Genomic DNA, 67,890 nt, shown 5'->3' with positions numbered 1-67,890 from the left:
CGGCCTCCCCTCACCCTGTTCTTTCTCCACAGACAAACTGGTCAAGTGTGAAGGCATCAGCCTGCTGGCGCAGAATACCTCGTGGCTGCTGCTGCTCCTGCTCTCTCTCTCCCTCCTCCAAGCCACAGATTTCGTTTCCCTGTGATTGGATGGGCCCATGGAGGATACAGGAAGCCTCAAGGCCCAGTGCAGAGATCCTGCTTCTGAGTTGTCTCACCCCTCTCCCCAACCCCTCACACATACTGGGGAGAAAGAGAGACCCTACTCCCTATAAAGAACCCCAGTGCTGCATGCAATCATCTACCCACTCCCTCTCTGCACACCACTGGCTGTCTTTTTGTACTCTGTTCCAGAGCTGCTTCTATTTTCAGAGGTTATCCTTCCTTTTCTTTGGGAGTGTGTGACAAGGGAAGCCAGGATTGGGGACCTGATGGAGAGTGAGGGTACGTAATGGGGAGTGGCATGGGGGTACCAGTCCTTGGGAAATGATGGCAGGACCAGAGGTCTAGGTGAGGAGGCAGAGGGTATGTCTGGCCTAGCTCAGATGTGCTGTGTGCTGAGACCTTCCCAGAAGTCAGGGCTGGCACCTCCAGATCCAGGTGTGAGGGCTCCATGAGGGTGAGAACTGAGCATCTCCACGAGCACTCTCAGGAGCAGCAGAGAAACTCCCTCTGGGAACCATAGGAGTCCCATAAGGCCTTGTGCCAGGGCGCTGCCCACTCAAGACGCAGATTCCGTGGGCAGCTGCGGCATTAACCCAAGGTTGGGGGAGGGGTAGGTGAGGGTCCCTCTGCTCTCCCCACCTGAGGAAGCTAAAATGCAAGCCTTCTGTCACTCACTGCTGCACCACCAGCTGAGAGGGTGACAGGAAAACAATGCCCCCTCCAGCTGTCCCAAGCTCCCAAGAGCTTTGTCCCACAGGCTGAAAGTCAAGGGGGCACCCAGAGCCCTACTGAGCTTGGATCAAGTTTCCAAGGGAGGCTCTTCCTCACTGTCAGCCCTGCTGGCTGGGCCCTGAGCCCTCAGGCAGCCCCCGCCTTGCAGGCCTTCCCCTCCCGGGTAGGGGGCCTGAGGCAGGTCCTGGAGCGGACCCAGGGCAGCACACTCCTGGGAAGATGGTGGTTCCCGATACCCAGCCCCCACCCCCAGCGGCTCCGCCTGCCCTGTGACTGTGTAGTGCCACCACAGCTACTGGTGTCTCATTGAGGAAAAAGAAAACTGCACAATAAAACTAAGCCTCTGGAGTGTCCTCGTGTCCATCACTGCTACGCTTCTCCACAGCGCCCCCGTCTGCCCGTTCCCCCTGGCTGGGAGTCTCTGTGTGCAGGAGACCCGCCAGATCCTGGGTACCCCAGCCTCCACCCCCCACCTTCTTCCTCCTACTTTGCAGCCCGAACCCCAGGGACATCCCACTGCTTGCTGGGCTTCCTTTCAGAATGACTCAAACATGACAATTCACCCAAATAAACACAAGCCCCCTCTCTGCTACCTCGCCTGGCTGCCACAGCAGACTTACCTGTCGGGGTGTGGGCAGAGCCCCGGGCCCGGGCTCCAGGAGGGACAGGCTCATGTGCAAGAACCAGCGTCGCTGTGCAGTCCACTGCCTCTTCCCAGCTCTGGTTGTTCCTCAGAAAGGCTGTGTCAAGTGCCATGTACTAGTCAGAGGGCACTGGGGCACAGGAGAGGGTGGAGTGGGTGGTGTCCATGTCATCAAGGTGGCCTGGCACATGCCTGTACTTAAATCTAAGCAGTGGCTACAGAAAGGACTGGAGGGGAATCTTGGCCCCTTAGGAGCAGGGAGGGAACAATGCCATGTGCGCGCACACACACACACACACACACACACACACACACACGCACACAACCACTCTACTCCCTAAATGAGAACAGGCACCAGGGCTCATCCTGGGACCGGGCTACACAGTGGCCATGGGTGATCATGGTTCCAGTGGCTGAGTTAGTGAGGCAGCCGCTCCCCAGCTCACCCTGCTTTGCAAGAGAATGTGGGCAAGGAGGCTGACTCATTTGGTATTTAGCACTACATATATGGTTCTTTCTGAACATTTTGCTTAAAGGCCCAGGTCTAATTTAATGCTCCCTCTCTCCCTACCACTTCCTGGTGACACCCCAGTCTTACACAGGCCCCGGTAGCAAGCAGGTCCAAAGAGGGCAGGAGAAGCCCACCAGGAGGAGAAGCTGCCTGTCACAGAGCGGGCTGATGGCATCCAGCATGATGCAGCCAGCTCAGGGCTCCCCAACGGGCAGAGACACCCTCCAGACCTGGCTCCTTGCTCAGCACTTTCTTGGGGCTGCAAGGGCCACACCAAGGCAGGAAGAGAAAAGCCTCAGTTGGGGGAGGTGGTTCCAACAGGCGGCCAGCGCCACCTTCAGTGTAGGAAGGGGGAGACCAGGTGGGAAATCTCAACTGAGAGCCTGGTGCCTGATGATGATACCTATTTGGACTCTGCTCTCAGACAGGTGCTGGGGAAATGGGGTGCCCTGTCCTGCTCAGGGGAGATGATACTGATCTCCCTGGGGAGTCCTGCTAGCCTGAATAGCACAGAGGCCAGCAGAGGTCCACAGACTGTAGAAGGCAGGAATAGAGAGAGGATCAGGCCATCAGGCCACATAACATAAGCTGATGACCACTGCAACGGACAGTGGGTGCCACAGGCTTTCACAGCAGGCCACAACAGCCATGGTCCATGGCTGCTCAGGTCACAGGTGTGGAGTAGGCTGTGGGACATCTGTGGTGACATGTCATTTATAAAGGACAGGGGCCTGCCCAGTGTACATGCCACACACACACACACACACACACACACATACACAACCATCCACCTCCCTTCTCTCCATCGGAACCTCTAGCCCCTAATCCCTACCCCAAGGCTTGGAATTCTCGCTAAAGTACAGCGATAAGCCGCTCTCCAACATGGTAGGGCCTCTCTGACACCTAAGGCCTCCCTTGGGAAGGACAAGGGGAAACTCCATGTGGATACACGGGGACATTCAGTGGCCAATCAAGGAATCCTCATGGTCCTGAGGACCCGTGATATGGATGCTCCATCTCCTGTGTTCACATGGGTCCACATTAAAGCCCACATGGAGAAGCAAAGCCCACATGGAGAGCAACCGTTTTCTAATCTGTTGGCTACAGAACAGTGGAGCTGGATTCCCTCTGAGTCCTGGCAAGGCGTGAGGGTCACCGGCATTCCTTTGCTCAGTCCGGGAGGGCTTCAGGACTGAGGTGGGCAGCTTCCTCCCCGGGGCTCGGGCTCAGGATACTGTCAGTCCAGCAGTGCCCCCACCCTCATGGTGCCGACCCACAAGTCTAGACTCACAGGTGGCAAAGGGAAGACTGGGGGCAGGAGGGGATGTGGATGTCCACATGGTGTATGGAGGCAGGTAGCACCAAAGCACAGAGTCCTGGGGCTGTGACAGCTGGAGCGCCCAGGGAGTATGTGGCAGTAGGTATGGTGAGGCAAAAGCTCTGCAGTGAGCAGTTTCCTAAATCCTATGGGAACCTGGGCCGGATGACCCTGGCTGACCCTAGGCATTATGTTCTTCAGGCTCCCCTTTGATAATTAGTGTGCACACGTGCATGAGTACACGTATGTGTGTGTTGCTGGGGATCAAACTCCAGGCTTCACGAGGGTTAGGCAAGCACACTCATCCAGCTATACTCCGACTCTTTTGTAAGTTATTTTGACACCGGGTCTCATTAAATTGCCCAACTGGTCTTGAATACACAATCCTTTTGCCTCAGCCTCCTGAGTAGCTGAGATTACAGGTGTGCGCCACCATGCCTGGGCCCTCCAGTAATCCTTAAAACAGCTGGGTTGGCCTGGAATCATTCATTTGTACAACAAATATTAAGTACCTAAATGCATACTCCATGCTAAGAGGCACAAGACCTAATAGCCCTTGGCTGAAGGAGTCCACAGTAGAGTAAGAAGCAACAAATTGATTTAGTACAGTGACCAGGGCTTTGCAGCAGGAAAAGCACGGCAGACACCATTGGGTGTTCCACATTGTGGCTCCTCCTCCTCTTTCTCAGCAGAGGACACACAAATTAGAATTTGAATCTGTGGCCCAGAAGGAAGTCTGCATCCCTCAGTCCCCCTGAAACAGGAGGTGTCTCTATGGCTAAGTTCTGCTCAAGGGCATCAAGCACAAAGTGATACACGTAAGTTCAGTGAAGGACTCTGTAAGACAAAAAGTGCCTTTCTCTTCATCTTGTTTTCACGCCAGCTGGAATGAAGCATTGATGGCTAGAGCTACAGCAGCCATCCTGGGCTACAAGATGACGAGCTAAGTGTTACAAATGACAACACACAAGACAGAAACCGGGGTCCTCATGACCACAAAGCTGCCACAACATGAGCCACAGATCACTTTGTTTACACTCTATTATCTGGAGTTTTTCCTATTCAGAGCTAAACCTAAAATTACCTTACAGAGAAGATACTACCTAACACCCCTGGACTGTATACTTAAAATGGGCAAGATGGTAAACTTTTACTTTTTTTTGTTTTTTTTTTGTTTTTTTTTTTTTGGTCTTTTTCCTTTTTATTGGTACCGGGGATCGAACTCACGACTGCCTGCTTTCAAGGCAGGCGCTTATGCCGCTGAGCTAAACCCCCAGCCCCCTAAACTTTTACTTTAAAAAAAGAATTCCAAAGTCAGATTCCTGGAGACAAAAATGTAGAATGATGGTGGCCAGGGGTTGAGGGGGGAAGGAAAGAGGAATTACTGGGTTTGGGCTATGGAATTTAAGCTTTGCAAGATGAAGAGACTTCTCTGGATGGACCAAAGGGGAGAGTAACAACAGTGTGAATGTCCTGAAGCCGCTCAGCTGCACCCTTCGAGAGCTGAAGAGATCAACGTTATGCTAAATCCATCGCACCACAATTAAAAATAAGAATCCAAGACAGAAGGAAATCTTGGGAGATGGTTATACGGGTGTACATTTGCCAAAACTCATCAGACTGCTTACTCAAAATGGCTAAGTTTCAGTAAGTGACTCCAGTAAAGTGCTACGGGCCATATATCCACACTTCAAAGGCTTCCCAGAGACAGAGTCATAAATAGGAGTCAGCACAACAAGCACCCTCTGTATTTTGCAGCTGATTGAAGTACAAAATTTTATTTCCTCTACATCACGCAAAACTCAGCAATAGGAATAACAGACGAGCCCTGTCACTGTTCTACGGTTTGGAAGTGTCTGCCCAAGGCCCATGCATTGTGGGCTTGGTCAGCAGCCTGTGATGCTACTGGAATGTGGAGTCACACGAAAGGGAGCTGGGTCACTGGGAGCCCTGAAGGATTTGGGGACCACAACCCCCTTCCTCTTTTTCTCCTCCCTGCTGCCATCAGGCAAGTAGTTTCCTCCACCATGTGCTCCCACCATGAGGTTCTGCCCCACCACAGGCCCAAAAGCAACAGGGCCAGGTGATCATGGAATGAAATCTATGCCAAAATTAATCTTCTAAAGTACATTCTTTCAGATATTTCATCGCTGTAATGGAAAGCCAACTCACACCTTATCACACTTACATTCTAGAATGGCAGATGAACATAAACCAATAAATAAATCTGGTAGTTACAGCTTGGGATCATTTATATGTAGAAGCAATAAAGAAAACTGGGTGGCATGCTCTTGAGGGTGAGCCTGGGACAGTGGCCTATGGAACAACCTGGTGTGTGTGTTGTACTGCCATCAGTTCCCCAGCTTTGCTACAGTGGGACTACAGTCACACAGGAGATCAGCTCAGGGAAACGGGGTGAATGGTGCACGAGGCCTCTAACCTCTGCACCTCAAGGTTCAGATGGCGCCTCTTGCAGTGAGTTTTGTAATTTTTTATTAGCTTGTTTAATGGTATTAGAAATTGAACCCAGGACCTTTACCTCTGAGCTACATCTCTAACACTTTTTTTTAAATTTTAAAACAGGATCTTGCAAAAGCCTCTGGTCTCGGCCTCCCAGAGTGCTGGGATCACGGGGCTATCCCACCACACCTGCCTGTAGTTACATTAAAATTTTAAAATGTTATTCTCAATACAATCCCCCCACCATGGCATTTACCTCCAGAGGAAGAACAAAAGAACAATAGCCACAGCACTTACATGGCTTAGCCGTAATATTTACATAATCACAGTAATACAGACTCTTGCTAAAATCTGAATGTTTGCATCCTCAAAACTTCCTACATGGAAACTCTGACCCCCAATCTGGGGATATTTGAAGATGGGGCCCTGCAGATGTGCTTTGGTTTGGATGTGCCCCTGAAATAGCACTTAATTCCCAAGATAACACAGCGTTGGGAGATGAGGCTGAGAGAGATGTTTAGGTCATGAAGGCCCCACCCTCACCATGAACAGAGGGCAGTCCTATCAGGGCTCGAGCTGGCCAGCTCACTCTGCTCCTGCGTGCATATGACGTCTTACACTGTGCATGTTACAGCAGGAAGGCCCACGGCAGACCTGGGCCCTCCATCTTGGACATTCCGTCCTCCGGAATCAGGAACCAAATAAGCTTCTGCTGTTTAACAATGATGCAATCTGTGGTGTCCCATGATCACAGCACAAAACAGGCTGAGACCGGAGGTGATGAGGTCATGAGAGCAGAGGTTCTGTGAGCTGGATTAGCACCCCACGGGAGCGCCTCGAGCTCCCTTCCCCTAGGTGAGGGCTCACCGGGTGTAGCAGGAAGACAGCTCTCTCTCTCACCAGATCAGCCAGTTCTTTGACCGCGGGCTCTCTCTTGTTTATAACTCACCCTGTCTATAGTATTTTGTTGTAGCAACCTGAAGGGACTAATTCAACACAAATTTTAACTTAACCAAAAATTGTAATACAGCTGTATGGAACAGTAGGAGAAAGGATTAGATTAGGGAAAGAAATGGAATGTGAAAGAGTTGAAACCACATTATTTATAACTGAAAGTTAACAACGTAACACTGAAAAATCAAACTGGACATGGTGGCTCATGCCTGTAATTCCAGCACTGGGAGAGTGAAGAGGAGGATCACCGTGAGTTCGAAGCCAGGCTGGACTACACTCAAAAAATAAAAAACACTGATAAATCAAGAAACAGATATAGACAGACAGACAGATAGATATGAGAAAATTTAAGACATCAAAGTATATATATATAGTTTTTCACAGCTAAGTAGTTGAGAGTGATTACTTTGGAAAATCAGATTATAAGATGGAATAAAAGACTGCTTTTACCTTATAAACCTTTTGTCTCTGAATGTATTTGTTTTGTTTTGGTGCCAGGGATCGAACTCATGACCTCCCGCTTGTCAATTGTATTTGTTTTATAAACAATATAAATCAAATACATTCAAAGAAACACAAATAGTAAACATGAAAACAAAAGAGGAGTTCCTGTGATGATGGCTTAGACGCTGGGGGGACAGAGAGGACAGCAGAGCCCTCCAGGGTGACCCCTGGGTGCTACCTGAACGAGGGGAAAATGAGGCCATGTGTTGAGATACGAAGCTGCCAGAGGAGCTGGGTGTACACTCGGTGGCAGAGCGTTCACAGGTCCCAGCAGCATAGAGAGGGAGGAAAAGAGATTGGTGATGAGGGCAGGGGAAGACGTGCACGTGGGTAAAAGGCAGGCAGGAAGGGAACTTTTGAGATGGAGAACTGAGTATGGTAAATCTGCCACGGCATAAAATATTCAGATAACAGTATCGGAAGATAGCTGGATGTCCCAGTGCTAAGCACAAGTTAAAAGTTAAAGTTAGAGATAAGAAAAATTTTATAAAAGCTTGCATCTGAATACAACTTTTTTTTTTTTTTGAAAGAATCTCTTTGTAGTGCAGGCTGACCTTGAAATCACTATGTGGCCCAGGCTGGCCTGGAATTCACAGTGATCCCCCTGCCTCAGCCCCCAAGTGCTGGGATTACAGGCATGCGCCATCACAGCTGGCTTGAATGGTAGTCACTCATTATGGAACAGGTAAGACCCTAGGGGAGGTTCTAGGAAAACAGTCCTCTAATTCTAGCCCAACCCCAGAATCTGTAGGCCAACGATATTTAGGGGTTTTTTAGGAAGGGGGATGGGTTAAAGAACATCAGCAGAACCGGGGATATAGCTCAGCGGCACAACACCAGCCTGGCAATCACAAGGTCATGAGTTTGATTCCTGGTACAAGAAAGAAAGAGAGAGAGAAAAGAGGAGGGGAGAGGAGAGAAGAGGAGAGGAGAGGAGAGGAGAGGAGAGGAGAGGAGAGGAGAGGAGAGGAGAGGAGAGGAGAGGAGAGGAGAGCCAGGGGTCTGTGGAGCCAGAGAAGGGAAAGATTTGAAAATTAAGAAAATTTTAAAATGGCCAACTAGGTCAACTGTTGTTAAGAAGATGAGGACCAATGTGTTGGTAACTATGGTAGCAAATCTAGAAACGCCCCCACCCAAAGCAGCTCCACCCCACGTCACCCCCCTGTTGAACCCCACACGGCCGTGTCATGCCTCTGCCCATCGGTGTCTGGTGAAGCCATGCTGATGACTCCACTGGGAGATCCTAAGAAATGCTGCAGCTTGCAGCTGGTTCTAGAATGCTCGCTCCTGGGACACTCTCATTCGGAATCCAGCCTCCTTTCTGAGAAGCCCCTGTCACAAACACTCCTCGGCACCTGAGTCACCAGCACCAGCTAAGCTCCCAGCCAATGGCCGTCAGGGACTGCCAGCCGTGTGGGCAGCCATCCATCCATCCCAGCTGCTGACTGCAGCCTCACAGCATGATGGCCCCAGCAAGGACCTCCCAGGTGAGCTGGCCAGCCACAGCAGCGTGGACAAGCTCGTAGCCACTGATGACCAGAAGAGTGACCAACAACAGCAGTAAATGGGCAGTGGTGAATGGGAGCCAAACTGGGGCGGGTGCCTGAGAGGAAAGGAAGAGCAGGGACTTGTGTCCCAGCACGTGTGGCTGTGGCTGTGGCTGTGGCTGGAGTGGGAGGCAGAGTCAGGGTGGGCTTATTGACGCCTAGAGAAAGGGAAAGGCTGAGGAAGAAAAGTGAAGAAATGGAGTCTTTGGGGAGGCAAGACGGGGGATCTAGAGCTAGAAATAAAGACAAGACGGGTGCAGAAGAGGGAAGCTCACGGACTCGGGGTTTGCTACAGTTAGGGTTAGATGGGCTCATGGAGCTCAGGTTCCCTGATGGCATTAATGGCTTTGTAAGATAAGAAGAGGGGACAGGAGTGTAGCTCTGTGGTAGAGAACTTGCCCAGCATCCCTGAGGCCCTGGGTTCAATCCCAGCAGAGAGGGAGAGGGAGAGAGGGAGAGAGGGAGAGAGGGAGAGAGGGGGAGATAGAGAGAGAGAGAGAGAGAGAGAGAGAGAGAGAGAGAGAGAGACCCAAGCTGACATCTACCCACGTGATGCCCTGTGCTATGTCATGCCACCCACAGACACCAAGCAGGTGCCAGTATCATGCACCTGTTGAGTTTCCCCAGCCTCCAGAACTCAGCCTCGGTAGCTCAGCTGTAGCAACAGAAAGCAGACTAAGACACAAGAGGCCCCTCTTTTCTCAAGGACACACAAGACAGCTGGATGAAAGGCAGGGGAGTCAGGGAAGCTGGGTGAAGCTTAAACAAAGGAGGTAATCCTCCAAGCAGCATGGCAGCAATCTTAGATGTGTAATTCCAGGAGTTAGAGAGACACAGCTTCAAATCCTGACTTGGCTGAATTTCTTTACCTCTTTTTTTTTTCTTTTTTTTTTGGTACTGGGATCAAACTCATGACTTTGATCTTGCAAGGCAGGCCCTTATGCCACTGAGCTAAATCCCCAGCCCCGATTTCTTTACCTTTTTGAAGGTCAGTGTGTCCAAAGATGGTGGTTGTGATGATGACAGACAATCACCATTTCAGAAAGTGGGAATGGGAGCAGAATTCTAAAACTAGTCTCCAGATCTGCTACTCCTTGAGATCTGAGACTGAGATGAGACCGCTGCCTGTGCTTTTACACAGCGTAGCAGCAGGGGGAAGGCCCAGCTGGCAGCCAGCAAGGAAACAGGAGCCTCGGGTCTTACAGCCCTGGAGGAGATGCTTCCAACAACCCGGTTTGTTGTTTGTTTTTACAGTACTGGAGATTGAACCCAAGGCCTTCACACTGAGCAACCTCCCCAACCTCTTTTTTATTTTTTACTTTGAGACAGGGTGTTGCCCAAGCTGGGCTCAGATGATCCTCCTTCCTGTCTCAGCCTCCCAAAGTGCTGAGATTACAGGTGTGCACCATCATGCCCGGCCTAGAAAGATTGTTTTCTTGAGCCAGATGGACACTCTGATTTTGGCCTAATGAGACCCTAACCAGAGCACCAGCCATGGTTACCAGGACTGCTGACCTGAGATGATAAATAGTTGTTGAAGCCACTGCATTTCTGGGTGTAGATCGTGCATCAGTAGAAAACTAATTTAATGAGGAAATAATCACAGCCAGAAAACAACAGAACTGGTGGGCAACACCGAATGTGTCCATCTGAGATCTGTGCTCATAAACACAGAGCGGACCTGCCCAGGTGATGTCCCCATGTCATTCCCCTGTGGGCGCAGGCCCAGGAGGGAGGTGGTAAGACAGTCTGGGCAGGTTCAGGTGTTTCCGGCAAGAGCAGCAGAGGGAAGGGGGGACAAGGGCATGGAGGAGGCTGGCAGAGGAGCCCAGAACAAAGCATCACCGCCCAAGGTGGGCAGACACTGGCGCAGTGCTGTTGCCCATCAGGGTTCATTTTCTGCATTTGGACAGAAACTGTGAACCAGCGAAGTGCAGCCTAGAGACTCCAGGGTGTGAGGGACAGAGATCTTCAGTCTTCAGCTCTGGGCTCTCCACAACCCCATTCGTTCCTCGGCGGCTGAGGCCAGAGCCCTTCTGAACTGGAATCTGCCAGTCGCCACTGCCATTAGCTGCCCCCACCAGTCACCCATGAGCCACAACAGTGGTCACTGCTGGTCTCTGGCGCTGATCCTCACTGACCTTATTTCTGCCATGGGTCTCTGAACTCTTCAGGTGTTTGTAGTTCTTTTTTAAGGCAATTCACTCAGCCCATACTACTGGGTGGATTTATGGGACCTTCTGAATCCACACTATCCAAGAAAAGAATCATGAGCAGATTTATGAGACAACCAGTGAGGCTCTACTTGGACGAGGCCTGTGCACAAAGAGAAACTCTCCCAGACTGGGGAGGGGAGCCTTGAATGTATGGAGCAGCAGAGAGCACAGTTACCTGGGATTGATCCAAGTCCAAGGGCACTGATTGGTCCAAATTTAAGGTTGCTGATTGGTCCAAATTCAAGTGTCTTCCTACAAACTCAAGCCTGCAGCCGGCAAGATGGAGTGGGTGTGGGGAGTCCAGGATAGATGCAGCTGTAGCTGTCAATCAATGCACGTCCACCAATGGATGTCCATGAAGAGGGAAGTGCTGTGCCACTTCCGATCTATCTCAATGTTACCATAAGCTGAAGCACACCTGGGGTCCCTAGAAGCTGGAAGGTGCAAGCATCTCCCTCTAGAGGGAGAAGTGAGTAAGACCCTGGAAGGAGTGAGACCCTGAGGACGCCTTAATTAGGGCTTCTGGCTTCCGGAGCTGTGAGAGAATACATTTCTGTAGTTTTATACCCCTAATGGCCTACTCAAGGGGTCCTTCACTTAAACCAAAGAGAGAAAAAGATGCTTTGGAGAAGGGGCTGAGGAAAAAGCATAACACGGCAGGCCAGAGCACTAGGGCCATGAGAAGGCTTGGAGGATGGGCACTGACTTGGATGAGGAAATGCACCCAGAAAGACACGGTAACATTGCATTATCTGGACTTTCAGATTGCTGACAGATGGACTGACAGAACAATCATACAGAGTCAGTTCAGTCAGCCACTGAGGGGACAGGTAATCAGTTTACAGTATGTATGCACCTGGAACTTGTCCCAGAGAACACTGTCCCCTCTGGTCTCCATCTGGGAACCACTGGGCCCGTCTTCAGTATGGCCAGCTGCAGGAGGGGCCCATCCTAAGCAGCCTGAGCCCTGGCAGGATTAGGAGACTGTTCCTTTCTGCTGTGGACCCCGGAATAGCTCCACCACTTACCCAGCAGTGACTGAACCTCTCAGAGCCTCTGTATCCTGTGAGGATGACATCAAAGTCATGGCTGTGGACTCAGGCTTCAGAGCTTTGCTGCTTTATGGGGTCCTGTCATCTACACCTGAGCTGGCCAGTATGGTAGCTGCTAGCCACACACCACTACTTAAACTAATTAAGGAAATTAAAAAATCAGTAATCACACTGTAAACACTTCAAGAGCTCACCAGCCACCTATGACCAGTGACTGCCCTACTAAGAGGCACAAAAATCGTCACCATCATCACAGGGGTTCTATGGGACAGAGCTGGACTAGATGTTGGGAACAGGTGGTTGAACCTTGGCTCTTATATAAGTAGTGGCTGAACTCAGGAAGGGGAGGCAGAGCAGAAGGGCCTTTCCAGAAACATCTCAGCCTAGCTGCCCTGGGCAAGGCTCAATAACTTAGCCCAGAAGTGCTCTGAGAACCAGGGCATCTCAGAGCCCAAGACACAGTACCCTGAACCCCAGAGAGGAGAAGGCTCCCTCTTACTACTAATCCAAGACCCATAGGCTCTATTCTTTCTTTCCTGGCCCAGTACAGTTGAGTGTGGAAAGACCATTGCCTTCAGCAGAACCCAGATGCATCCCCTCCCACAGGGCCAGATGACATCTATAACCCTCACAATTCAAGCTTTGCTATGAAGCAGGGCTGTAGGACATCTCTGGTTCATTTGGTTCCTGCTCTGCCTAGGTGAGGCAAAGCTGTCCACTGCTGTCCTTACCAATCCCCTGTGTGTTACCCCTCCTGTAAACATCTGCTGGGCCAAAACTCCTCCTGCACAGAGCATGGGAAGTTCAGCAAAGAGGTCCTTTCTCTCTCCACTTCTAAGAAAGCAAGAAGCCATGAAATAATTTCCATGCAAACATATTTAACATTCTTCTCATGGCAATGGCAGGTATTTGTTTTACATTTAGGGAATAAAAAGCCCTTTGTAACAAGTTTCCATAGCACAGGGTCAGCAGCCCCAGGGAATGTAAGTCTCCTTCTCCAAATGCTGGGATCTCTCTGCGACTTTCCAGTGATAGTTTCTCCCATGTTTTCCAGTGTTTCCAAAAAACCACAGGATCTAATCTCAAGCCAGGTTCCTTGAAGCTAAGCAAGGAACACAACACCAAAGGAACAGCTATCTTCTGCATCAAACCAAAACAGATTCCCCACTGTCTTGTTAAAAATGAAAGAGAATCATGAAAATAGTTATCTGGAATGATAAATGGAAATTACATGATTAAATGTAATTAATGTACTTAAATTAGCATATTCCTGCTATTTAAGTCCTGTAAAGTACTACTAATATTTACTTACTTTTTTATTTCTATACATACATTAGTGGTTCCTTTGAAACATTTCTTTTAGGAGTTAGTGTGCTAAATTTTAGTGCTTGATTTTTTTTTAAAAATAAGACATTTATCAAGCATGGTAGCACATGACTATAATCCCAGCTGGCAGGCTGACGTATGAGGAGCAAAAGTTCAAACCTAGCCAGGCATGGTGGCACATGCTTCTAATCCCAGGACTCAGGAGGATGAGGTGGGAGGATCATTATGAGTTCAAGACCAGCCTGGGCTACAATGTGAGCTCAAGGCCAGCCTTAACTAGTGAGACCCTATATCAAAGACAAAAAAAAATTCAAACATGATATGAGTAATCTGTTAATTCAGCAAACCTCTGTCTCAAAAAAAATGTACAAAGTCCCTGAGTTCAATCCCCATGGCGGGGGGAGGGGGTGAGTATCAAGCATTGTTTCATAAGGTTAATCTGTATTCCTAAACTTACTATTTAGCAAGAATCTTTTCTTACAAACCATTAACAGCCTCAGCAACCAGGCCTTGATGATTTAAAAGGGAATGTTGCTAAACCAGGAGACTTAATAAAATCCCTAATCAGACAGAAGCAATGGGGATGGAAAGGGAGGGATGCACGATTTTAGACAGAATCAAAACAATTACAGCCTTTCTGGATACGGGGATATAGGGAGATGATGCTTTTACTGTGATCTGTGGCTTTCTGCTTTCTTCCCTATGGCCCTGCCTTGCCCCTTGGGGTTATGTTTCAGCCAAGGGAAATACCAGGAGAAATAAAAAGCCACATCTGGCTTTTGAACTTCAACTGTCTGGGTCCTTCAGAAAGCAAAGGACTTCTACCTTGACAAAAGAGGTAGTGTCTTGGGCAAGCTAGGCCTCACATTGGCATAACATCATGCCCCCCGTGGACAGGAGCCAGCAGGAAAGTGATGACAGCACTGTCCCTAGCAGACCCCAAGTAGGTTGTGGAGATCTTATGCAGGATCTCTACATCCTGGCTAAGGAGGAGGCAAAATCCCAGAAAGAGAAAACACTGCAGAGGACAGCCTATTTCAGAGGTGGCTTACACCATGGACAGCGCCCACTTCCTCCTGCCACTCCAGGGCACCTTAGCAGCACAGGATCCCCATATCCAGGAGTAACCAAGGGGGAACAAGAAGACACCAGACCTCACAAGGCCACACAAGCAAGAACTGAGAAGTGGGTTCCTCAGTGGACACTGGGTGCTGTAGCAAAATATAAATAAAAGCCATCCTCCCAGAATTTAGGCACTCTGAATCCAATTCCAAAGAGCCACTTCTCTAGGCCACTGCCATTCTGGGACGTAGTGCTCTGGGGCTTTCTCCTCAAAGCAGTCTTTCAGTTTTGCAATTTTGAGGCCACAAAGGGCGCAACCCTGCTGCTGCTTGTGATGCCCTCAGCCCATCTTTTCTTTTCTCCTGCTCCTTCTTAGCAGTCAAGATCTCCTCTGCTCTATCTTTGCAGTCCACAGCTTTGCTGGAGCTTCCTTTCTGGCCAAACTCACATTTTAAATCATTCTGATGGGCTCTTTGTTCTTGATTCTCAACACAGATCTGGCTAAGATCCCCCCAACAGTAGCCATGCTACCATCTCAACACTTGAAAGCCTTGAAATTTCTTCTGCAAGACTGATTAGTCCATCGCCCTTCATCTCAGTCACAGGCAAAGTCTCTAGACATGAGCAAAACACAAACAAACTTTCTGTCAAGTTACAACACACATTGTCTGGATTCCAATATGTAATGCAGTCCTTCTCCCCAGCAAAAACCTCCTAAGCCTGGTATTTACTAGCAGAATTTCTATCAGTGTTCTGCCTGAGCCCTGGCCAGAGCATCCCAGCTCTACTTTTTCAGCTGGCATCTCTGAACCTTTCCAAACTCTTCCCACAAGCCATCCCCAAAGGTTCCTGAACTACATGATCAGGTACGGTCACACAGCAACAACTCCACTTCTTTGGGGCCAAATTCTGACTTAGTTAACTTTCTCATTGCTGAGACAAAATACCCAACACCCAAAGTTAAAGAAGGACAGGTTTATTTAACTCATAATTTGTAGAGCTTTTAGTCCACAATTGGCTGGCTCCAAGACAGGGTGGCATGGCAGACAGGCATCTCGGAAGAGAAACACTTCATGGTGGGCAGAAGGTAACAAAGAAAAAAAGCAAGAGGCAATCACAGCTCTTTGTTTTTCTTATACCTTAAGTAGGCCACCTGCCTCAGAGCAGCCTTACATCCTTAATCCTACAGCCTTTGATCCTAGCACTGTACCATGACTCAATCCCAGCATGACGCACTCTAAATCCAGCCGCCTCTGAAAACCCCCACCTATACCACATGAGGCTTTGGGGAGACATCTAGACACAAGCCATAGCACCCTCCTCCTTCACCCTTACTCTCAGCTGACCTAACTTCCTAATTCACTGAGAGAGGAGAGGTCACCAAAGAGAAGGTGCCCACGTGTCCATCACCCTGTCTGCACCTGTCCACAAGTACCATGTCTTCCTTTTTCACTGTGAATTTCCCACGTGTCCCTAACCAAAACCTGTTTCAGTAATCAATTCCCCCTCCTCCTCACCTGTGTCGCGCTCGGAACATTCTCTTTACCCCTAATATCAACTTGTACTTTCTAAAGCCTCTTCCCCATCTACATATATATACAAAACTCATAGTTGATTTCCACTTAAAATTTCCCCTGAATTCACTTCCTTTAGCTCCCACGCAATTTCTCTCCTTTCTTTAAGCAGAAGTCTTAAGAGTTGTCTGTGCTGTTCCCACTCCTCTCTTCCCATTGTTTCTTTTACTTTCTGGCAATCAGATTTTCACCCCAACCACTCTACCAAAAATGTTTTATTGAGGTTACCAACAACCTTCTGTATCAATTTCCAAGTTCATCTCCCTTGATCTATAGGCAGCATCTGACACATTCAATCTTTCTTTTCTCCTCTTGGCATCCAGTACATCACCATTTCCTGGGATTCTGTTCCCCACGACATGGGCCATTTTTCATCCCTCTGATGGTTTCAGCTCATCTCTGAAAGTGCAGTACTCAGTTCTTTCCCATTTTTCTACTACACTTGCATCATCAGTAATCTCTTCTAATCTCATAGTTTTACATAATATCGCAGGAGCTGGGCATGATGGTGAGCACCTGTAATCCCAGCACTCAGGAGGCTGAGGCATGAGAATGGAAGTAATTCAAGGCCAGTCCAGGCTATATAGTGAGTTCAAGGCTGGCCTGGACTACACAGCAGGATTCTGTCTCAAAAATAAATTTTAAAAATCTGTAAGTTTCTGACTCTTAATTTTCTTATGTTCAGCCCCGACCACACCAGATGTGCACATCCAACTACCTGCTTGAGATTTTCATTAGGACACCTAAAAACATGTTAAATTTAAGATATAGCAAACCAGGCTCCTGATCAACCTCCTCCTTCCCACCAAAACCTACTCTTATGCAACGTTTCCCATTTCAGTGAATTAATATTCAGGAGAAAGGTGTCCCCATTTTTCCCTGACACTACTTAATCCATCAGAAAACTGTATTGGTTCTGTATCCAAAACACATGCAGAATCCGAATCACTTCTGATCACCTCTCCTGCTGTAGCAGAAATCCACCCTCCACCCAGCCAGTGTACTTCAGTTTCTTAGTTGCCCAGGTAACAGTTCTTGTTCCAGTTCTGGTTGCTTCTGGTCTCTTAGAAAGAGCTGGTCACTGTGATGCCTAGCTGGTCACTATGATGCACGTTGTATAAACAAATTCCCAAGTGACAAGCCATTCTGCCTCTGTACTTCCTGCTTGCTTATCCCATAGAAGCCCTAGACCACCAGGGATCAAGGCCTGATATTCTGGGAATGATCCCAATCAGTGCTTGTCAATGCAAACAAATCTGCCTCCAAATCCTAGGTGTCATTTCAGTGTTTCTGTTTGCCATCACATTGCTATCACAAAAGCACCATGCCGCCATCATTTCTTACCAGGTGACTACAGTGACCTTTTAAGTGCCCTCCTTTTTCTGCACTGGCTCCGTTCCCATCTGCTTTCCATATAGTAGCTAAATGGATGCTGTAGAAACAAATACCAGTTCCATGTCCCTCCCCTGCTCAAAACTGTTCAATAGTTCCTATCTCAGGGTAAAAGATAAGGTGCTCAGAATTACTTTGGGGCCCTATGAAGTGTCTCCCCTTATCTCTTTGATCTCATCTCCCACTCTCTCCCTCTTTTCCAGCTACATCATCTCTGTTCCTTCTCAAAAGTAACAGGTAGAACCCACTTCAGCATCTTTGCATTTACTGCCCCCCTACCTAAAACATTCTGTCCCCAGATATGTAAAGTGCTCACTCCCCACTCAAACATCACCTTCCCCCTGGGGCATCTCTGTTCCACAGCACACTCCACATCCCCCTCCCTGCTGACTCCACAGCTGTAACAACCATCTAACACACTATAGATTTCATCTTTTGGTTATTGTCCTCCTGATTCTACTAGCATGTAAGCTCCTTGAGGGCAGGGATTATGCCTGTTTTGTTCACTACTATGTCCCCAGTTCCTAGAGGAGTGCTAGCATGGAGAGAAGGTCCCAAGGAAAGCTAAAAGGTTGAGATCCAGAAAGATTTGGTCTTGGCCAAAAGGAGGAATCGGTCTTTCACTGCTCCTGGAGCAGAGGTAAGGATGGGTTCAGATATCTGTGTATGTAGAAATGTAAGTGCAGTATTTCTCCTGGGTGTTTCTAAGCTCTCTGGGCAACACAAGAAAAGTACCTGGAGTGGTGGGGCTGGGCATGCGACAGAGCACTTAACTAGTGCGTGCAGGACATGAGTTCCATCCCCAGTGTTGAGAAAGGAAGAGGTAAGGGCACCGAGAGGGTGCAGGTGAAACTCAAAAGGTGTGTGGCCTTGACATCAATCTTCCTGGTTGGGCTGATCTCTTCACCAGTGTGGAGGAGAGGCGAAGGTCTCCTTGAAAGTCCAAAGAGAATTCCTTCCATTCACACAGTGCTTCTGATTACCCACCCAATTAGTTAACACTATCCACTGGTCCCGTTGGGGAAAAAACGAACGGAGTATCTTTAAGAGTGGAGAAACAGGGGAGAGTAGTGTCTTGCATGCCTGTCATCCCAGCAAGTGGCAGGCTGGGGCAGGAGGAGCGCTGTGAGTTCAAGGTCAGCCTAAGCTGCAAAGTAAGTTCAAAACCAGTTTGAACTGCTTAGTGAAACCTTTTCTCAAAAAGACCAAAAAAAAGTGGAGACGAAAAGAAGCAGGTGAAGAACAGAGTCTCCCCCATTTTAGTGGAAAGGAGCCAGACGTGAAGTCTTTCCTAAAATCCGAAAGTTGATACGCACCGGGGCTCAAGCTCAGAGCCGTCTACCGTGAAACTACTAATACCTTCCAGCTGCCCAGTAGCGTCACATTCCAGTCCAATTTCTTTCTGTACTCCACCCTCTCCAAACTGGCGTGCTTTTCCTCCACGTGGTTCTCTGTGTATATCTGTTGCCTGGGAGACCCTAGCCGGGCGGGGCTCTAATGACATCACAATAGTAACAAGCCAATAGCCGTGACGTATGTCGGTGACGCACGACGCGGGGTGGGGCTTCGCCAGCCAGGGCATGATGAGGTGGCTGCCCGCTGGGTGGCGCCGGTTTCCCCGGGAGGTCCTTTCTGGGCCCCCGGAGGAGGTGGGGGAGAGGCGAGCAGGAGCCCAGGCCAGGGAGCCCTCTGCGTCAGCTGCTGCTCGCTGAGCTGCCCCAGTACCAGCCAGGACTCACCCGCAGCTCCATGCTTGTGCCCGGTTCGACTCGTCCATCCTCCGAGAAGCGGCAGGTACGTGCCACCTGTCGGAGATCGGGGAAAGGGGATGCGGGGGTCAATGTAAGTCTTAGGTTCAGAAAGTGAGATGTCAACGACAGCCTCGGCAGAAAGGCCGCTAGAAATGTAGGGCGAGGGCCAGCTGTGCGGGGGAGCTCCAGCTGTGTGTGTACGAAGGGGCTGCCAGCTGACAGCCCAGGGTGCCAGGGAGAGCCATCTGTGTGTGCTGATCAATGTGTTCTCAGGGAACGCTGCCTTGGCAGGTCCAGGTCTCCGTGCCTTCTGGCAGATGTGGCCTGAGAGTGACTCCTGGACACGGACAACCCCAGGTGTGCGTGCAGCTCACTTACTCTCTGCTCCTAAATCTCCCGGTGCTGTCTCTGGTCAGTTCGCCAAAGCGGGGAGGGGGGAGGGGGAGGACAGCAGCTAAGCGGAAGGACAAATTTTCCACCAATCCCAAACCAGAAAGAGGCAACTTTGAAATTTTCACCAATCCCAAATCAGAAAAAGGCAGGTGGTGCCCCAGCCAAGCAACTTAACAGCCAAGGGAAGCCCTGGCCAACCCAGTCCAACATTTCTGCGGGAGTGAACAGGGGAACTCCTAACCTGGGTGCTTACAGAGCAAGGGCCGAATTGGAGATGACGGTAGGAGCCACTTTCCCCAAACAGGGGCGTGAGAACATCTGCGACCCGCCAGGAAACCTAGAGGAGGGCGAGCTGGTGGCTGGGCTACAGTGGGGCATCCCCACTCTTTTGATGTTGTGTGTAGACGCGTGCCAGACTGGAATGAGGCCTGGAATGAGGGCGTCTTTGGCAGTGTCTCATGGGGACCCAAGCTGAGTCAGTGGCGGGTACTGAAACAGGGTGAGGCGTCAGCCTGGGCCCTCCCAGTCCTCGGGGAGAGCCATCGAAAAACAGGAGAATCATCCTGGGAGCAAACAGCTGCAGCCAGGCCAGAGAGGCCAAGAACCCTGCTTCTTCCTCTCGTGACTCTGCGGCCAGCCCAGCTCTGCGGCGGTGGAATCCCGAGCTCTTGAACAGGTAGAGTGGAGCCACGCCAAAGAGTCCAGGCGTTCTCCGGGTGGTTTGGGGAAAGCTGCATTTGCCACCTTCATGGAGGCAAAAGCAGGAGCCCGGATGGGCTTGGTCTGTCACTTTGGTGGACTGGACGGACATCCGGGTAGCATGTTTGCCCTTTCCATTTGAGGGACACAGACCAATTCGAGAAACTAGGGACCATTCTCATGGGACAAAGCACTCTCCCAAGGAAACCGCGAGATCCTTTTCTGCTAGGACGGTTCTCGGTCTAGGAAGGGTCGCTTGCTACTACTACTACTATGGCTAAGTAGAACAGGTAAACTAGGTAATCTATGGGATCATCATCATTGAATCTTTACTATGTGTCAAGAAATGTACAAATATGTTATTTCGTCCTCACAGTGTTGTTATTATAATCCTGTTTTACAGACTAAGTAAGATTCAGAGAGCTTAAGTAACTTGCTGCTGGCTCAGATCCAATAACAGAAAGAACCAGAATTCGGGCCTAGACCTAGAAGTTCATTATTAAAAAGTAGCAGGCTGAAGCCAGGCAAGGTGGTGCATACCTGTCATCCTAGCACAGGGGCGGCTGAGGAAGGAGAATCTAGAGTTCAAGGTCAACCTGGCATACTTAGTAAATCCTTGCCAAGCCCTGTTTTTAAAAACAAAAACAAAAAAACTGTAGTGGACTGAAACCAGAGTGCCGGTTCTGCTCGCCTTTCTGTGCACCCTGGAGCTAGATCTGCTTTTCTCAAAAGCCCAGAGGCTGAGCTAGCAATAAGGCTTCTTTTTCTACTCTAATTTTGTGACTGACAGCTCCGGAGAATCCACCTTCTCCATGGTTTTGGCTAAAGTTCCCCCCCCCCTCCATGCCTCTACCTTCTTTTCAGTCTTTGGTTTCCCCTTGAGTCTCTCTACTGCTCTACTTCAAAACACCCCCTCCCAAGAATCCTGATAGATCTCCTAACTAGCCCCGGTCCAGCCAGACAGCTGGCAGAAGGTGGGCATGCCACTGCCCCTTTAATTCTCCTGGGGCTTGGAATGCAAGTGAGTTGCTGTCTCTGCTTCGAGGTCAGATAAGATACTATATATATCGGAGCCGTAACCTGAGCTCCGGATTACCAAGCCCCAAGTCAGACTCGGCTTCTGGCCTCTCCACTGCCTTCCCTGCCCTGCTGGGGAAGAAGCCCCTAGGTCCCTTCCAGTGCCCCCGGACACAGGTCAGTAGCTGCTCCTTTGGTAGCTGAGCTTCTCAGGGTGGCTGTCTAGAGGACAGGTGTGAGTGAATTCAGGGAAGCATGGGAAAGTCCGCCCGCCCACTGGGCCTGCTGCCTGCCATGGACAAGACCAAAGACTGCAGTGGCAGACAGAAGATGGCTGAAGCCTAAGAGGAGAGTGAGGGAGATGGGGCTCCCCTCCTGGGGTGGGGGACCAGGACAGGGCCTGGGCAGGGGTGAGTGGGAAAGAGAATTGGAGGATACCTGCCTGGAGACCCATTTCTTGGCTTTTTTTTTTTCCCCTTTTGGACCCATAAAATACACATCTCCTGATGCCAAACCAAGAAGCATCTTATAGAGATGCTGACCTGAGCCCATCTACTCCTCCACCCATCAGGATACCTGCCTTAATCTCCAGTCTCTTATATCACCTCCCCGAATCCCACTCCTCGGTCCTTGACCACCTCCCAGAAGCTAGAGAGACAGAAATGGACCCACATTCATTGTATGACCCCTGACAAGGCAGGCAAGAGGATGGGGCACTAAGCTGGTGGGTCACTAGGTACTAAGGCCTCAGAGAACTGCTAGGACAGGTGGAGGAGGGGCAGGCTGAGGCTCCTGGTGCCTGAGAGCAGTAGATAGAGGTGCCCCCCGCCGCTTGCATCCTCTGCACCTGCCAGGGCTGGGTGCTTGTGCCCACCCAGTGTAGCCAGGGACCAAGCAGCTAGGAGTAAGGGTCAGAGAGTGTGGGTGGAGGGAGACGGCTCCTCACTCACCCTCCTACCCTTTGGGGTCAGTGCATTCCAACGCATTTAGCCAGGAGCTCTGGGAAGCTCTGAGGTCACCCCAGTGGAGGTTCCCAAGCACCTTGCAAGATGGGCTGGGACTCCCAGCTCACCTTCCCTGAGCACTTAGGTAAGAGGAAAATTACTTAACCCTGCTTAGGAGTGTCCAAGAAACTCAGCTCAGCATTCTCCATCCAGACAGTGGCAAGGTCACACAGAAGCCAGCATGCCTTCACTCCAGGAGACAGCAGATCTTGGAAGAGAGGAGCCATGAGGCTGCTGGGATGTGGGCTATCACCCACCCCCTGCCCCCAGGGCCAGGAGTGCCTAGGATTCTTGGTGAGCAAGTTCCTCCCGTGGCTGGGCAGGTTAGGGAGCTCTTCACGTGAGCTACAGGAAATGACAGTGGTTGACCAGCTGACGCAAGGAGCTTGGTTGCCCCAAGGGAACATAGCTCCTTTTAATCCCTGACTCACCTAGTATAGGACCTTGGGGAATGGGCTATGCTTCGGCCAGTATATGCTGGGGGTGGGGTGCATGTTCATAACCAGGCCTGGGCCCAGTGACCCTGAGATGCTGGTGACAGGGGACACACGGGACCTTGGCATCACAGGTGAAATGGAGGCCTCCTGGACCATCTCATGGCTGATCAGAATTGTGCTGGTGCTCAGGTTGCACCTGGCTTCGTTTTCATTTCCCTGTGGTGGAAAATCCAGAGGGCCGCTCCTGTGGGAGTCTGTCTGCCACCCCCATGCCATTTCTGGGTAGTAGACGTTTGGAACCTGTAGCATTCCTCTCCCTACCCCACCCCCACAGGTCTCCACCCCTGCCCCAGGCCCTGGAGAGCCCCGGGAAGTGGGAATCAGGGTCGTGGCTTTCTGCTGACTGTCGCAGGCAGAGCACAGGTCGCAAGCTGGCTCTGCTACTGCTCCCAGCCTAACTTTGGGAGACCCACATCACTTCCAGGAACCCTAATTTCTGAAAATGGACATCATCATAGCACCTGGGAGGATTAAGTGAGTCAATACATGTACTGCAAGTCTTAGCAAAATTTTAAGTGTCAGTCCCTCCAGTAGTATAAATGTCCAAAACTTCATTTGAAAGTTTCCCTGCTGGGATGAGGGATGTAGCTCAGAGGCAGAGTTGTTTGCCTAGAATGAGAGCACACTGGGTTTAAGCCCCCACTCTGTTCCCTTCAAAGAAAATTCCTAAAGTTCTTGCATATTTATTTTCAGAATTGTGGGTACATTTTTTAAATTTTAATTGTCATACTTTGACCCTTCCTGTGGTGTTTGTAAGTTTGAGGCATCTATGTATCTGAAAGAGTTTGAGCTCACAGCTGCACCAAAACTTCCAGACTACTGGGCGCATGAGTGTGTGTGGAAGAATGCTGGGTACATAGCCAGGGCGTGTGAGTGTTGGTGTAAGGCTGCCTAGAAGATGAAATCAGAAGCTGCATGTGAAGTCCTGAGCACGCTTGGTGCCTGGTCCATAGAGCACAGCCCCAGCTGGCCAGGTGACAGCTGCTTGGCTCAGGTGTCCCCACAGGAAGCTGAATAGCTCTGTGCAGAGATATGCTGGTGTACCTCCCTAGAAGGGGAAACTGAGCAAAGCGATGGGGGATCTCAGAGAAACAAAGACCCAGGCAGCTTTGTAAAGATGGCATGTAGGAGGATTGTGGGCAGGGGACTGGCCCCGTGGTCCAAGGTGGTAGGCACCTAGGGAGGTGCTGCTTGGAGCCACATGCCTGTGCTTGCCAGCTCTGGGTAAACAGTGAAAGGAGCCGGGCAGCAGAGGCCCCACACTGGGCAGGGAGGGGTACGGGAAATCCCAGCCAATCGTCTGGCCTCCCACTGCCCCATGAAAGAACCATTCAGCCCAGGCCGTTCCTGTGGCAACAGGGAGACTCGCAGCCATGAGAGCGCCAGTCTTGACCCTGTCTTGCGCAGCAAGGCCACAGCCTGGGCCCCCGCCCCAGCTCCTGCCTCTGGTGTATTCTGCAGCCCCTAAGGACAGCAGTGCCAGGTAATGCCAAGGGTGCCAGCCTGAGCTGTCTTCTGCCCTGGAAGTTGCTGGAACTTTCCTCAAGAGTTTCACTAGAGTTTGGTGACAGGGAGAGATATGTGCAAGGCCTCAGCTCCAGCAAAACCATCTTCTCAGACATGGGAGTGTAAGCCAGATGTCAGAGCTGAATGGCAGCTTCCAGGGGGTATTAGTAATACCGTGACTCCCAGGACTGCTGGGGAGAGAAGGAGGCCTGGCACTTAGTTGCCTGCCAGATTGGAGCAGATAGGAGAGCCAGGATTTGGGAGGTCTACTGGGATTCTGGAGGCCAGAAGGTATGACTCCACCCCCAGCCTCCAACACTTCCAGGACTGTCTGTCCCTGTCTGTTGTACCTTGTTTGGCCCCAGCACTTCTGCGTCATCAGAAAGGCCAGGAGAGGTCACCAGCTTGGGCCACTGCCCACAGAATACCAATTGCCTGGGAGCCTGGGGAAGGGGAGGGAGAGCCGTGGTGGGGAGGAGCCATGAGCTCATTCTCTGGAGGTGGGGTGTATCTGATTGGCTGCCTGGTGTCCAGGAGCCCAGCTCCTGAGACCTGGAGTCTCTTTGACTTTGCATTATTGATGGTATTCTCCAAAGTGAAACAGAGCAGGACTGGTCCCCTGTACCTACCTGTGAGCCTCTAGTCTGCCTCTCCCCTGTGGTTTCCCTGCTGAGATCAGCCCCCTGTTCCTAGAAAGGTGTGAAACGCCTGGAGGTGGGAGGAGAGGGCACAAGTGAGTGGAGGAGGAGGGTGGAGGTCCCCTGGGCCGGTAAGAAAAGGGCAGTGAAGGGATAGGGTTGCCCCGTGCCGGCATGAACATCACTGGAGCCCTGGCAGAGTCCGAGAGTGCTGTTCTGGGGTCCACATGGAAGTTGCCACTTGCTCATTTCCATTCCTGCGCCCATCCCAAGCCTTGCCTGGTTTAGGATTGGATTTCCGGGACTTCCTGCCAAATTTTCAGTATTTGGGTTTTGGCACTGGCTCTTCTCTGCCCTGTTGGGCTGGGCTTCTGCTGGCCTAAGGCCGCCTATGGGCTGTCCAAGCCAGTGTCTGCCGAAGGGCCTGCTGTGTGTCACTTATCTCACTGGGAGCTACAGAGGAAAGCCTGGCATCCAAGCCGAGGTTGAACCGGCCAGGTTAGAGGATGGCCAGCCCTGGTTTTATTATAGACTACCAAGGGAGGAGCCAGGCTGCCTGGCAGGGGCTGTGGGAAGAGATAATAACCAGTCATTGTTAAGTGCTTTCATGTGTTATTATCTCATTTATTCTCCACAACAAGCCTGTGAGACAAGAATCATGATGGTAATTATTATACTCATTCACAGGTGAGGAAATTAAAGCTCAAAACGATTAAATGAGGAGTGCAAAACTGGCCAGCTAGTCTGTCACAGGGAATCCAAACCAGCCGCTCACACACTGCTCAGACTTCTGGAGTGCCCCCAACCACAAGCTCCTCAGGCCCTCAAAAAAGGGGCGTCCCTCTAATTGCTCCTCTCCCCCATAGCACCTCTGCCACTCCAGCTCCTCTGGAGATAAAGTTTGCATACGGAGATGTTGGAAAGACTCTGGGGGACCCCCACCTACAATAGGGGTGGCAACTCAAAACTATGTGGAAAGAGGGCTGGGTGCATCCTGAAAGATCTGACTGCTAGGGCGTGACCTGGACTAACTAGTACCATTTTTCCCACTAGTACAATCGAGAGGTTAAAGTGCATGGTCCTTTAGGACCCTCCTAGCTCTCCATTCAGTGATTTCTGTGTTCCTTCACCAGACTCCCATCAGCTGCAAGAAAAGGGGTTTCGGGAACAGGACAGGTTCCAACACCTGGGAGTGCGTCTGCAGTGCATGACGTTAGGCTCTAGGGGGCCCCTTTGCACAAGTCAACTACTGCCAGGAGCAAGTTGATAGCCCTGTTGGAAGAACCCTGAGAGGCCACAGGGCACTGACTCTGCTTAGAACTGAAGATTAAGATCAGTGAGAAACTGGGTTCTGCCATAGGAGTATCCTCCACTGGGGGACCAAGCGGCGGTTCTTGTTTCCAGGGAAGAGCTCTGGAATGGAGTCTCCACCCACTTCCCCAGCGCTTCCTCTCCTGCGCCTCTTTTGTCTGGCCAGGGAGCTGACCCCACAATTTTTAGGTCATTCCAGCAGACAGCCTGTGATGCCAGCAGGTCTCCTGATGGTCACCTCAGCCAGAGGGCTGGAAGCTGGCGTAACTCTTGAAATGTCCCACGTTCTCAGCCCAGCTCAGGAGTCTCTGAAGAAGCTAAGGAGAAGAACCAGATGGGATTTAGCTCAAAGACCATGGATGGCTTAGAGGGCTGCAAAGGACACAGCCTACTTTCATGTTTGGATCTTTGAAGGGAGAATTCAGAGTGGCCAGGACACGCTAATGCCGATTTCTCTCCTGAACACATGGGCGCAACTGCGAATACATGATGTGTGCAAGGCTGCGTGCACATCCGCGTTCATGTACACATGCGTGTCCCGGCAGCCAGCCAGTTGCTTGAGGAAGTGGTCTGGGTTGAGCCCTAAGATCCTGGCCATCTTGGATGCAGAGTAGGCACAGCAGGCGCCTGGCAGGGCCCTTTGACACCTCCTTTCCTTGTCTTTCAGCCCATGAGGCTCCCAGTCCCCACTGAGTGCTGTCCTGAAGGATGTCCCAGCTCTCCTCCACCCTGAAGCGCTACACAGAATCAGCCCGCTACACAGATGCCCCTTACGCCAAATCAGGCTATGGTACCTATACTCCTTCCTCCTATGGGGCCAACCTGGCTGCCTCCTTCCTGGAGAGGGAGAAGCTCAGTTTCAAGCCGAGCCCCCCCACCAGCTTCCTTCCCCGTCCCAGAACCTATGGTCCCTCCTCCATCCTGGACTATGACCGGGGCCGCCCCCTGCTGAGACCCGACTTCGGGGGTAGTAAGCGGGCAGAGAGCCAGACCCGGGGAACTGAGCGGCCTTCAGGCAGCGGACTCAGCGGGGGCAGTGGATTTCCCTATGGAGTGACCAGCAACTCCCTCAGCTACCTGCCCATGAGTAGTCGCGACCAGGGAATGACCCTGACGCAGAAGAAATCAAACAGCCACTCAGACCTGGCCCAGGATTTCTCCAGCCTCCGGACTTCAGATAGCTACTGGACTTCAGATAGCTACCGGATAGACTCGGGGACCCTGGGCCGCAGCCCCATGCTGGCCCGCACTCGAAAGGAGCTCTGTGCCCTGCAAGGCCTCTACCAGGCAGCCAGACGCCCTGACTACGTGGAGGACTACCTAGAGAACTATGGGCACAAAGGCAGCGCACCCCAGATGCACTTGCAGGCCTCTCCCTCTCGAGTTCCTGAAGTCCTCAGTCCCACCTACCGACCCAGTGGCCGATACATGCTGTGGGAGAAGGGAAAGGGCCAGATCCCTGGGCCCAGCCGCTCCAGCTCCCCAGGGCGAGACACTACGGTGAGTTTACCCTTGGGGACCTAGTAATGGGCTGGGGAGGCAGCCAGCCATGTGGAAGAGCCAGGCTGGGGACAGACGCCTCATGATCAATAGTAGTCCCCATGGAGAAATGAGAAACAAGTCATCTCAGTATGTCTGATGTCCCCCAAAGACCTGCGAAACTGAGGGTGACCCAGCAGTGTGCTTGGAATGCTTAGCTATCCAACCATGCCATTCTCCCCTTGTCCTTTTCCACCCAACATGTCATGGTCCTCTGCAGGCCTTGCCCCATCTGGGGCTTGATGCTGAGGCTCCCAGACCACCAGTGCTCCCTGTAGCAAGTGGGCCTCCCGGTGTTGGTATAAGACGTCTGGAGAAGGGGTTGACACTGGTGGGCTTGGGCCTACAGTGTCTAGATCCCAGGACTCCTGTGTCTTTGGAGGAAATAATGGGGAAAGTAGGGATTGAGATGATCTAATACCTCAGCATTCCATCCCTGCCTGGGATGGAAAAGGCTTTGACAGAGTCTAGCCAAGGGCTGGTGCAGCTTTCCTCACATCTAATCCTTGGTCAAACATCTCCTGGGCACTGCGATGGTCTGCCTTTCCTGTAGTTATTAGTGTGCCCATAAGGTGGCGAGCTCTCGATATTGTAAAAATATCCCGTCTCCAGGTCCTCTGCCAGGTGTCTTGCACAGCAGGGAACTAGCTGATTGTATGGATGAATGGGTGTGTGGGTGGGCTGGTGGGTGGAGAGAGGGAGGAAGGAAGGGGTACGTGGATGAATGGATGGACGGACAAACGGACAGACAAACAGATGGACAGGCAGGTGAATAAGCAAGCATACAGATAGGAGGATTGGGTGCTGTGTGTCCTCTACTACCTTGTGTAGCACCCCGCTGCCATGAGACACACCTTTTGTAAACAACAACAACTGTGCCACAGTGAGAGATGCTGCTTAGAGCACTTCTCCAGGCCAGCAGAGCAAGGGTCAAGGGTGAGGGGTGAGGCACTTGCCAACAGACCGTGAATTATGTCATAACTAGAGATCTTGAGAGGACACTGATCACATTTCTTGGAGAGCCTTGGCTCTGCCGGGCTGTCTGGGAAGTGCCGTGGGAGACACAGAAGCTGTGTCTCCCCGAACATTCGGATCCTGTCAAGGCAGGGCTGGCTACTGGAGAGCCAGTGTGGCCAGAAATGAGACTGTATCAGGACAGAGCTGGGATGGGAGACACATAACAGTCTCAGAAGACAGCATGCCATGGTTGGGGCAGAGTGGCATCCCATTGGCCATGATGCTGTCCACGGTGGTCTCAGTGCAAACCTAGGTCCTCAGAGCCTGTCAGGAGCTCCCCACTTTGCAGTGCTTTTTCCAAATGGGGTCTGCAGAGTGCATGCCCACTGACTCTAATTCTCAGAATAGTGCCTGGACATGTCCTTGTCACCAGCCCTCCAGGTGATTTCTAAGCACACATTGATGCTGACAACCTCAGTGTCATAGAGCCAACTATAGACAATACCACCCCTCCGCCCCATCGTGAGAGAGCAGTATTATCCCTTTACCAGGAGCCAGACTCCACTGGGACTCTGCCTCCTCCTCACTGCACATACCAGCCCTCCCAGGAGAGTGCTACCCTTTGCCCCTTCCCAAAGAGGCCCAACCCCACTCAGAGCAGGTGAGAGGAGTTTTGAGGGAGGCCCTCAGAGCAGCAGCACAGTACCCCCGCATCCTTATTTCCCACCCAAAAGCAACTCACTCCTTCATTTATGGAGCTCAGCGTACTAGCACCGTGCTTGGTGCCTAGTGCTAAGTACTCAGCACCTAGCCTACTGCAGCAGGTCCTTGCACTTCCAAACCTGTCTCCTCACCTGTAAAACAAGAATGTCCACAATTCCCACTTGACAGATTCTTGTGAGGAATGAGAAGGTACTGGATGCGTAAATGCTCGGTACACGTCAGCCCTGATGTGCCTGAGCCATTGATCATGACTTGGGCATTCACAATTCCTTGGGGAAATACATTCTTCAACCCGCACAGCAGGAGATTGCCCAGGTTGAAGTGTTAGCAGTGGCAGAAAAGGGACAGGTCATCTGAGGCTGGAGCAGGTAGCCCATGACCTCTGGCAGGTACAGTGCTTTCTTAACCTTGGACACCAATCAGCTGAGCTGCATTTCCTCATCCATAAAAGGGAGTGATCACACCTGCCCTGCCTACCCCACAGGCATGCCAAGAGGCACAAAGCAAATAATGACTGTGAAGGAATCCAAAGGCAGTAAAACAGGCAGAAGAGTTTGTTTAAACTCAAAAAGGAGGGCTGCGGACACAGACCAGTAGTGTAGCACTTGTCCAGCCTGTGTGAGGCCCTGAGTTCAATGCCCAGGGCTAAAAAAAGAAAAGATAGATAAACCCGGGGATGGGAAGGTGATTTTAAAAAAAGGGCACTGACTAGGGTGGAGGTGGGGTCACAGGGTAGGAATCCCCATGTAAGAGGAACAAAATTGATCGAGTAAGATCTGTCAAAGTCTCTCTCCACCTCTCTCTCTCTCTCTCTCTCTCTCTCTCACACACACACACGCATTAATAAGTATTATTAATAAGTAATAGGGGCTGAACCCAAAGCCTTTTGCACAGAACTATGTCCTACATTTTTTTTATAGCATCTTTTTTTTTTTTTTTCTTTTTTTGAGATGGGGTCTCACTATGCAGTTCAGGCTGGCCTTGAACTCACTTTGTAGCCCAGGCTGGTCTCGAACTCGAAACGATCCTCCTACCTCAGCCTCCGAGTGCTGGGATTACAGGTGTGAGCCACCACACCCGGCTTTTTTACAGCATCTTGATAAATTTCCCAGGCAGAACTCAAATTTGTGATCCTCCTGCCTCAGGCTCCCAGAATGCTGAGATTGTAGTTATGCACCCCACTACCACCAGCAGGGTGTCTCAGGATGGCTGACCCGAACTACAGCTGGGTTTCAGAAAGGAAGGTCACCTGCAGGCCCTCCAGCAGGACTAGAACAGTTCCAATCAGACTCCTTCCCTCACTACCAGTGACAGCCAACGTGAACTTGGACAGACTCCACTGAGCATGAATAAAGAATTGACAGAGGAATGTAAATTCTGAGTAACTCTGTCCCCGTGTGTAGGCACCCACAGAATGCCGGACTGTGGGGTACAGCTCAGCCCTGGGAAAATGAAGGGCTGTCCTGAGGTTCTACTATCTGCCTCAAACCCAGACGGATGAGTCAAAAGGAACAAGGATGGGGAAGGGAGAGCCACTGGGGACTCCCGGGTCAGCCCAGGTGGCTCAGCCCGGTGGAGAGAACTAGGATCCCGAGTCCCAACCACCTCCCCACCCCCTCTGCCCTACCTCTCTGTTCCCAGGCCTATGGTAGGACAAGCTGTTCCCACTGAACCCTGCCAGGACTGCGCTTTAACCCCTACAATCCTTCCTAATCCTCCTCGGCTCCACCCCTCCAGCTGCTCCCTGCCAGCCCTGGCGCTCTGCCTGCTGGATGAAGCCCTGCACTGGTCCCGCCCAGGCCTCCCCTCCCCAATAAGAGCCAGGGGTTAGCCCAGCGCCCTCCCCAGCAGTCAGCAGGCCAGGAACCTGCTCCTGGACACAGCATCAGGGCCTGAGGCTCTGAGCCAGTCTGTTCACTGGTCCCCAGTCTCTTCCACACCTTGCCTTCTGCTTCAGAACCTGCTTCTAAGGAGCAGTGGAACCTGAGTACCTGAGTCCTATTTGCCACTGGGGCTGCTGACTCATCTTTTGAAGCCCTGGGTTCCAGCTGTTCAGTAACAGGGCGATTATATAAACTGAGGTCATGTGATTTTGCTGCTGGGTGGGACTTTGGACTTGAGTGCTGCCCCGCAGCAAGCTGAGGTTCTCTGCAGAGAACAAGGTGAGAAAGGCAGGAGCTTAAGAGCTCCTTGGGCGAGAAGGTGACCTTCTTCTCTGTCCCTGGCCTTCTCACTCTAGGGACTCAGCCATGCTGGACACCCTGCTGTCCTGTCTGTGTAGCTTAGCAGCCTGAGACCCTAAGGCCTGTCTTCACTAGCTCCCAGGCTTACATAGCCACTCTAAGGAGATCAAATTTCCTGGGGGCCACACAAGGTCACTCAGAGGAGACATGAAGGGAGACAACTCCCATAGCAGGATTAGCACTGGCCTGGGAGGAAAGACAGCAAGTTTGTGACTTGTGATTAGAAATAGCAAGGTGCCAATGTCCCCTTCTCGTGAAGCTCTGCTGTGGGCTGTGACCTGGTGGCCTTGAAGTTGCCATACTCAGACTCCATTGCTCAGTTGGTCCCCAGCACCATCCATCCCCCCTGCCCTCTCCACCCCCACTCCTGGATGTCTCCATGAGTTAATGTGGTGCCGGAGTGGGGCTTAGCAATGCAGAAATTAATCCAAGCCTGGAAAAATGTTCCCTGCCCCTGGGAGAACCGCTCCACTGACCACTGGCTTTGGAAACGAACATTGTGTCCAGAGCCTTGAGCTACACATGTGACCCCTTGTCCCCTCATACCTCAGTGACTACATAAAACTGGCACCCCAGACAGAGGTAGAGGCAAGTGGAGGAAGTGTGTGGCTTCTGGAATCTGGCTGGTTCCAGCCAGGCTGCCCTGGGCTTGAAGGAGAACAGAGCATTTAGCCTCTGGAGGTCCAAGTCACACAGGGAAGCACAGCTTCCTCCGGCAGGTAGAGAGGGTGGATGACTCCTCCTCCCCCAAGGAACACTAGTGGCTAAAAGCCGACCTCCTAAAAGAGCCTCAGATCACCTGCCAATCAGTTAAGCCACCAGTCTGTCCCATCAGCACTGGCCTTGAAATATCTACCCGAGCCCAAAAACTATCACCAAATCCTAGACCACACTGCTCACTCAGATGTGAAGAAGCAGAACAGCAGAGCTAGCCCTGATTTTATGTATAATCTGTCTCATGCCAGGAAAGACCTGAGGTGGAGGAAATCATTTATCCCATCTGAGCAGCAGGCCAAGCTCGGACTCAGAAATGCAGGCGTGGGCTGCAGGAATGAGCCCAGCTCAGATGAGTTTCGTGTATTTGACACAAAGAAAAGTCACAACCAGGCATGGTGGCACCCACCTGTAATCCCAGCATTTTGGGGTGCTGAGACAAGAGGCTCACTAGCTCAAGCTCAGCCTAGGCAACTTACCGCTTAGCAAGAACTTGTCTCAAAGGGCCAGGGATTTAGCTCAGTAGCATAAGTGCCTGCCTTCGAGTGTGAAGGTCATGAGTTCAATCCTCAGTACCAAAAAAAAAAAAAAAAAAACTTGCCTCAAAAAACTAAAAAGGACTGAAGATAAAGCTTAGTGCAAAGCCCCTGGATTCAATCCCTAGTATAAAAAAGAAAAAAGTCTACAGCCTGAGGCAGATTCAGATCCCAAGAGACTGTCAACTTTGTCCCCACTCAAAAAGTGACACTGAAAAGACAAGGACTAATAGGAACTTGACTGGGTAGGAAATGAGCCACAGTCCTTTATTGGCTGCATCTGGTAGCACTTGGACCTGCTGGGTAGGACTGGACCCCTTGTGTGCTGTTTTCCCTTATCCAGACCTCTCAATGCGCGTGCGTACTAGCGCTTTCCCATCTGCCCGCCTACTCCCAGCAACCTCTTCTTCCCCAGAATGCCAGGATGTCCTGGGGTTGCAGTGCTTACGTCACATCATGGAAATACAGGCCAGAAGCTGCAGTCAGTGTGCACCTTTGGGCCTTTGCCTCACCCACAGTGCACTTGCTCAGCGGGCAAAACCAGACTTACGCTCCACCCTTTGAGACTGGGGGATTCCCAGCAGAGCGTGGTTGGGACTTCTTCTTTAAGATCTCACTAAGTGCACAGACAACCCTCCCCTGGAGGAGGCTCTAGTGAATTGGCACAACTCTGACAAGCCACACACAACGTAAGACCATTTACAGAACTCCGAGAAACACTTGTAAATCAAAGATAAACATATTAAGATAAATTAGTAGTACACAAACTGGGTGCTAGAAGACTGGAAATATGCAGTAATAAGAGTGTTTAGAACTGGATGGAGTTAACTAAGGAAGGCTTTATGGAAGATATAAATTATGAGCAAAATTTACAAGTTGGCAGAGAGCAGGAAGGGCATCCCAGGATTTCTAGTCCTTGTTAAAAACATGAGTTTTTCCTGTAAGGCAGATCTGGGTTCAAAGTTCAAAGATCTTTGGGTTTGAACTCTGGGTTCAAACTCTGTAGGTGGCCTTGTACACAGCCCACACATGTGTACCAGATACAATCCCCATGTGGCGTGACCATGTGTGCAGTGTGCGTGTACATGTGTGGACGTGCCCGCCAGGAGGAACAGAAGGAGCCCATAGATGAGTAACAGCACACACTGCTTCCTCTCTTATTAGTTTTGCAGTCCTGACAGTTCACTTGACCTCTCTGGACATAAGGTTGTTTGCCTATAAAATAGGGATAATTATAGTACTTCATAGTACGGTTATGGAAATAAGCTAGGATATATAAACCCATAGACCAAAGCCTGGCATTTAATAAAGAATCAGTTTTATTTTTGTTGTTTCTTTTTGTTGTTGTTGTTGTTGTTGTTGTTGTTGTTTTGAGACAGAGTCTCGCTATGCAGTTCAGGCTGGCCTTGAGCTCACTTTGTAGCCCAGGGTGGTCTCGAACTCGCAACGATCCTCCTACCTCAGCCTCCCAAGTGCTGGGATTACAGACATGAGCCACCATGCCCGGCTCTTTGTTTTTGTAGTCTTGAGACAAGGTCTCACTAAGCAGTTCAGGCTGGCCTTGAACTCACTTTGTAGCCCAGGCTGGTCTCAAACTTGCAACGATCCTCCTGCTTCAGCCTCCCGAGTGCTGGGATTAATTTTTGGTTTTTAACCACAGGATAAGAAGGTGGTCAGTTGCTTTCAGGAGGAGCACATGAGGGTGAAGCAGTGGGAGGTGGCCACGTAGAGACAGCCTTACAGACAGCTCCCGGAGGGTCTGGCAAGGCGCACTGGTTGCTTCAGAGCAGGAATGATGTGATCAGATGCGATACTGGTGCACACAGTTAAAACCTGCTGGAAAGGGTATGACTGGAAAGAAGGAAGCCTGGAGAAAAGGGCTGTCACTGTGTTCGGAGACCAGGTTGGGTTAGGGCTGGATATCACACCTCCTAACACGTGCATCTTCAGGGATCACCTGGCAGAATGCCCTGCAGCTCCTCCCCCTGCTCTGAAGGGTGCAGGGGTTTAGACTCCTCTTGATTCCCTCCCAGCAGCACTTGAAATTGCTGTTCTGTGGGTGGCCTTGTGCACAGCCCACACATGTATCCCGGGCATAATCCCCATGTGGCTGTGATCATGTGTGCAGTGTGCGTGTACATGTGTGGATGTGCCCACCAGGAGGAACAGAAGGAGCCCATAGATGAATAACAGCACACACTGCTGCCTCTCTGAGTATTTTTAAGCCTAAAAATACTGCTAAAAATAGCCAGTGAGCTCCAAACAAGACACTTTCTCTAGGCTGAGCTTTTCTGTTAGGTGTGGGGGGCACAGCATCAGAAATAAAACCCTAAAGACCTCTGGTCTGTAAGCACTGCTGCACTTAGGGTGGAACGGCAGCCCTTTTCTCCCCGGACCTGCCACACAAAAGTCAAATTTGAGGTTCCAGGAGAGGTAGAAATGGGTAATTGGTTAGAAGAGGCCAGAGAAGGTTCTCTCTTGAAGCCAAAAAGACCAGTGACCTACTGGACCTTAATGAAGGTGCACTGTCTCTCGATAACGGACCAAACTAGGCCAAGAAGAAGAGGGGCGCTAGTCCCAAAGTCCTGTAAATTTATCTTCTTAACCAGGGCCTCCTGAACCCCAAGGACTGTGTAGATGTTGGATGTCCAGAGGGCCTGAGACCCCCTGAATACTGGATGGAGGTTTATGCAGTGTGCATTTTGCCTTGAAGCCAGTACCGAACTTCTGTCAAGTTCTCAAGATAATCTACAGCTCCCCAGGTTCCCCAAAAAAGTTGGAAATTGTATGCTGCCCAGACAGAAGCCCACCCTCTTGACACTAGGTCTCCAAGGCGATTTGCGCGAGTCCCAGGCCGACCGGGCCGGCACGCCGCGACACTGCCCCTCGCAGGAGCCTGCAGCTCTCTGCAGCGAGCTGAAGGGGTGCACGCCGCGGGAGGTGCCGGCACAGCGGCCGGCGACCTCGCTCTGGTCCGCGTGCCGGAGGCGGGTGGGCGGGACTTGGCGCCGGCCCCGCCCCCGAGGTGACGTCAGGGCCCGAGGCGCCGGCTTGGCAGCCTGTGGGCTGGAGAGCGAGCGCGGCCGGGCGGTTGGCGGCTCTCGGCGGAGGCTGAGGCGGAGCGGCGCGCGACTGGCCAGCCGTTACGGTTACTGCCGGCCATCGAGGATCGTGTCTCTTGGCAGCCTCGCTCGCCTTGGTATCCTGACTGTGGCGTCGTGCGGGGACTCCCCGCGCCCCCGTGGCCCGCGTTAGGCTTGGGGCCGAGCCCACCGCCCGCCCCCAGCATGCGCACCTCCTACACCGTGACCCTTCCCGAGGAGCCCCCCGCCGCCCCCTTCCCCGCCCTCGCCAAGGAGCTGCGGCCGCGCTCCCCTCTCTCCCCGTCCCTGCTGATCTCCACCTTCGTGGGGCTTCTGCTCAACAAAGCTAAGGTACGCGGGGCCCTTTGCCGGGACCTCCACGCCGCCGAAGGGTCGCCGAGTCCTGCTCCCCCCACCAGCCAGCCGACTGCGCGCCCCTCGGTGAGGGGATCGGGTTTTTCCCAGCTCCCATCCCACCTTTCCAAGGGTCCCCTGACCAGGAATGCCCCCTTCCCAGGTGACCACAAGCCTACCTGCAGCCCCCTCTTCTTGTCGAGGTCCCAGTCCCCTACCCCGTCGCTCTCGATACCCCAGGCACCAGGTGGCTCTCGGCCTCCTCTTTCCTGGCACCTATCAGGACAGGTGCGGGAAAGTGTAACCTTGACTGGAGCTGGCGTGTGACAGAACAGGCAGAGAATAGCAGGCTGGATTCTGTGGGTGACTACTACAGGGCCAAAGCCCACCAAGGAAGGCAGGTCAGAGGGGCCACCATCTTTTCCCTAAGGGCTTTCTTCCAGAGCTTAACGACAGGGTCCGTTGACCCTGTGAAGGGCAGAGGAGTTGGAGACAGGTGAAAGAGGGCAACTTCCTCCTCTTCCTGGTCCTCTCTTGTTCCAAGCGGACAGCGAATCCAGGGATTGAAACGGCTGCCCAGAGGAACGCTGGGGTTAGATGGGTGCTGTCCCCACGGAGAAGGGAGAAGGGGCCTGGGCTTGACAGATCTTATGTAACAGGCACCAGCGCCCGTGTTGGCAGTGCTTATCCTACCCCGTGCCAGGGCCACACCGAGCTCCTTGGCCGCTGCCAGGATGCGTGGCTGACCCTTGTGGCACAGGTGAGGCATGCAGGAAGGCCCATAGTTGGAGTCTCTGTAAAGATAAGACCTCAGCTGGCCTTTCTTGACCCAGTCTCTAGATGCCACCTCTGCATTAATGTGGGAGCCACTCTCTGAGCCGCAGTTCCTGCCCTGGAAGGGGAATGCTGCCTGTTTAGTGGCTGCAAAGGTGGCACCTACTGTCTAGACCAGTGCTTGCTACGAATCAAACCAGGTTTACTGATGGTGAGTGTCAAGAAAGCAGATCCAAAATCTGCGCATCTGCACAAGAGTCCCAGGGTAACAGCTGCAGTCACTACCTCTGCTTGCCTGCGAGAGGTGGCCTTGCAGGGACTGTCCCACCTCCTCCAGTTCTAGCCTCTCCCTCCCTGCCAGCTCTGAGTTAGGATTGTTTGCCCTGTAAGAAAGGTCACTCCTGGGACGTTTTGTTCCTCTCTGTAATGGAAAGTGCTGAGTTTCCCTGGAACTCCTGTCTTCTTGTCCATGGCAGGATATCAGGCTGGGTGTGCAGCAGCCCTGTTCTCCCCTCCGCCCCTACCCCCAGCCCCTCTTACCCCTCCACCATCTACACAGAACGCTTAAGAATCAGTATGTGGTTCTGAGCTCAGGAAAGTTTAAACTAACTCACAATTCCCACCCTAAAACAAACAAACAAATAATCAACAACAGGTCCTAAGGACGCCTTAAAGGAGCCTCTCCCATCTCCCCCTCTCCCAGGCCAGTAGAAGTTCTAGATCCTCAGGAATAGGAACCAAGAGGACTGAGTGCTCTTGGCCCTCAAGCTGCTGGGTAAGAGTTAAGTCAGGGGTGCCCCTGTAGACAGATGACGCCTGTCTCCCATCCTCAGTGATATTGTCTCAGCTGAGGGCCCTGCTTGACGGACATGGCCATGGTCACCAGTGGTAGAATGCTTTGCAGCTACAGCCTGTTTAGACAGATGTCGTCTGAGGCACAGGGGGTAAGCACTGCCAAAAATAAGTGTAAGAGTGGGCATTCTGTGTGGGCACGCTTTAACGTGTCAGTTTCGTTCCAAATGGGCAACATGGAAACGCGTGCAGCATTTTTCGTTGGGGCCTGGGAGAGTCTTTCACTAGTTCTGCCTGAAAATGCTGTTAAGATCTTTGCCACCGGAGAATCGTGGGGGTTTTAGGCTATCCTCTAGGTAAGATTCAAATTTAGTGTGGTACCCCATATACTGCTAGCTCACAGCCCACCTGCTGCCAGTAAGCTTTCTCTTTAGCTGCAGGTTTAAGCCAGGTCTCTCTTCTGAGACCCTTCCTGTTGATGCTGGCCCTGACAACTGGCCAGCGCAGGGATCCTCTTGCATGTAGGATAAGCGAGGCAGTTCTTGAGAGGAGCCCTCCTTCAGCCCGCTCATCCCCACCTCCCCCCTTCAAGCTGACAATCTCATGGGCTTTGAGCTGCTGACAGCCTATGAGGCTGACAGCACACAGCATGAGTAATTTTAGCTGAGTTATTTCAGGCTCCTGTTCTGATCGGGGTTGAGCTGGCCCCACGCATGCCCCAGCCAGTGTTGCTCCAGAGTTGCCTGCTCCCAGATCCCCTCCCTGAGAAGAGGGGGTGGCAGACTCATCTGCAAACTGTTCCTTAAGCCCTTTCGGCCTGAAGGTTTTCTGACTCATTGGGGGTTTGCCCCAGATTACAGAAAAACCTTGAGGAACAATGCTCAAGGTTCATGATCGAGCACCTGCTCCCGCTCCAACCCCCTCACCACCCTCCACAATGGAAACAAGAGGAAGGGTGCCACCTGCAGCAGGTGCTTCCCTCTGCTTGGTGCAATCTGCCATCTCAAGGATCCCCAGCCACTGGCCAGTCAGGATGTTGAAACCAGAGCCAGGCAGGGAGGATTCTCCCAGCCTTTAATTAGCCCGTAGGAGCTGAGCTCAGCCAGAAGGAATTCCACCTGTCTCTGACAACTCAGAATGGCAGGCAGACCTGAGATTTCCAAGCTGAAGAGATTCGAGTTTTTCCCCATTGATGATGGAAACTCAATTAGTGTGTCCTGTCATTCAGCTTTTTATAACCACCTTGAAGAGCCTGTTGTGATAGCTGTGTGTTTTGGGCATCTAGTACAAATATAGGTCATTGGAGATAGCGCTTAGATTTGGTTCTTAAAATTTCTTGCAACCAGGAATCAGATATGTACTCAGATCTATGAACTGTTATCTGGTTCTAATCACCAGTCTTCACTGTGATAAGAAGCAACATAAAAATGGAGAGATACAGAGTCCTGAAAGCAAAGTCCAGAAGAGTATTTTTGTTGTATGTTGAAAAATAACAGCCATTTCTCAGTCTTTCCTCCAAAATGCATAGACTAGTCCTGAAGAGAGAAAGATACTTATGTATCACATAGCTCTGACCAGCAGCTCATTCCGCCTCATCCGCCTCATCCGTAATGCCATGCCGTGTGTTATTTGCTTACAGAATTCAAAGAGCCCCCAGGGTCTGGCTGGCCTTCGAAACCTTGGGAATACGGTGAGTTCTTCCCAGTCCACTGCTTTCGTGGGGCCCCCTTCCACTCTCTTGACTGAGCTAATCCAGAGGTCCCCTCCTGGCTGCAGCTGACTCTGCGCTAAGGCAGTTGGTACCTGCCCTTTCTGATGGTGCGCAGGATCACCAGGCCCTCGCTCACCCACACGCAGCCCAAAGCACTGCTAAAAGGAAGTTGCCCTTTAACTGTGAGCTGGCTGCTCTTCTGGCTCCTTCTCTTCAGGGACACCCATTGTCTCCCCCCACCCGCTTCTGTGCCCAGCGCCCACACCCTTTTGCACACCTCTACAGTAAATAACCAGCTGTGTCACTCATGCCTATAGAGGGGCCTTATTTCGTCCCTTTCACTTAGAAAAAGAAGTAAAAAAGAAGCTGTGAGAAGGCTCCCTGCTGGGTAAATGAACCCGAGCCTTTGGTACCAAACAATAGAGACACCAGACGAGGGTCTTCTCTCCCTACTTTGTTAGTCAGCTTTCAGTCACTGTAACAAAGGCCTCAATAAATCAAGTTGTAAAGAAAAGCTTATTTTATTAAAAAAACAAATTGATTGGGGGCTGGGGATTTAGCTCAGCAGCATAAACACCTGCCTTGCAAGCAGGTGGTCGTGAGTTCCATCCCCGGTACCGATTAAAAAAAAAAAAACATTGATTTTGGCTCACATTTTTGGAGCCTTCAGTCCATAGTCAAGTGGCCCTAGGCCTGGCCAGTGGTCACATATCATGGTAGGAGAACACGGCAGAGCAAAACCACTTACTTCATAGCCAGGACTGGAAAGACAAAAGAAAGGACACAGCCCGAATAACCTGACGGCCTCCCTCCGGGGCCCACCTCCCAAGTTTCCACCACTTCCCAGCGGTCTGCAGGCCAGGCACCAAGCCTCCAACACACAGGCCTTCGGGCATGCTCCAAACCGCGGAGAGCGCTGATGGTCTGGCTGGTCTCTTTCAGTGCTTCATGAACTCCATTCTGCAGTGCCTGAGCAACACTCGGGAGCTGAGGGATTACTGTCTGCAGAGACTCTACATGAGGGACCTCAGCCACACCAGCAGTGTGCACACAGGCCTCATGGAAGGTGAGGACCGGAGGCCCCAGCCCTGTCACCCCAGTGCTGCGCGCCACTGCCGGCTGGATGTTAGATGCACCTCTCCTCTGTGTTTCTGTATTCTTTTTTTTTTTCTCCTACACTTTGTTGGAATTCTAGTTTCAGAGTTTCTTAGTAGATTATGTCAGGTGATACTTTCTACAGGGAGAGGTGTCCTCTGGGAATGAAAAGGGAAACGAGATGGTGGGAGGAGGAGGAAGGCAGGGCAAGTGGGAGTTAAAAAAATGCAAACGGATTACGTGTGTGTACCAGCTCCCCAAAGGATCGTCATTATGTACAGCCAACATGTACTGTAAACATTTAAAAACATCTCACCTGTCCTCCACACCCCCTCTGCCCTCCGCTTACCCACAGAGTTCGCAAAGCTAATCCAAACCATATGGACTTCATGCCCCAACGACGTGGTGAGCCCGTCTGAGTTCAAGACCCAGATCCAGAGATACGCACCACGCTTCGTTGGCTACAAGTGAGGCCCCGCAGCACGTCCTCCAGGCTGGGCGGCAGCAGGCACAGGGTCTTGTGCAGAGGCGTCGCTGACGCTCCTCTTTGTGTTCAGTCAGCAGGATGCTCAAGAGTTCCTTCGCTTTCTCCTGGACGGACTCCACAATGAAGTGAACCGAGTGGCGGTGAGGCCCAAGTCCAGCCACGAGAACCTTGATCATCTCCCGTAAGTGAGGGGAAAACACTGCGGGCAAGCAGGGCTTTCGGGAGCTTGGGTGTTTACCTACTTCTTGGGGGTGATGAATGATCTGAAGAGAATCAGATTTGCTTTTGAAAGTTAAAGATCTAAATTGATAGACCCTTAAATATGACATGGTTTCCTCTGTGTGTTCCCAGCGATGATGAAAAAGGGCGACAGATGTGGAGGAAGTACCTGGAGCGGGAAGACAGTCGGATCGGGGGTGAGTGCGCACCAGGGAGTGTCTTTGACAGTGTCTGCTTTGGCCTGAGCAGAGCGTGAAAAGCCCTTAGGACTCCTCTTCTTCCCAGGATCCCTGCCTCTCTGCCCACATCTGATAAGCTGGGGCAGGAGCCCTGAGGAGGACCAGGGCCCAGCCTGTGTTCAGCGTCTGCTGGCCTTTTCCTCCCCAGATCTCTTTGTTGGGCAGCTGAAGAGCTCCCTGACGTGCACTGACTGTGGTTACTGTTCTACGGTCTTCGATCCCTTCTGGGACCTCTCACTGCCCATTGCTAAGGTATGCTCCCCTCTCACCCCAGCTTCAGGGCACCCACACCTGCCCTTCCACATCGTCCACCCTTACCTTGGTTTTTGTCCCTACAGAGAGGTTACCCTGAGGTGACACTGATGGACTGCATGAGGCTCTTTACCAAAGAGGATATACTTGATGGTGATGAGAAGCCAGTACGTTTGCCCTTCAGTGACAATGAGAACCAAGCCAGTGCGGTAGGTCAGTTGGGGAGTTGATTTCTCCCCAAGTTCCTTCCAGCACCATTTGTCTTGCCTTCCAGACATGCTGTCGTTGCCGAGCCAGAAAGCGATGTATAAAGAAGTTCTCCATCCAGAGGTTCCCAAAGATTTTGGTGCTCCGTATCCTTAAGGTCCATCAGGGCAGGAAGCTGATTTTTGCTTTTGCTGGAGCTCAGACCCAGGGGATAGAGCATATTGCGTGCTGCCACTGGCCACACCCCCAGCTCTAGGACCAGATTTCTGAGGGTAACTGATGGCAAAGGACCAAAGGCGAGGGGAGCAAAGTAGGAAAAACAAAACTTGTGGACTTCCTTGCCTTTGCTTTTCTGCCTTCCGAGGAAAGTACAGTGGCCCCCGTGGAACTCGGGTCCCACGAGCTGGCCTCTCTGGCCGCACTGTGTGCCCTTGACTCACATCAATCCCAGACCTGAAGCGGTTCTCAGAATCCAGGATACGAACCAGCAAGCTCTCAACATTTGTGAATTTCCCACTAAGAGACCTGGACTTGAGAGAATTCGCCTCAGAAAACACCAGTGAGTATTTCCGAGTAGGAAGGGAAGGGAAGGCCAGGGAAGGACCAGGACACAGAGGGAGGGCGATGGGTGGCAGGAAGTAGCACAAGGTAGGAAGAGATGGGAGCAAGGCAGGAGGGGGCCCAAGACAAGCAGGGCCTCCATGGCTTCCTCCTCTGTGTCTCCTCCTCAGACCACGCTGTTTACAACCTGTACGCTGTGTCCAATCACTCCGGAACCACCATGGGTGGCCACTATACAGCCTACTGCCGAAGTCCAGTGACGGGCGAGTGGCATACCTTCAATGACTCCAGGTGAGACAGGGCTCGGGGGGCACTGCGGGCGGACACGACGCCCGCCTCAGCTCGTGGTCCCACCTTGAGTGCACAGCAATGGTCCAGCCACAAAGCTGGGACCACACCTGTGTGCTGCCCCTTCGGGGCTCTGGAGACACGGCTGGCTTTGGGTTTGTGGCACAGAGATTAGAGCCTAACGGCCTCCTTACCATCCCGCCCTGCCCCTCCCGCCTCCCGACTTCCCCTGCTGTCTCCGCAGTGTCACACCCATGTCTTCCAGCCAAGTGCGCACCAGCGATGCATATTTGCTCTTCTACGAATTGGCCAGTCCGCCCTCTCGTATGTAGTGGCGAGGAGCTACATCCCTTCCCTTTTCCCTGCGGTGGCCTCACATCCTACGTTTTTTAAAAAGACTAAAACAACGACAAAAAACCCTGACAAATAAGAAAAAAATAAACTAAAATAAAGCTGCGGAGCAGCCTGGTCAGGGTCAGGAGCAAGCAGCCGGGCGCCCCCGAGCCACGCCTGGCAGGAAAGACCAACTGGACACAGAGACCGGCGCGGCACAGCGCTCCCTCGGCTTCGCCCGTTTGCATTTTTAAGCTGTGGTTTCTCCTGATAAACCGCGGCGGTCTCCGGGGAGAGCACGTCCGCGGCAGCCTCAGCGCCCGCAGGCCCGCGCCTTCTGGGAGGACAGCGCCCCCTGGAGCCTGCTGGAAGCGTCGCCGCCTGGATCCCGGCAGCGCGGAGGAGCCGCCTCGGTCCCCACCGGACTTGCGGACTTGCTGTCGGGCCGGGTAGGAAGCACCCTTGAGCCAAGAGCCCTCTTAACACTGCCGACTCCGGCGGCGTGGAGGAAGGAACGTCTTTTTTTAAAAAGGCTGGTTTGGGTTTTTAGAAGCCCGATATTTTTAAAATTACTGTAACGAAAGCGTTGCTACTGGAGACGCGCTCGCGCGCCTCCTCTCAGCTGGGACCTTGGGCTGGTGCTTGTGGTGTTTTGTTTTAAGGTTTTTTTTTTTTTCTTCTTCGAGTACACCTTTTCTAAGGCTAGCCCCCACGTGGTGCTAGGTGGGTGTGACCCGGCCCAAGGCAGCACCGTAGACCTGGGATCTAAATAACTCTTTGGGGCGTTTTGTTTCTTGTTTTTGTTGTAATGTTTGGATGGAATCTAGTTGCCTCCAATAATTGTGCCTTATATAGCATTTGGGGACCAGGGGGGTAACTGCCCCTCCCTGAAATATCCCTCAGCCTCTTTTCTCTTCCCCAGTGCCATGTCCAGGCCCCCAGGGGGACACGGCCTGGCCCTCAGCTCCTGGCACGTGGCACGTGGCAGTGAGGCAGAGAGAAGCAGGTCAAAGATTTCTCACCACCTTCTGCCTGCCCTCTGCCACCTCCTTACCCTGGTCTGCTGCCCAGCTGTTGGGGGACAGCACAAGTCCCGTCCCCAGAACTTCTCTCCCCTTTAATTTATTCTGCCCGTAACATCCCTTTCCCCTGCCCTCCTGCCACCTGCCCTTCTCAGAGCTTCCCAGACACAGGCCCTCGGGATGGAGTTTCTCAGGGATGCCCACGCGCCCTCCACTCCTCAGCTTTGCTCATGGGTCCTGCCCTGGGAGCCGGGCCTCTGCGTACGATTCTTCCCCATGGGCTTGACTTTGCCCTCAGTCATTAGACAAAACACTGCTGTCCCAAAGAGCAGAGCTGCCGAGCGCTGAGGTCTGCGCCCTCTGCATGCCACACAGCTGGGTCTGGCTTGTGCTGCTCGGACCCGGGTCACCCAGCGTGCCTGGGGAGGCACCAGAGGGACACCCTGAGTTTACCTGGCCTGATACCTTTCTCTAGGGAAGACCTGTGAACCTGAGCCCCAGGGCAGGTGGGCACTTGTTTACCATGTAAGCAAGAGTAGAAGAATGTGTAATGTTTAGTGTACAGAATAAATAGCTTTGAGAAAAAAGCCAGTGAATGGTGGAATCTTGATTTGGAAAGGGCGGGACCCCAGGGCGAGCTCAGAGCATTTGAAAGACCACGTATTCCGTATTCCATTGCTTTGTCCGGTCTGTACGTCCTCAGATTGGCAGATTTTTACCTGCCTGGTTTAAACTTCCGTATAAAAAATCTGCTCATGGTGGCGCAGGCTGCGATCCCAGCAGCACTCAGGGAGCCCAGGCGGGCGGAGCACTGCAAGTGCCAGGCCAACCTGAGCTACAAAACCAAACCCTCTCAAAAACCAAAAAGGAGATGTATATTTTGGACACCCTCTTCATCTGGATTCACCAATTACATATTTCCCACATTGTTTTGTATATGTGTTGTTATTTTGGCCAGCACATTAAGGAGGATCATACATCGTCATACTGCAAAGACCCTGCATACACGTTCTAAATAAGGATGTGGTCCTACATGACGCCGTCTCACAGCTGGCACCGTGCTTCTTTACGTGACTGGCTGCTGTGAGTACTGCTGTCCCTGCTGAGATGGGGACACCGTGCAGCCCGCAGCCAGCTACCGCAGGCCTCTCCAGCAGATGCGAGCACTGTGGGAGCTCGCTGGACCATAAGCAGCAGCTCAGTCAGGCTGAAAGTGACAGGGGCCTGATTGTTCATGAAGATCTTAGCTTCACCGCTGAGACTTAAACACCTACTATGTGTGTGTTGAGGGTTTTCTTTTTTGTTGTCAGTTTTGTTGGTTTTGAACCTGGGTCTCCCTGTGTGCCAGGCTAGCCTCAAACTTGTACTTTCTCTGTAGTTCACACTGACCTCAAACTCACATTTCTCCTGCCTCAGCCTCCCAGAGTGAGAAATAGCTTTGTTAAAGATTTGGTTCCCTCAGTTTACCATCGCCCCCCACCCCCCCACCCTGGCCCAGAGTTGAACCCAGGAGGGCCAGGGATTTAGCTCAGTGGTGTAAATGCCTGCCTGGCAAGCGTGAGCTAAGTTTGACTCTTGATGTAAAAAAAAAAAAAAATAGATGAACCCAGGGACTTGCTAGAGAAGCACTCTAATCCACATCTTGGACCCCTAAAAGGCTTTATTAAGATTCAGATTTTAAAAGACCAAAAAAAGGGGGGGGGGCTGGGGATTTAGCTCAGCGGCATAAGCGCCTACCTTGCAAGCAGGCAGTTGTGAGTTCGATCCCCGGTACTGATAAAAATGAAAAAAGACCAAGAAAATAAATAAATAAATAATAAAAAAGATTCAGATTTAACTCCTTAAAAGTATTAGCTCTTTGGCTTGATGTTTTTGGTGCATACACCTAACCCAGCCCTCCGGGAGGCTAAATAGGAAGAGCACACGTTTGAGCGCAAACTGGTCCTCAAATCCTTAATGGGGCTGGGGTTGTAGCTTTCTGGGAAGTCCTGGGTTCAATCCCTAGAACTAAAAATGAAAAAACTTCAGAACACTGAGAGACACTGTCTCTTGGATTTCCTTTTGATTTCTACTCCTGTTTAGCTTCTTGTTCTTGCCGCAGATCTTAGAACCGGGAAAGCTCACACCTGGGGAGACTTCTCGCCTCCACCGCCTGAAGTCTTGAACATTAAAGGGCTCTCTCTCCCTTCCTTGCTGAGACGAGCACCTGCTGTCACCGGAGGCCTCTGGCCTGCTGACAAGCCCACCTCACAGAAAGGGACAGTCAGGGATTTTAGAGGCATTTCCCAAGAATGGAAACAGTGACACAAACTCTATGACTTTTCCCTGAGAGACTCCGACTTCCTCGACCTAATTTGAGAATGGCATGATTCAGAATCGTAAAAGCTGATGACTTCCTCCAAGCCCTAGGTCACCGGAGCCTCCTTGAAATAGAAACACTGACCTGTAGCCAGGAGGACAGTGGCCCCATAAATGTAAGTTATTACCATGCCTTGCCTTTGTTTTGTTTTTTGTTTTTTTGTTTTTTGTACCAGGGATCAAACTCACGACCTTGCACTTGCCAGGCAGGTGCTTACACCACTGAGCTAAACCCCCAGCCCCTTATGCTTTGCCTTTGACTAGTTTCTCACTGCAGATGGAGGCCAGCTTGTGCATTTTGCTGTCTTCCATCGAGGGGGAGGGAGGGTCAGTAATATAGGAGGGGCTCAGACCTCTGCCCTTGTTCCCAGCCTCCCTTTGCTCTGAACCTGCAGGGCTTTCTCGTCCCCATGGCAACAGGCCCGCCTGCTTTACAGACTCCGACACAAACAGTGCTGTCCACCACCACCACTACCACCCCCGTTGTCATCAGCCCTCAGCTCCTGGCAACTTGAATTTCTTATCCGGTGTCTGCTGGCCAGGCCTCCACCAGGGAAGGTCCTCTTTTATGACCTTGAACAAGAATGGCCCTCTTCGGGGGCTGGGGATTTAGCTCAGCGGCATAAGCACCTGCCTTGCAAGCAGGCAGTCGTGAGTTCAATCCCTGGTACGGATAAAAAAAAAAACAAAAACAAGAATGTCCCTCTAGCCAGGTCTCAATGCCTCTGCTACAAATTAAGGAGATTAGGCTGGTAGTTCTTGAAGGTCTCTGAGAGCAGTGTTTTGTTTCAAGTCCATTTTATTTCAAATACAAAAAAAAATTTTTCTCAAAACATCAATCGGGACAACAAGAGTATATACACTAAAAAAAAAAAAAAAAAAAGAGTATATACACTGTGCATTGTCATCCCCAAATCATTCACCCAGAGCACAAGACGTCTGCATTCAATTGTCTAAACAATATCAGTGCAAACTTTTCCAAAAACTCAGATATCTCTTTTTCTTTTTCTTTTTTTCTTTTTTTTTTTTTTTTTTTTTTTTTTTTGTCTTTTTGAAACAGTGTCACTACACAGTTCAAACTGGTCTTGAGCTCACTTTATAGCCCAGGCTGGTCTCAAATTTGCAACAATCCTCAAACAGGGTGTAGTGGCACACGCCTGTAATCCCAGCACTCTGAAGGCTGAGGCAGGAGAATCCTTGCCAAAAAGACCAAGACCAAAAAAAATGCAACCACTTGCAATGATCCTCCTGCCTCAACCTGGGATTACAGGTATGTGCCACCACCCAGATATGTTAATTATCTTTTTATATATATACATACACATAGTGTTGTTTGTTTCACTTCTTACACTAGGGAAACATGTTTACACATGTGTCTGATTTATTTCACTTATGAATATTACAAGTTGTATCCAGTTATCCTTCCTCCAGCTTATCCTTCTTTATGGCTGAGTAGTACTCCATTCTATAAAAGTACATCTTTTTGTCCATTTCTCAGTGGATGGACACTTAGGTTGTTTCCAAGATCTGGATATTTCAAATTGTGCTGCTATGAACATAGGTGCACGTATATCACTATGGTACAATGTTTTTAATGCTTCTGGGAAGATTCCCCAGGAAGGGAATAGCTGAGTCAAATGGGACCTCCAATCTTCATTTTCTGAGGAATTTCCACAGTGTTTGCCCCAGTCTATACTCCCAACAATAGTGGAGAAGGGTTCCTTTTTCCCCACAGTCCTTCCAGCATTTATTATTGGTTGATTTCTTGGTAGTAGCCATTATTTCCAGGGAGAGGTGGAATCTCAGCATTGTTTTAATTTGCATCTCACAAATGACCAGTGATGTTGAACATTTTTTCATATATTTATTTGCTGTTTGTAGTTCTTCATCTGAGACGTGTGTATTTATTTCAGATGCCCATTTTTGGGTTGAGTCTTTAAATCTAGGACAACTGCTTTTTTTGAATTCTTTATATGCTCTCCATAGCAACCCTTTGTCTGAGTATCTTCACTCTGTTAGTGGTTTCTCCTGCTCTGCAAAAGCTTTTCAATAGGATGAGATCCCAGCTGTTAGTTCTTTGCGATAGTTCCTGTGCAATTGGAGTTTTGTTCATAAAGTCTTTGCCTACACAGTGTCTTCAAGAGTTTTGCCTACTCTATCTGCTAGCAAACTTAATGTTTCTGTTTTAATATTAAGATCTTTGATCTATTCTGATTTTGGCTTAGTGCCTGGTGAGAGATATGGGTTCCGTTTTAATCTTCAGCATGTGTAGAGCCAGTTTTTCTAGCACCATTGATTTTTTTTAAATCGGTACCAGGGATCAAAATCACGACCGCACCATTGATTAAAGAGGCTGTCTTTCTTTCGTGAATGTGTTTGGCATCTTTGTCAAAGATAAGGTGGCTGAGTGTGTTTGGAGTTGTTTCTGCAACTTCGAAGCTGTTCCATTGATCTTTGAGTCTGTTGTTTGTTTTTTTTGTTGTTGTTGGGGTTTTTTGTTTGTTTGCCAGTACCACACTTTTTGGGGGGTGGTTGTTTTGTTTGTTTTATTTTGGTACCTGAGATCGATCTCACGACCTAATGCTTGCCAGGCAGGCACTTGTGCCGCTGAGCTATATCCCTGGCCCCCACCACATTGTTTTTATCACAGTAAATTTATACTATAATTTCAAGTCAGGGATTGTGATACCCCATCTTGTCTTTGTTGCCCAGAATTGCCTTTGCTATTCTAGGTCTCCTCTGGTTCCAGGTGAATTTTAGGGTTGTTTTCTCTAACTCTGTGAGAGATGCTATTAGATGTTGATTGGTATTGCACTGAATCTGTATAACAGTTTTGGAAGTATGGCCATTTCCACTATATTGCTTCTTCCTATCCAAAAGCAAGCAGTGTTTTTATTCCAAGTCTCTTTTCCTCCAAATATATGTTAAAATTGAGACTTATATAACTATAGTTCCCTGGTTCCAGTTTACAGAATTTTTTAAGTGATCAGTGCCCAAAAAAATCCTATTTCTTTCTATAAATCTTTAGCGTTGGGACCAGAGAGGCCACCTGGTCCAGGCCGTCACTTTGGCAGTGAGGGTGTGGGCACAGGAAGGCCACATCCAGCAGCAAAATCTATATCCTCGGGCTGGGGATTTAGCTCAGTGGCATAAGCACTTGCTTTGCAAGCAGGCAGTAGTGAGTTCGATCCCCGGTACTGATAAAAAAAAAAAAAAAAACACTACATCTTCTTCCTGTGTTGCCAGTAAACGAAGCATTCTTTTGCTCCATTCAAGTAGAAATCATGAAGCAGCAAGGCACAGGTCTGCTAGCAGAGCCGCCGGCCCTCAGCCCTGACTGCTAGGGACTGGGCCCTGATGCCACCACCGCCACCAGTTGATGCTGGGCTGTGTCGGTCAACACTGCCAGCTGCTGTCTCTGCCACTGCCAGCGAATTTCAGCTGACTGCCAGCTGTGTCACTGACCTTCAGCTGCTGGTCTCCGGAGCTCTTGAGGGTTAACAGCCCTAAGTGTTGAGTGCCTCTTTTTAAAGTCACCATCACTCTGCCAGTTGTGGCATGCACACCTAGAATCCCAGCACTCAGGAGGCTGCGGCAGGAGGATCATTATAAATTTGAGGCTACAAGCAAGCAGCTCGCCTCCCTGGTAAGCGGCTGAGGTGTGGCTGACTTCGGCCCCTCCAGGGGGAGAACCACCAGTGTCTTCTGAAATTCCACATCATGTTGGAACCTACAAAGCCGGGAAACCAAGCAACCAGCCTGCCTCCCTGCTAAGCAACAGTGAACCTACTGGTGCACGGCCTAGAGTCAAACATCCCACCTCCCCTCCCCCCCTTCCCCTGTCCCCCCATTAGCAAATGGGAACCAGAAATCTGAGCATCTCCTGGGAGGCTGACCAAAGCAAATAAGGGGGATTTCCTTCTACCATCTCTTTGAAGGCAAATATTTTTATTACTGTTTTGCTCTGTTCTGATTAATGGTACTGCTCTATTCAGTATTCTGTTTTGGTAAGTTCTATAATGTTCTGTATTTCATTTATTTTGATATACGTGATTGAAAGAACAACTATTGTAAAGACAACAAAATATATTGTGATACCTATTACTGTTATCCCGGTAACCTGCTGCAAAGTTCTGTACCAATTTCACTGTACGATCTTGGTTAGCTTTATTCTGTCTTGTTCTGTTGTATTTTACTACTTTCAAAATAAAATTTAAAAACAATAAAATAAAATTTGAAGCTAGGGGCTGGGGATAAGCGCTTGCCTGGCAAGCGTGAGGTTGTGAGCTCAATCCCCAGTACTGGAAAAAAGCCAAAAGATAAATAAATAAATTTGAGGCCAAGTACTTGGACTACCTAGTGTGTTCAAGGCCACCCTGGACTACACAGCAAGATTCTGTTTTTAAAAAAATCAGAGCATGGCACATAGTAGGTATTCAACAAATGCCCGTTTCTCTCCCACCTCCATTTCCAAGATGGCACCATTAGAGCTTTACTGACCTGCTCGTGTGGGTGACCCTCAGAAGATGTTCAATCCCCAGCCTGTCTGGATCATCCTGCCTCCTTTCTCCCAAAACACATACCTAGGAAGGATTAGGGAAGCGAAGTAAGCATCGCTTGACCAAACTGCACAGAATTAGGGAGGCAGGGCCACTAAGCGGGGATACTGAGTCAAGGCCTGAGTTTCCTCGCCTCTGGTCTGTGGGGTGTCTCCCTTTTTGGAGATGACAGTGAGCTGGTTATGATTGAGCCACTGCCTTCCAGGCTTTTGGAGACAAAAGGAGATCTAGGAACCAGGGATGGAGGAACCCAGAGTGACAATAAACAAGGAGAGGAAGACATGTATCTAAGAGACTTGGAGCTGGGCGCAGAGGACCTGATGCGTACCCCTAGCGCTGGCCCTGGGCGTAAAGAACAGGAAGGGTATTCCCAGCTACAGGAAAACTCAGAGCAGGACAGACAGACTGTGCCTAGCCTTGAGGCCCTGCCGCCATGGGGGAGTGGGGGAGTGCGGGTGAGCCGCCACTCCACACCTCTCCACGCCCCCCCTCAACCTCAGATCAGAAGAACCCAATTGCCCAGCCCAATTCCCTGTCCGTGAGACCAGCGGCCAGTGCCGGAAGTGCCTAGGACTCAGCCACCAGCTGGTTTGGAGGAACCCGATGGGGGCTGGGGATTTAGCTCAGTGGCATAAGCGCCTGCCTTGCAAGTGTGTGGTCGTGAGTTCGATCCCCAGTACCGATAAAAAAGAAAAAGACAAAAAAAAAAAAAAAAATGTCAAGATGAAGGAGCAAAGCGCAGTCTCAGCCCCCCAGCCCCCCAGAACAAGTCCAGGAGACACAGACAGAAGAAATTAGAAGCCACACAGCTGAGATGATAGGGACTGAAGTAAGGAAACGACTTAAGGCTCATACTGTTTGATTAACTCTGCACGCCTATATCTGCTTCCTACCCAAAAGCAAGCAGTGTTTTTACGGTACAGTAAACCATCGCTGATTTCCTACAGTCTTGTTTTTTAAATCTAAGATCATTCTCATTGTTTTGTTTCATTTTATTGTTTTGCTTCACTCTCTTTAAAATTAAAAAAGAAGCAAGATCCAATAATATGCTGCATATAAGAAATACATTTAATTCAAAAATAAATGCACAGACTGAAAGTCAAAGGATGGTAAACAATAATCCATGTAACAGGAACCCTGAAAAAAGCAGGGGTAGATTTTCTATTTTCAGACAAAATGAATTTCAAACCACAGCTAATTAAGAGAGGCAAAGAAGGTCACCACATCCTTGTTGTGGTAGTCAGGGGCTGCAAGGAGAACAATTACATTCAGGACACAGAATTTATGATATTATTTTATGATGGCCACCCAGAGTTAAATACAAGAAAGTTCAGGAAATCTGTCCACAGCGCCAAAGATGTAGAAAATCCAGCCAAGGGCCCGGATCCCACAGCAATGTCCTGCATGAGTCCAGCTGAAAACCTGGAGCCCATGACAGTGCCTCCCATGAGTCCAGCCAGAGGCCTAGAGCCCAGGACAATGACTCACGCCAGTCTGTTTCATGGATCTGCTCTGGGAAGGCCCAAAAGTCAACGGTGGAAGCTGGAAAGTCTGTGCCAGCGGGGTGAAGCATCTGTGCCAGTAGGTTGATGGTTCTGCACTGGAGCCAAGAAGTGACACTCGAGGTCAGGACCAGAGACACATAGACATAGAAGACATTAGAAGCCACACACCTGACGTTTCTGAAATGATGGTGACCAAGACGTACCACAGCCGCTGTCAGCAACAGTGAAGTCCTGAGCTGCTCCTCAGTGAGAACAGACATGTCAGGAAGTCAGCGTGACAAGCTTCCCCTGGAAACTTTGTTTTGTTTTTGAGATGGGGTCTCACTATACAGTTCAGGCTGACCTTGAACTCACTTTGTAGTCCAGGATGGCCTCAAACTCATGGCAATCCTGCAGCCTCGGCCTCCCAAGTGCTAGGATTACAGGTGTGTGCCACCACTCCTGGCCTCTCCTGGAGATTAAACAGCACACATCTTCCCCTCCAGAGCCAGGAAGCGATGCTCAGTGTAAGAAGCAGAGCTCCCCCAAAGTGAACCACAGCCATCCTCAGCGACAAGGTCCTGAGCTCCTCCAATGATAATAGCTGAATTCACAATGGGGAAGCCAGCAGGACAAGCCCCTCCAGGAGAACCAATGGCTCCCAACAATGACACTTAAGAAACCCACAGTGTCCCACTCTTCCTCTCCATGTCGTCTTTTATGCTGGTAACTCCACAAGTGGACCATCCATACTCACTACCAAGCCGATTTAGTTCAGCTGGTGTTAAGTCAACCACCAGTTTTTAATCCATAACCCCTGTAACAGGAAGACTCCAAGAAAAGACAACAATCATAAATATACATATAACAAATACCAATGCACTCAACTATATGAAACAAATATTAGTGGACATGAAAAATCAAATAAGCACTAATACAATTGTATTGGGGGATCTCAATACCCCACTGTCACAAATAGATCAACTAGGCCGGGATTTAGCTCTGTGACATAAGCACCTGGCAAGCATCAGGTCCTGAGTTTGAGTCCTGGTACAAAAATGATCAACTAAACAAACAAACAAAAAAAATCAACAAAGAAATATCAGAACTGAACCAAGCCAGGACAGCAGTGCACACCTATGATCCAGCACTCAGGAGGCTGAGGCAGGAAAACCATTGCAAGTTTGAGACCAGCCTGGGATACAAAGTGAGCTCATGGCCAGCCTGAACTGGATAGTGAGACCCTATCTCAGACAAACAGAAAAAAAAACTGAACCAAACTTTTGAACAAATGGACTTAGTGGATGTCTATAGAGTATTCCACCCAACAACATCAGAATACACACATTCTTCTCAGATGCACATGGGACATTCTCCAAAATAGACCGCATACCAGCTCATAGAACGTGCTTATGTAAAATGCAAAGGATTTGAAATTATTCCATGCGTATTACTAGACCAAAATGCAATGAAATTGGAAATCACTGGCAAAAGGAACCATGAAAACTTCATAAAATTATTTAATTAATAAATAATCAGAGGGGCTCGGTATTTAGCTCAGCGGCATAAGCACCTGCCTTGCAAGTGCGGGGTTGTGCATTTGATCCCCAGTACCAATTAAAGAAAAAAAAGGACAAAACAGAGAAGAAATTAGAACCAGACATGGTAATGCAGGCCTGTCAGCCCAGCACTTGGGAGGCTGAGGCAGCAGGATTGCGTGAGTTCAAAGCCAGCCTGAGCTACCAGCAAGACTCTGCCTCAAAAAAATAAAATAAACCAAAAAATAAACCAAAGGAAAAACATCAAAATCAAAAGAAACAAATATTCTAATTAATTTTTATATCACAATATGCTTAAAATAATAAAACTTGTATGGAAGGCAGCTTTTGTGTTGTTGCAAATCTCCTTCCCATCTGAGAAGACAGCTGAAAGCTCATGCTGTCTGTATTCAGCGTGTCACCATGTCACACATCACAGAACTGCTGGAAAACTACACTGGATGCTTGTGAATGAGCCCGAGAAAGGCAACCCACAGCTCACAGACCAAGGTAGGTGGCCCCAGCTCAGCGCCCAGAGCTCCGTGTAAGCCCACTCCGCTCCCAGCTTGGCCTGCTCCAGCCGGGTGGGAAGTGCCTGGTGGCCAGGGGCTGTCCTGGCCCCCCTGAGAGTGCTTGTCCTCACAACTACCCAAAGTGTCTTCCCTGAAGACCAAGCGCTGTGAGGCTCCATTCCAGGTTCAGGGCAGGACTCAGCCCCTAGACCAGGGCGACCAGGCCTCCTGAGGGCGGACGCTAAAGGGGGTGGTAGAAAATCTCTCCTGAGTGCAAGGAAAGCCACCTCAAGGTCACAAAATCTGTACCCTGTCGTTCTTTTGCTCTCTCTGGCTCTCTGGCACGCTGTCCCAGTACTGGGTTGAACCCAGGACTTTTGCACTGAGCTACATCCCCAGCCCTTTTCCTGTTTTTTATTCTGAGACAAGGTCTACTAAGTTACTAAGTTGCCTGGCCTGATCCTCCTGCATCAGCAACCCCCCAGAATATGAGGATAACAGACATGCATCACTAGGCCAGCTCGGGGTTCAACTCTTGTCTGTACTTTATTGGTTGCGTGACCTTGGGAAGCACCTTAGCTCCTCAGAACCTTAGCGCTGTCATTTGTAAATAGGACAGCTCACAGAGTTAACAAGGAGATAAGTGGCATGAAAGGACATCTCCCCAGGCCCTAAAACCTAACCCACAGTCTACACATCATAGCGGAAGGTCTTCTGCAGCCTGCATACCCTCTTCCTAGCCAACTCTCAGCCTAAGATTGGCCAACTCAAAACAGATTAGCAGTCTGTTTTTTGTCTAAGGACAGCTGAGCCAGGCTGGGATTTCCACCAGGATGTTGCTCCTGGAGAAAGAGGCATGGGGTGATCTCCTCTGCAGTGCTGGTTTCCTACAGCCGAGACCGCCAGGCTCTTCACCCGCTCTGTCCACGCTCTTGGGCACCTTCCCCGCTCTATCCTTCCTCCTGCAGTCCTGGAGGTCCTCGGGATGGGTAGCAAACCCCTCCATCTCACACCAAGCTCTTCCTGTAATGGCTTCTTTCTTTTTCCACGTCACACAGGTCACACAGGCCTGGCTAAAGCCGCCTTCACCCCGATGAGGGGGACTGGTGAGCAGCTGGCTTTGGCCAAGGCCCATAAGATGCACAGACCTTGGAACTGGCAACCCTTGCGCCAAGCTTCTCTCTCTTTCTCAGACCACCTCGGGCTCCCTGATCCCTGAAAAGCAGCCTCATGTTCTCCACCCTCACAGCTCCCCAGGAACTCACTGAGTACCTAGGGTGAGGAAGAACTGGGTGACAAGCACCCTGCTCACATCCCCACGAGCACCTGACCTCCTCTGGCGGCTGCTCACAGCCCCTGCCTGCACCTTTAAGAGCTGCCAACCAGTGCCAGAGTCTTAACCTCAGCACCCTCAGCTGAGTTGGATTAAGGGACCATTTCATGCCTTTGTGGATTCTTTCTGGCTGCCATCCCTTCCTCCACACAGAGACAGAGTGACCGGGAGCCCTGACAGATCCACAGGGGGTAGCCCTTTTCCCTGGGGAGTAAGTCCTTTGGTAGGGGCCTTGTGGCCAAGTAGTAGGCCTGTGGGGGTCTTGGGCTGTCACCAGGACTCCACAGAGCGATGCAGAGTCCTGGGCCATGAAGGACTATTCAGATGTGATTCGCTGCACTGAGGTGACAGAGGTGAGCAAGGTAAGGGCCACACAGAACCCCTGTCCCAACACCCAGTGTCCTCCACGGACACACCTGCCCTCAGCTTCCAGTCTTCTGCCTCCCAGACTGAGTTCTGCAATCCTGCTTTCGAGCCCGAAGCAGGACCACCTGGTCCTCCTTCAGCCTTCCTGCAAGATGCCAGCTACAGCATCCGAGCTCCCTGGCACGGTAATCATCTCAGGGGTGGCCTGGCCATAGGACAGGGCCCAGGAACTGAGGACAGTGTGAGGGATACCCAAGGGAAGGGGGCTCCCCAAACCCCACCCTTCCTGCCCACAGGCCGGCATCACCGAAGGATGCCACCAGACTGCCACTTCTCTTGGCTCTGTGTCTTCCTGCTCATCCTGCTGCTGCTCCTGCTGCTCGGGCTGCTGGTGGCCATTATCCTGGCCCGTAAGTACCTGGGGCTGCTGGGGAGGAGAACCTTAGACAAGGCTCCATGAGTCGCTCTCCCCGTGCCCAAGGATCCAACACCACTGAATGCTACTACTCCATCCTCCTGTCCCCAGAGTTGCAGGCTGCACCCCCATCTGGAACCACAGAGCGCCCATGGTCCACCACCAGCATCACCCCTGCCAGCACCACCACCTCCCCAGCATCTACACAGCAGCAGGAGGCAGGCATGAGCCCCCCACACCAGGCTGGTGAGTACTAAAGACACCTCTTCCAGAAAAGTCCTGAGGTTGTGGCAGCGGGGAAGAAGGCCAGAGAGAGGCTCAGTCCAGAAGAAAAGGACAGCTCCTCTTTTGACCTCTGAACTCTCACCCCTATCTCTGCAGCCTGTGGGGGCCTCCTTCCTGGTCCAAGAGGCTTCTTCAGCAGCCCCAACTACCCAGACCCCTACCCACCCAATGCCCACTGTATGTGGCACATTCAGGTGGCCACAGACCACACGATACAGCTCAAGATCGAAGCACTCAGCATGGAAAGCGTGTCCTCCTGTCTTTTTGATCGATTGGAAATCTCCCCAGAGCCTGACGGCCCCCTCCTTAGGTGGGTCCCTCTACCCTAGGGAGACTCCTGACCCTATCAGGAGGACAGAACCAGGAAGCTGCAGCAGAAAGCTGGACTGGGCACCCACTCTGCTACCGCCTTGCTGTGTGGCCTAGGAAAGTACACTTCTCCTTTCTGACCTCAGTTTCCTAATCTGTAGAATCGATCTCCTCCTGTCCTTCCTGTTAACAAGTGCTGTAGGGCTAGATGTGCAGGGGCCAGGGAGGTCAGAGCTCTCGAGGAAATTAAAGCAGCCTTTCAGGTCATATTGACACCACTCCAGGGGTTCAGGAAACAGTCGCAGGGCCCAGGCAAGCTTCCTGATGGCTGGGCAGACCCCCTCATCCCTCCCAACCTGGCTTCCTGCAGGGTCTGTGGGAAGGTGCCTCCTCCCACGCTCAACACCAACACCAGCCGCCTCCGGGTCACATTCGTCTCTGACAGCAGCGTGGAAGCATCTGGTTTTCAAGCCTGGTACCAGGCTGTGGCCCCTGGGCATGGTAAGCGACTCCCCTCCCTCTCCCCAGATGCCCAGGCCTGTTTACTTCCTCTCCAGCCGCTCCCAGCACTGATAAAAAGGGTGGAGACCAGGAGGTTTCTGAGCCCCAATACCCGCCCCCAGGGAGCTGTGCCCAGGACGAGTTCCCCTGTGACCAGCTCATCTGTCTGCTGCCTGAATCAGTGTGTGATGGCTTTGCCAACTGTGCGGACGGCAGTGATGAGGCCAACTGCAGTGCCACACTCTCTGGTAGGGGCCCCGCCAGGTGCAGAGAGGGTGGCATCTCCAGGCACCGGATCCAGGCTCTGGCTGGGCTCCCAGTTCAGGTCCAGCCCCAAATCTCAGAGCTCCCGCCAGCATTCCCTGCCTGGTCATTCTTTTTGACCTAGAATGTGTTTACCCATAAGCCTGGCCAAAACTACCGCCAGCCTCAAGTGGCGGCAGAGGTCCTGGCTACTCATGAGCGCCTCTGTTTCTCTCCAGAGTGTGGGGGGAATCTGACAGGGCTCCAGGGCATCTTTTCTACTCCCAACCACCTGCAGCAGTACCCACAGCACCAGGTAAGTGCAATACCTCAGGGGACGGCTGGAGCACAGCTCAGATGAAGACATCTCGGCACCCAGGCTAGTGTGACCAGAACAGCATAGCAGATACTGCTTTGCACCTGGGAAGGTCAGAGCTCAAGCAAACAAGCAGGAAACATTATTAAGCACCTACTGTGTACCCAGCTACCCATGCTGGGCAACTCCTCCATCTCTGAGACCAGAGCTTCAAAGGCCCTTCCCACCTTAAGAGCCCCAGGGACAGAGTTAGGTGAACAGTGGCCAGGGGAGGCCCAGCATGGACAGGAGAAGGACCCCAAGGAATTACTCTGTCCGTGCCATCCCCCAGCTCTGCACCTGGCATATCTCAGTGCCAGTGGGACACAGGATAGAACTACAGTTCCTCAACTTCAGCCTGGATGCACAGGAGGGGTGCAAGTTTGACTATGTGGAGGTGTACGAGATCCGAGGCTCCGGGGCCCTCAGCCTCCTGGGCAGGTACGGAGCCAGGGGAATGGCGGACACTTAATGGTCCCTTCTCAGGAGTCCCCCTACAACCCTCGCCCCTTCCATCCTGCCACTGTGTGGGCCATCGGCACCTTCCCCACACACCCTGATTTCCCCCATCCCAAGTGACCCAACTGCTAGCGGTCACATTTTGTCTACTGAATGTGTTGGTCCTTCCCACCAAAGCCTAAGTTCCATGAGCCAGTGACTGTGTCTCTCATCCATCACTACTGGGTGGCAGGCACCTAGCTCAGAGCCCCAGCAGCTGGTCAGGGGCCGCACCCAGGTCGACTCTCTGCTCGGGGCAGGTTCTGTGGAGCAGAGCCACCCTCCCACCTCATCTCCTCGAGCCAGGAGCTAGCTGTGCTCTTCAGGACAGATCACGGCTTCGGCGGCGGAGGCTTCTCAGCTAGCTACCGGGCCTTGAATGCCACGGAGAGTAGGTGCTCCTGGGTGAGCGGGTGTGGGCTCTGGACTTGGTCAAGGCACGGGGAGGGCAGTGGAGGAGAGGCACGGCCCTGGGTACTGCCATGCCCCTTGTGCCTGCAGACCCCTGTGGGCCCAGAGAGCTCTTCTGCCAGGACGGTGGGTGCAGCGACCTGCAGTGGATGTGTGATTGGTGGCGAGACTGTGCAGATGGCACCAAGGACAACTGCAGCAGCCTCCTGTTCCCACCCCCAGGTGAGGAGCCTGCTCCTGGCACCCGGAATCAGGCCCACAGCCTCAGGCAAACTGAGCGCCCAACTCCCAGAAATCCCACCAAGCACCCTGGCCAACCTCCCCTGGCCTCCTCCGTGATTAGGGCGGGGAGCCAGCTGGGCCTCACACGCCAGACTTCACAGAGTCAGAGGGGCTTTCAGCAGGAGAGGCAGTGATGCTTAGGGTCACCTCAGAGTGACACAGGACTCCACGAAACAGTGCCTGGGCCTTTAAGGAGGGAATCAGCCATCTGGCTACACATAGGGTCTCCCTCCACGGCCCACTTCAGAGATGAAGGTGAGATTCTCACCTGAAAAGGGAGGTTTCTTCCAGAATTTTCCCTCCATGACATGTTCCCTTAGATCAAAGAGGTGCACTCCTTGATGCTAGGAGCCATCTGGTGGGGACGGCAGGGGTCCTCTCACGCTGCATCTCTCCTTGCCACCTCTTCGGGTTCCCACAACCACTCCCCTCTGGCCCCAGAGCACTAAAGTGGCCTGTCCCACTGTGACCCTCCTCTCCCACCCCTGCAGTGCTGGCCTGTGAACCCATCAGGGTGGAGATGTGCACAGGTCTGAGCTACAACACCACGGCCTTCCCGAACATCTGGGTGGGCATGGCCACCCAGGAGGAAGTGATGGACATCCTCAGAGGCTACAAGGTGCTTGCGCAGAGGCAGAGGCCAGGAGGGAGGCCGCAGAAGAGGGAGGAAGTCTGGGGAAAAGTGGCTGAGGCCAACCTTTTCCTCCTACAGAGCCTGACAAGCCTTCCCTGCTACCAGAGTTTCCGGAGGCTCCTCTGCGGGCTGCTGGTGCCGCGCTGCACCCCCATAGGCAGCATCCTTCCCCCTTGCAGGTCGGTCTGCCAGGAGGCGGAGCGCCAGTGTCAGTCCGGCCTGGCCCTACTGGGCACCCCTTGGCCCTTCAACTGCAACAGGCTGCCTGAGGCAGCTGGCCTGGAGGCGTGTGCCCAGCCCTGACTCGGAAGCCGGCTCCCGTCCTCTGCCTGTCCTGCCTCTTTTGCCTGTACGGGCAAGAAGGGAGGGAGCAAAGGAAGGGGACCTCTGCTGAGGACTGGCTCCTCTCTGGGGCCTCCCAGGGAGAAAGAGGAGGAGCTCCCCAACCCCAGCTTAATGGAACACCCCCACCCTCAGGCTCCTTCCCTGCCCCTTTATCTGCCAGAAGGCCCTGTGGGCCGCCACTGAACAGTCTAGAGGGTTTCCCATCAAGCCTCTGACCCATCTCCCCCTCTTCCCTCGGCCTTTTAAAGTTCCATCACTTGCCCTTCAGCCTTCTCGGCTAACAAACTGCCGTGAGTGCCCGCAGATGTGGCATGCCCTGTTCTAAGCCCGGGGTCCAGTGGGTTCTCTGCTGGTCCAGTTGTCCCCAACTAGAGTCTTGTCCCCGGCGTCTGTCTCGGCAGCATCCCTCCCTCCCGCCTCTGGGAACAGGAGGAGCCCTGAGTGTCTCCCACGGTTTAGCCTCTCAGTGCCCAGCTCAAGTCTTCCTCCCCCTCGCTTCTCCCCCCCAAATTTTGGCCGCCCGCCGGGCGACACCACGAGTTATTTCCCTGCTATTTCCCGGCCCAGAGCCCTGAACAACTGGTTTCCTCTGGAGCCTGGGAGGAGCGGAGTGGGCAGGGAGCAAACCAGGGCAGCACCAGGGGACCGGAGGGTAGCGGGGTGCTCGGCCAGGGAGAAGCTCGGGGGCGGGGGCAGGGCCAGCTGGGGTGTCCGGACAGCGCGCCCCAAAGGAGGTCATCGAGAGCACCAGCAGCCGGGGAGAAGGGAGGGGTGAGTCTGGCGGGGGGGGGGGAGGCTGTGGGATGCCTGGGCGCTGGCAGGGGTGGGCAAGGCCTCTCCTTTCCTTGGCTCAGGGGCCCCTGTGGCTTCAGCCCTCCGGCACCTCGGCTAGGAGCGTGGCAGGGGTGGGACGCGAGTGGGGAGCCAGGCGTGTCCCGGGGTTCTGGGTCCCCACTCTGGTCCTGCCCAGTCCACAGACTCCTGGGGTTCGGGCTCCAGGTGCCAGCATCATGAGGCCGCTCTTCGCCCTGCTGCTCCTGGGCCTGGCATCGGGCTCGGCCCCATTGGACGACAACAAGATCCCCAGCCTGTGTCCGGGGCACCCCGGCCTTCCGGGCACGCCAGGCCAGCACGGCAGCCAGGGTCTGCCGGGACGCGATGGCCGCGACGGCCGCGACGGTATGCCTGGGGCTCCGGGCGAGAAAGGCGAGGATGGGAGGCCAGGTAAGAAGGCTCCTTCCGGGCACAGCGCCTGCCTAGCAAGCGTGAGATCCAAAACAAAAAACACAAAAGGCAGCTTCTGCACGGTCCGGGAATCCCTGGTCCTGCAGCCCCGGCGCTCGGTGGCCTCCTGGCCTGCAGGCGTCGGGGCTCCCGCCAGGGGGCGCTGCTCCCCCGACCTCCGAGCTGCGGACCGCATAAGGGGTGACTCAGCCCGCGCCCCGCGCCCCGGGGACCCTCTCTGCCCCACCCCCCAGATCTTCCCGAGCCCTGCAGGAAGCGGGAACAAAGTACCCGGGTGCAAGGAGGCACCGAGCGGGGGAGGTGGTGCCCAGGGGTGCGCAGAGACGACGGGTGGGGGCCCCTCTTGCACGCCGCCATGCGGTGGCCGGCGGTTCTCTGCGCCCTAACCGCGCCATTTCCGCGCAGGTCTGCCGGGGCCCCGGGGGGAGCCCGGGCCGCGAGGAGAGGCAGGCCCCGTGGGGGCGGCCGGGCCTGCCGGGGAGTGCTCCGTGCCCCCGCGCTCCGCCTTCAGCGCCAAGCGCTCGGAGAGCCGGGTGCCGCCTCCGGCCGACGCGCCCCTGCCCTTCGACCGCGTGCTGGTGAACGAGCAGGGCCATTACGACGCCACCACCGGCAAGTTCACCTGCCAGGTGCCCGGGCTCTACTACTTTGCCGTCCACGCCACCGTCTACCGGGCCAGCCTGCAGTTTGATCTGGTCAAGAACGGCGAGTCCATCGCCTCTTTCTTCCAGTTTTTCGGGGGCTGGCCCAAGCCAGCTTCCCTCTCAGGGGGCGCCATGGTGAGACTGGAGCCCGAGGACCAGGTGTGGGTGCAGGTGGGCGTGGGGGACTACATTGGCATCTATGCGAGCGTCAAGACAGACAGCACCTTCTCCGGATTTCTCGTCTACTCCGACTGGCACAGCTCTCCAGTCTTCGCGTAGAGCTCTCTGGCTCTAGAAGAGGGCCCACCACTGACCCCACATCCGGGAGGGCTGGCCCCCCTGGAATATTGTGAATGACTAGGGAAATGGAGTGGGGGGGGCCTCAGGCCTGCTGCCAGCAAGAAATGAAAACAGCAATTAGCATGGGGCTGTATTTCAGCCCAAGACAGGAGCCCGCTGTACTGACAAGTGTGGGTCCCTGGCTGCTCAGATCCACGACTCCAAGGTGCGGTGCTCTCCTCCTGGTCCTCCCCTTCCTCTTCCATCCCTCCTGCTCCCAGGGCCGGCCCTTTACTCAGAGACCACTCAATACATCTTAAAAAAAAAAAAAAAAAAACGTCCTCCTGGCCTCAGTGTTCCATTAGTGAATAATGGGGATGCCCTGTTTCTGATAATGGTGGTTAGGTGCACAGGCAGAAGGCGGCATGGAGTCACAGGGCAGAAGACCCAAGACTCAGGCTCGGGAATGAGGCTGCTCTACAGAGCTGTCGCCGAGTATGTGGGTCATGACCAAGAGTACCGCTGGGGTACTCTTGACTGACTGGGGGTGGGTGTACCCTCCTGGTGAGGGGCACTAGCCACCCAGAAAAAGGGGCACACATTTCTAACTCAAAGATGCCACACCTGGTGGGGGCTGCCTTCACCATCCAGACACCTGCCCTGACCCAGCAAGAAACAACCTGGGACTTCCTTCCATTCACAGCTGCTCTGGCCGCTTGCCTGGTCCCACACCCGCTCCAGGTGAGTGTCCTCCCTGCTTGTACTACGTAGTTTCTGAGATGGCCACCAGGGGGCCCACCAGCTCCAGAATGCTGCCAATGACTGGGGAGCTTAAACTCGGGATTTCTGGGGTGGTTTGGAGACAGGGTATTAAAGTCTGCCAGAGGAATTCCAGATGGGGGGTGGAGGAAAAGGGGTCCTTCACTCCCAGCTCAGGAAGTTTATCTAACCTCATAAAATGTTTATGTCCACATTAAACAGAGACTGGAAGGAGCTAAGCCTCCCCTTGCTCGGCTCCCTGTCCAGGGCTGGGGGAAGGAACGGCCAGAGTAAGCAGAGCCTCAAAGCTCCTGGGCGGCTTCACCTCCTGTGCCACCTCCAGAGCCCAGTCCGGCCCTCAACCCAACCAATAAACCAGGGTCTCCCATATGTCCGCTCAGCCTCTCAACCCAAGTGGAAGGGCCTCTTCTGAGCTCTTCAATACTCATCCTCCTCCTTCCCAATTTCAAATGACAGTCCCAGACTCTGCCCTCCTAGATGCAACATACAATTATGGGGAGGTGCCCTCCTCTTGCTGGTCATGTGAGGGCAGCTTTGATCAATGGGACTGAGCCCCAAGTGCCCCAGACAGGCCTCAGACCTCCTGGGCGCCACTTCCCTGCACCCCACCAGGTCCCTCAGCCATTCTCCAGCCCTTCACAGTGCCCAGCTCGGTGCCAAGAGACACAAAGACAAGCACCAGCTCCTACAGGGATCAAAGGGTGGACTTGACTCAAGGCAGCCAGGTCCCCAGTCTCCTCCTGGGAAGGCAGACTCCAGAGTCAAGAAATTCACATTCTGCCCCACAAGGATGACTCTGGGAAGAAAACAAAACAAAACACACAAGACTTGGGGAAGGCTTTCCCACAACTGTGTGATCACAAGGACACATCAGAGGGCAAGAGATAACCCAGCCCTGCCTGGCATGGACTCTCTCTCCCCTGGACACAGCACTCCCCAAGAGCACACTTCTACCATTAATCCAGCAGGATTCAGACCCTGCTGCCATGTCTCTAATTTGACCAACTCCCACAGGGATGCACACACAGTCAGAGCTGTCAACCTAACTTTATTCATGAGAAACTGGGCAGACCCCTCAGAGCTGCATGCCCCTAGGTCCTGGTTCCCTCTACTTGGACCCTAGTGAAATATGCCAGTATCTCCCCAATGCCAGGGAGAGACAAGGAATGTCACTGTCTCATGTGATGTGGGGAGTCGAAGGGGAGTGAGTGGAGCCTCTCCTGAGGCTCCCTGTGGAGCTCAGGTGCCCCAGGATATATGGTCCCAAAGCCAAGTAAGATGCACCCACACCCCACCGGGGTAAATGCCTGATCCCAGCTTTTTGATCAGATCAGGAAGGAGCCTCCAAAGATCATGACAGGCAAAAGTGGCTCGAAGGGCACCTGAGAGATTCTACCCTCAAACCTAGTAGAGCCGAGGGCTTCTGGCTTAACACAAGTTGAGATCATTCCAAGGCCCTTGATTTGCCAAAATACACAAATGACACTGATGTGACATGGCTGCAAAAGCTGGGGCAGTGGGCATGATGGGAAGGAGGCAGGGAAAGAACCTACAAATCCTCAACACAAATACTGGAAGCAGAGAGGGGCTGGCCCCTGAGGCTGGCATCTGAGTGGGCCCTGAGTCAGCCAGAGAAGAGCATAGCCAACAGTATCAGGGCCCTTGCATAGTGACATACTCATCACCCTCAGCATTACAGGGACTGCCCCCCCCCCAAGAACAGCCAACTAAGTTAACCTGCCCCATCTAGGTGCAGTCCTCCAGACTGTCCCATGTACAACCAAGTCCCCAGATGAATGGCTTGAGGCTTGGCAAGACAGCCGTGGGGGCAGGATGGGATGCAGGGTGCTGATGCTGTCCTAGCGCAGGTGCCTTTGCGGAGTGTGGAGGGTGGTGGGCAGGGAGGGCATCCTCAGAGGTAGACATTAAGAGTCTGCAGGATGCCCCGGCGGCAGAGCGGGCAGTTACGGTGATAGATGGGGTGGCGCATGAGGATTTCAGTACAGGCCTGACACAAGCACAGGTGTCTGCAGGGCAGGAGCAGCACGGTCTTACTCTGGTCCTGGCAGATGACACACTTCTTCCGCTCCTCCTGCTCCTTTAGCAACTTCCATGGGTCTTGCCCAGCTGTGGCCTCCTCCTCATTGAGCCTCTCCCGGCCCCGGGCAGGTGTTGCTCTGATGATCCTGACCACCTCCTCTTCTGCCTCTGACATGGGGGCTCCTTCAGGAAGGGGGCCCTGTCCTGGGATCCTGGCTGAGGACACCCTCCTAGGGCTACCTTGAGGGGCCCCAGGTGCCCCACCTCGGTTTGGCCAGCTTGCCAGCTGTAGGCTGCGACTCCAGACATGGCGCCAGGTTTCCAATCCCCGTGCTAGGCGAGACAGCCGAATGACATCTTCCCGGAGCCGGTGGTAGGATGGCCGGGCATGGAGCTGACCCAGGGCTCGGGTGGCCAGCCTCAGTGTGAGGTCCGGGTGCAACACAGTCATGGTCACTGCCAGCACACAAGCCAGCAAAGCCAGGACAGTGAGATTAATAAGCACGAAGCTGGCCAGGAGGCGGACAGCTGAGGTCAGCAGCTCCAGTGCTAGCTGGCAGGGGGTCCAAAGGAGGATGGCCATGGCCACAGCACTGCTGGAAATGTGGGCTACGAAGGCAGCCATGATGTCCGTCATCCTCCACAAAGGCCCCATCACCACATCCCACAGGGCCAGCACCAGGGAGAAGAAGTTCTGAGTGCCAATGAGGCAGATGTTGACCAGACTGTTGATCACATAGGCCACCAGGCTCATGGCAATGGCACAGACGTCACAGGCCTGGCGCAGCAAAGCATGGCCGCAGGAGACCACATTGAGGACACCCCGGTGCAGGAGCTCACGGCTCCGCAGAGCTCCATGGGAGGCCAAGTGCCCCAGGAGCTTTAGGCTCTCCAGGCCAGAGTAGCAGCTATACAGCAGGGTACACAAGGCCTGCAAACCTCCAAAGGTGAACCTTATCAAAGCTTCAACCAAGGCCAGCAGTGAAAACAGAACGCCACGGCCCAATTGCAGAAGACTAGTCAGTACCGTGAGTGGCAGGTTGTAGATGAAGGCCAGCAGCCAGGCCACGCACGTCAGGAGGGAGGACACCAGCAGGAAGTTGAGATCCAGCACCAAGGTCAGCACATCCAGCACCAGGCCCACCCCGTTCACTACCAGGTACACAGCCTCCATGATAAGGGTATGGAGGTTAGTGGGAAAAGGCTGGCTCCAGAGTCGAGGGCGCTGTCAAGTTTATCAATATTGCAGGGTGTCAAGCAATCATCTGGAACGAAAGTGAACAGCCCCAAGGGGGCCCCGAGAACTAAGGAAGAAGTGGACTGAAGTGGAATCTTAGTAGAGGCAAACGGGCCCAGGCGCCGCTCCAAGAGTACTGATTTTGAAAGCGGGTTGGTGGGGAGGGAAGAGGCCGAACATCTCTGAAGCGAAGGCGAGCCCGGGCTGGCGGAAGAAACTTAGCCTTGGAGGCCTGGTGTAGCGTACCACGGCCAGGTAATGGGTCAGACCTGGAGGAGGACGGGTACGGGTGAGAAGCGATCCTACCACCAGGGCCGGGACCGGGGCCGGGACCGGGTGGGGGCGGCGCAAACTGGACGAGGGCTCCCCTTCCAGCTACGCAGATGCCCCTGTCCCCGCCCGGCCCCCCTCCTCCTGCTCGCAGTGCTTGGCGCCCAAAAACGAGCAGGAAAGGGAACGAGCTTCAGCAAACCCCAAGCGAGGCCTCTACTCCTCTGGGCGCCGCCATCTTGTATGCGAAGGGGTAGGACAAGAGGCGGGACAAAACGGAAAGGCACGACGACCTCCGACCAATGGGTGAGAAGCAAATACAGGAATGTCGAGCTTTCATTGGTCCGTTTGAACGGCGCCTTAACAGATGTTCTTCCAAAGGGAGGGGCAAAATTACTAAAATCTCCGCCCCTTTGAGGCGGTGATTGGCCCGTTGACGGACAGGGTCAGATACACCCACCTAGCTCCGCCTTCTAAAACTGAGCCAATCTTGGACCCTCTACGTTTGCTACTGGTTTCTATTTTCAGGGGTTGAGGCTGAGATCTTTAGGCTCGAGTGGAAGCCCG

General features: G+C 52.2%; 5 protein-coding genes and 1 long non-coding RNA gene across 17 annotated transcripts in view; 4 read left to right on the top strand and 2 right to left on the bottom strand.

The window, feature by feature from the left end:
- The window catches only part of Thy1 (Thy-1 cell surface antigen), a 4,541-nt gene extending 3,298 nt beyond the window's left edge, over positions 1-1,243 (top strand). The window contains 1 exon segment of the mRNA NM_001172870.1: positions 33-1,243. Within this exon segment, the coding sequence (NP_001166341.1) occupies positions 33-145 (113 nt within the window). The 3' untranslated portion in view covers positions 146-1,243.
- A 17,798-nt stretch (positions 1,244-19,041) lies between these two features.
- On the top strand, positions 19,042-51,102 carry Usp2 (ubiquitin specific peptidase 2). Of its 8 annotated transcripts, XM_013155595.2 has the most exons (14): positions 21,422-21,492; positions 22,473-22,613; positions 26,939-27,771; positions 39,626-39,676; positions 40,640-40,763; positions 41,148-41,259; positions 41,350-41,460; positions 41,631-41,695; positions 41,886-41,989; positions 42,076-42,156; positions 42,264-42,342; positions 42,648-42,755; positions 42,928-43,048; positions 43,290-51,102. In XM_013155595.2, the coding sequence occupies exons 3-14, from the start codon at positions 26,980-26,982 to the stop codon at positions 43,375-43,377; spliced, it is 1,836 nt and encodes a 611-aa protein (XP_013011049.2). In that variant the 5' UTR covers positions 21,422-21,492; positions 22,473-22,613; positions 26,939-26,979; the 3' UTR covers positions 43,378-51,102. The 8 variants fall into 8 exon arrangements, with proteins under 8 accessions (XP_063111993.1, XP_063111996.1, XP_063111994.1 ...); XM_063255923.1 differs by lacking the exons at positions 21,422-21,492; positions 22,473-22,613 and adding an exon at positions 19,042-19,249; XM_063255924.1 differs by lacking the exons at positions 21,422-21,492; positions 22,473-22,613 and adding an exon at positions 19,858-19,879.
- Positions 25,561-32,106, bottom strand: LOC134477625 (uncharacterized). The gene is made up of 2 exons (XR_010049668.1): positions 29,622-32,106; positions 25,561-26,588 (listed from the first exon to the last, which is right to left on the bottom strand). It is a non-coding gene; the product is annotated as an uncharacterized LOC134477625 (long non-coding RNA).
- Positions 51,103-56,288: 5,186 nt separating the features above from the next.
- Positions 56,289-60,799, top strand: Mfrp (membrane frizzled-related protein). 4 transcript variants are annotated; one of them, XR_010049667.1, is made up of 13 exons: positions 56,289-56,546; positions 56,633-56,735; positions 56,847-56,960; positions 57,077-57,211; positions 57,347-57,560; positions 57,930-58,060; positions 58,183-58,308; positions 58,543-58,619; positions 58,951-59,099; positions 59,417-59,561; positions 59,658-59,789; positions 60,341-60,468; positions 60,562-60,698. XR_010049667.1 is itself a non-coding variant. In XM_063255920.1 (13 exons), the coding sequence occupies exons 1-13, from the start codon at positions 56,493-56,495 to the stop codon at positions 60,750-60,752; spliced, it is 1,584 nt and encodes a 527-aa protein (XP_063111990.1). In that variant the 5' UTR covers positions 56,289-56,492; the 3' UTR covers positions 60,753-60,799. The 4 variants fall into 4 exon arrangements, 3 of the variants coding, with proteins under 3 accessions (XP_063111990.1, XP_003472814.1, XP_063111991.1); XM_063255920.1 differs by having other exon boundaries at positions 59,417-59,547; positions 60,663-60,799; XM_003472766.4 differs by having other exon boundaries at positions 56,292-56,546; positions 59,417-59,547; positions 60,562-60,791.
- A 65-nt stretch (positions 60,800-60,864) lies between these two features.
- On the top strand, positions 60,865-64,143 carry C1qtnf5 (C1q and TNF related 5). Of its 2 annotated transcripts, none has more exons than XM_013155383.3 (4): positions 60,865-61,599; positions 61,799-62,052; positions 62,479-63,737; positions 63,978-64,143. In XM_013155383.3, exons 2-3 carry the CDS (start codon positions 61,839-61,841, stop codon positions 62,994-62,996), a joined length of 732 nt encoding a protein of 243 aa, XP_013010837.1. In that variant the 5' UTR covers positions 60,865-61,599; positions 61,799-61,838; the 3' UTR covers positions 62,997-63,737; positions 63,978-64,143. The 2 variants fall into 2 exon arrangements, with proteins under 2 accessions (XP_013010837.1, XP_003472815.1); XM_003472767.5 differs by having other exon boundaries at positions 60,876-61,599; positions 61,828-62,052.
- A 661-nt stretch (positions 64,144-64,804) lies between these two features.
- On the bottom strand, positions 64,805-67,585 carry Rnf26 (ring finger protein 26). Its single transcript, XM_005004940.4, has one exon. The coding sequence runs from the start codon at positions 66,988-66,990 to the stop codon at positions 65,689-65,691; it is 1,302 nt and encodes a 433-aa protein (XP_005004997.1). The 5' UTR covers positions 66,991-67,585; the 3' UTR covers positions 64,805-65,688.
- Positions 67,586-67,890: the final 305 nt, after the last annotated feature.

This window comes from Cavia porcellus, unplaced genomic scaffold (genome assembly GCF_034190915.1).
Source record: "Cavia porcellus strain 051 isolate PalLab524CR breed Dunkin Hartley unplaced genomic scaffold, mCavPor4.1 scaffold_9, whole genome shotgun sequence".
In the NCBI taxonomy this organism is placed as follows: domain Eukaryota; kingdom Metazoa; phylum Chordata; class Mammalia; order Rodentia; family Caviidae; genus Cavia; species Cavia porcellus.
This window is presented reverse-complemented; position numbering and strand designations above follow the sequence as displayed.

Bases quoted from the DNA above. Each gene is read 5' to 3' on its own strand.
- Rnf26 (XM_005004940.4), bottom strand. From the start codon at position 66,990: ATGGAGGCTGTGTACCTGGTAGTGAACGGGGTGGGCCTGGTGCTGGAT.
- C1qtnf5 (XM_013155383.3), top strand. From the start codon at position 61,839: ATGAGGCCGCTCTTCGCCCTGCTGCTCCTGGGCCTGGCATCGGGCTCG. The intron at 62,053-62,478 runs GTAAGAAGGCTC...ATTTCCGCGCAG, and splicing joins AGGCGAGGATGGGAGGCCAG to GTCTGCCGGGGCCCCGGGGG.
- Usp2 (XM_063255923.1), top strand. From the start codon at position 26,980: ATGTCCCAGCTCTCCTCCACCCTGAAGCGCTACACAGAATCAGCCCGC. The intron at 42,157-42,263 runs GTACGTTTGCCC...CTTGCCTTCCAG, and splicing joins TTGATGGTGATGAGAAGCCA to ACATGCTGTCGTTGCCGAGC. The intron at 42,343-42,647 runs GTATCCTTAAGG...CATCAATCCCAG, and splicing joins CCCAAAGATTTTGGTGCTCC to ACCTGAAGCGGTTCTCAGAA.
- Mfrp (XM_003472766.4), top strand. From the start codon at position 56,493: ATGAAGGACTATTCAGATGTGATTCGCTGCACTGAGGTGACAGAGGTG. The intron at 58,309-58,542 runs GTAGGGGCCCCG...GTTTCTCTCCAG, and splicing joins CTGCAGTGCCACACTCTCTG to AGTGTGGGGGGAATCTGACA. The intron at 60,469-60,561 runs GTGCTTGCGCAG...TTCCTCCTACAG, and splicing joins ACATCCTCAGAGGCTACAAG to AGCCTGACAAGCCTTCCCTG.